The sequence below is a fragment of the Haemaphysalis longicornis genome, unplaced genomic scaffold, assembly GCF_048455015.1.
Source record: "Haemaphysalis longicornis isolate Haplotype H1 unplaced genomic scaffold, Haemaphysalis longicornis Haplotype H1 scaffold_5, whole genome shotgun sequence".
Taxonomy (NCBI): Eukaryota; Metazoa; Arthropoda; class Arachnida; order Ixodida; family Ixodidae; genus Haemaphysalis; species Haemaphysalis longicornis.
The window spans coordinates 202,829,485-202,890,432 of NW_027526385.1; the positions used below are offsets into that span (position 1 = coordinate 202,829,485).

Sequence of the window (60,948 nt, forward strand, 5' to 3'; positions counted from 1 at the left end):
TGGTTCTTTGTACACGCTCTTTGAAAAATTTTCCATCTTGAATGCACATGTTCTATAGCGCGGTCGCACACGCACTTCTCCCTCTGTTCTTGCGTGTCGGAGCGAAGAGAATCATCACGATTGTGCTTGTATTTGTCGTTTAGTGTACACACAATCTCCGTGTTCTTGTTGCTCAGAAAATGTCTCTGTCTCTTTGATAACTCTCCTTCTTTGTGTATATATACCCATATAATTGTACTGTTACTTCCCTTTTCATTATCTGTCTTTTGTATGCCTTATATATCTGTATTCTATGCATCACGCGAGAAGACCATTGCGCTGTTGGTGAGCATTTAAAAAAAATAAACAAATAAATAAATAATCAAATAAATAAATAATAAATAAATATATAAAAAAATTATAAAATAAAATAAAGCTAGTCAAAAATTAGGTCCCTTAAGGGTTACGCCTTTGAATAATTTAGGTAGAATTAGAAGCACCAATTTAGGATGATAGTTGGAAAGATAACTATTTAATGTCACCACCTTTATTATAGCAGTTACTCTGGACATCTTGAGCTATTTAGGAAAAATTCCCCTGGTCACGGTCGGGTTAATAATATTTGATGAAACTTCGAATATGAATGGGGACATCTGTTTTACTCTGCTAGCCATATTTCCTCTATGCCTATATTCTACATTGGTTTTAAGCGTGCGTATTATGTTTCTAATCTCAGCTGCCTCAGTTGGTTGCTCGAAAATTGACTGAGGCGTAGCGGGGGGATCTGTTAAAGCTTTGTCTGCCCTTATGCCAGGCCTTTCGCAGGGGCCCTCAATAATAAAGTCGGCATTTAAAGCATCGGCTAATCTGTTATCTGCAAGGGCTTTACCGTTCACTTTAATCTATTCGATACATCGACAACTTGTACGTTCGACAGTCAAAGCATTCACTACCTCCCAGATTTGGTGTTGGCTATCGTAGATCATTTCAAAGGTCTTATGGTAATACGCTTTCTTTTACTTTTTCAACTCTGACATCTTAGGTGCTTCTGTATTTATTGCATTTTTAAAAACTACAACTTCTGGCGAACGTACGAAGTGAAAAATATCGCGTTTTTATATTTATTTCTCTGATAAAAACTACTGGTTATTTATGGCTGTTGGCAACTAGTAATGGTTGGGATGAAGAGTCTTTGTAAAGGGAAATCTTTATTGTAGGTTGCACACATGAAGCGGAGAAACATCATATGCAGCATCAGGATAAGTTTGGTTATAAACGCAGCTCCAGTTATACTTTTCTACAAATCTTTAAATGTGTTTCTGTCATTCTGTAGCTGTTTCGCGTCGAAGTAGGGTCCGGGTTTGGAATTTACTTTGAGTATGGGCTAACAAAAAAGCACAAAACGCTGGAAGGTCATCACTTGTCACTGAAAATTATTCCGCTTGTGCCACCCTCTTGTATGTTTCTGCAACATTTGTTGCAGGAACATCACGGAGTGGATTTGTACGACTTTCCGATAAGGCTTTTGAGAAACATGGAGATTACAAACACAGACTGGATAGTGATCGGCGTTGTCTTGTCAAGAGATTCTATGATCTCAAACCACGAGAAATTATCAGGCTTTAGGAGCGAGATTGATTGCAAAGGAGGAAAGGAAACTTCGGTGCAGCCCCTTTTCAGAGACCCGTCACGTTTGAAGGAGGGGTTTGAAAATACCATGCAACATAGTATAGAAGCTCAAGACCGGGGTACCTTCTTCGTCAGCTTTACCATGATAGCTGAAGAGCTCCCGCAGCTCCATGCCTGGTAAATCGACAAGGAGCCCATCCGCCGGAGCTTGACCTGGGCTCCGATGGCAACCGTTTATGGTTTCTTCTCATCACCATACAACACATCGCCACGATTGGTTCAAGCTGATTTTTGGGGCTCGGGGTCTGTGCTATCGCCAGTGCCGTCACCAAGATTGCTCATGGTGCCCCGTGCGGAAAACTGGTTCTTATTTAGAATTCCGGGTTCCTTCGGGTGCTCCGGGTGAGTCCTGATATTGTTTCACAGATAAGTTAACCATAAAAAACTGACCTTTTGCTGGAGCAGGAGTGACGGCCCTCCACCGCTGCTGCTATATAGTGATGCAAAGGATATGAAAACAAAGATAAAAATTCTGGACAAGTTGGCAGATCCACTGCCACCGAAACTGATACGGCGAAGGAATACGGAAGAACAAGTAACGCTCTCTCGACGTACTTAGTAAATGAGGAAGTATATCAGAACTGGTTATGAAAAAAAGAAAGTCCAGCCATCCTGAAAGCATTCGGGACATCAGCTTATCCCCTACTTGTAGGCGCCCATTTCAAGTGGTCAAGCTGTTTTGTATCCGGATCCACTCATTGAGTGCCGCGAAAAGGGCAACCACGGCAAGAACGTTCGCAAGCGATATGCCCATGAAATATTTAATGGCATTGGCCAGGTGGCTGTTGCTATTCAGGGGAAAATGGTGTGACATTTTAAAGCGTGTGCAGCGAGAACGCGGAGGTAGAAATAAAGTGAGAGTGAGTGAGTGCTTTTTTGAAACAGAAAGTAAAAAGAAGTGGACTGGGGATATTTTGAGCTCATTTGGAGTTCACAAGCATACAATTCCGTGCGGGGGAAGGCGACAACGGGAATGAAATGGAATAGGACAGAAGAAATAGGGAAAGACGAAGAGGGTGAGATAGAAAGAAAGAGATAAGAAGGGCTTAATGCTGGCCGGCAGGCATTAGGCTATAGCCTTTCTATGACATTCAACTGTTCGAGGAAAGACAGGACAAGTCGGAATGCTTCCCGCCGGATGGCGTTGGGTGCCGTTGGGAAAAGCAGGTCCGTCAGGGTGTGTTTGGGCAGCCTGAGACGCTGGAGTGCGGCGCCATGCCCCTCTCTAGGGGCATCGTGCTGTCGACAGGAGCAGAGCAGGGTCTCCAGGGCTCGGGTCCTGGGCAGTCAGCCTTTGTGTGTGAAAACCGGCGGCCTCGTCGTGCGAGTGGGCTACCACGTTGCAGCAATAGAGCTGCATGCGGAGGAGTATGCAGGGGCTTCCCTTCTGATGCGGCCTGTGGCGCTTGGCCGCTAATGTCTCAAAGGTCTGTGCGCATCGCCTCCAGTTCCCCCACCAGGATGGATTGTGCGGCATCGTAGAGCCTCAGGTCGCTGGAGGCAGGAACCCCATTCATGCGAGCACCACCTCTGGCCACGGCATCGCCACTTGATTGCCGGTGATTCCGACTTGAGATGGTAACCAGTGGAGCCGCCGGTCACAACCGCGTTACATCACCAGGTGAAGCTTCGCCGCCAGCGACCGCTCCACGTAGCCGCTGGAGCTCGATTGATGGTCCGCCGCTCGCAGTTCCAAGACAGCATGACCTGAGTAAGGCGAAGATGACAGCCCCCTGAATCCGGTGGGCCTTCTCCAGAAGCAGGTCATCAGCAAGGTGCCGCCCAGCCAGGTGTGTATGGTTTGAGGGGGCGGGATGGGCAGGCAGCACACACGACTGGTGCCAAGCTCTATTGCCGTGCAGGCAGCTCCAGCTGTGCCCATGAACGGTTGCATGTTGCAGTCTGTGTAGCGCTAGAGGAAGCCGGCTGTCTCGTCTTACAGCAGGGCAGCAACGATAGCCTGGGTTGGTGGTGACCGCTTGCCTTGAATCCCCCGGGAGCGTGGTGCTGATAGGACGTGGTCGACCTGTCCAGCTAATGGTGCCTCTAATGGGGGACGCTGCCGCAGCTCAATGTGACTCTCGTAGGTGGACGCCAGAATGTCCATCTCTGAGTAGGGGTGACTGCGGTAGCGCTGCAGAAGCGTTGCCCCGTTCGGTGTGGTTTGGATACGGTGAATGTGGTAAAGCCTTGTTTGCGGGACCCGCCTATGAATGGTCCATGTGCCGGCCTCTGTGAATGTCGCCGCAGCCGTGGACGTTGTCGGTAGGCCCAAGCAAACGCGTATGGACCGGCGATGGACCATCTACAGCATCTTCTACCGCAGTGGCTGCTGGTGTATCAGTGGCAGAGCATACAGGACGCCTGAGGACGCCATTACATTAACCACTCACAAGGTTATGAAATTAAAGCAGCCCTGGCCTTGTGCCAGCAGCCTCGGTGCCCCCCGCGGACTCCAACCGTGCCCTGCTGTAGTGCCCTCATCGCTGGTATCTAGGTCAGCCGGCAGTCAATGAGGAGCCACAGGTATTTCATCCTGAGGCACCACGGTAGCGGCTGGGCGCACAGGTTGATGGGGGTGTTGTGCTGTGTACCTGGAAGCCGGATGGTACAACGTCGACTTTACCGGGTGGTACGTCGTCGGCTACGACGTACCTCGTCGTACGTCGTAGCCGGGTGGTACGTCGTCACGCGGGTGGTACGTCGACGCCTTTGTCTTTGCCGCGGACATCTGGAGGCCACGCCTTGTCAGGAAGTCGGCGACCATCCCAAGCACCTCCTTGAGGTACGCCTTAACCTTGCACAGATATCTTTTTCGCCCGTGTGTCCAGATGGCACCGTCGTCCGCGTAGACTGCAAATCCCACTGGATACCGTAGCCCCGCAGGAATGGAGTCTGGCAGGGAAGCCAGCAAAAAGTTTAGCAGGAACACGCTCAGCACGCTCCCCGTGGGCGCCCCAGAGCAGACGTCTTGTGGGCTACTGGTCGCCCGGGCGACCTTCACCCGAAGGTTCCGGCCAGCCAGATACGTCTGTACATAGCGTCTGTGTTGCCCCACGATGCCCATGCCGTCCAAAGATTGCCGGATGGTGGTGTGGGGGACAGAGTCGAACGCCCAGCTGATGTCAAGTAAGACAAGGTAGGCCCCCTTGTCGTAGCCCACCTGCTCTAGCATAGGGACGACTTCCGCCGGTGCGTCAGAAGGGCAGCGGTGCCGCCTCCAGCCAATCTGCTGCTCCGGGAAGACGCCCGCGTGTCAGCTATTTGCTGCAGGCGGGCCAGGACAGAGCTTTCGATGAGCTTGCCGGCCGCCGACGTGAGAGACACTGATCGATAGGTGTGTAGCTTTATGGGTGGCTTGCCCAGCTTCAAGATGGGTAATACCAGCTAAAGTTTGCGAAGGCAGGCTTTCTCGTGAGCTGAAGCTTCGCGTTTCTCCGTGCTCACTTGATGAAGCAGGTAACGCCAATTAAACAGCGCTCTAACATCAACTGCCCCGCTACAAGACGATCACATTTCAAGGCGACGATTGTGCATGTGGCACACCAGGAAGGAGATGCTGATAATGATTGAGTGTGCAAGCGCGACTGTCACGGAGCGTTGCCAATGGCAGTAACCAAAAATGTGGCCAACACAGGCCCTTTTAAATGAGTGAGAAAAAAAAAATTCGCCAAGGCAACCTCTGTTAAAGGTGTGAAAACCTTGCCAGTCTTCTTAGTAGCTCACAAGAAGTCGTCGATGACCCTGTATAATTCATTCAGAGCGGATACTTGAAACAAATATTTGCAGCAAATGACTCGAACATTCTTTCCTTCATCGACAACAGCACAGCGCATTGCGGCGTCTAAGGCCGTTGTTCAATTCGCTTGGTTCTTCGGCCAAAAACACAACGATTGTGCACCAGTATACAGATATGGGCGTTACTCTAATTGTTAGTACTCTGTAGAGGCGCCATATTGTGGAACGGATGCTGTTGTGCCTCGAGAGCGAGAACAAAATGCTGTGGACCTTCTCAGTGGTATACCGATTCTTCTCAGTGCATGGACCTCTATTCGCCTTGCAATTGTTGTGCAATTTTGCAACATCAGCAATTGTTGTGCAACATCAGCAATTGTTGTGGGCGAGGTTGTTTCGGCGAACCCCCAGCCAGTGGTGATGTGTATCATTTATATGTTCCCATGGTGCAGAATTCGTTGGGTTATAACTACATATCCAAAGGAGCGGCCCTGCTCTTTTGGGCGACGTGACATTTGCAGCTTTTGTCTATGTGCACGCGTGTTTACAAACCTGGGATGTTGTCACCAATGCCAAGGTAATACGACGTACGTGCCCTCAACATGGTACTTGTGAGGACCATTCTGCTCTCAGTGGCAAGGCCTCTGATGCGAACTACAAATTGTCCCTTGTGGCGTAACTGCGCCGAGTGCAAGTGAAGTAACATCTACGTGGCACGTTCCCACAATCTACTTCACTTGCCGGCAAAACGACGATGCAGATTTGGAACTTGCTAATGATGACCAAGACTTGCTTACTGATTTAATGTGGGAAAAACTTGTGGAGACACGCATAAACAAATATTTTTTTGTAATAATGGGTCTGAAGTTGTTTCGAATAAAATTGCCAGTTTTCCTAATCGAAAAAGAGACGTGCGTGGTTAGGATTCGGGTTCGTGTGCAGTTTTTTTGTTATGGTTCAGTTCGGTTTGCGTAAATTAGGAGAACAGGTTCGCGAAGGGTTCGCATGCTTCAACAACCTCGCTAACCCCTTTGGTGAGTTAAAGTATTCCCCATGTGCGCGAAGTGTTTTGTAGTACGAACGGGAATAAGAGCCTAACAGAATTCTCAAAAATTCAAACCACGGCTTTTCAAATACAACCTATCTGAAATTTTATAAAACGACAGTAAACAATTCATCCAGATAATAAGGAAAAAGTGCCACATAGTGGGACGAATTAACAGCAATGTTTTCGCAAAGCTGTCTAGCTATCCTCCAAGCAGTGCTCAAAGGATTCACCAATAACCAAGACTGGCTACCGGAGATGGTTTCTGTCGCTTCCTTTGTTGTAGCCTGAGCTCCACTGGCCCAGGTTGAGCAGTTAGGCATGGCTCCTGGACAGCCGTGCAGCGGAAGCGCGAGAAGCAGTCATGTCAAACGGTGAACAGCTGGCGAAAGCACGGCGAACGCATCCCAGAAGAGTGACGTCATACCCGCGGCAGAGGCACTTGCGCCGGCGCGTGCTTAGCTGTGCTGATCCCTTGCGCAGTAGCCAAGTCTGACTCTGCGCCGGAGCAGCTTGATAGCGCCTCTCATTCATAGAGCTTCTCCGTCAGATGTTAAGCAAAAATAAATATACATGTCTCACATAATGCGTATACGGTGTGTGTATCATTTAAACAGCAGTAAGAAATATCATCAAGCTTCGCCTAGACAATCAGGAAAGCGTTTTATATGCGGACGATACCACAACAACCTCTTCAGAATAATTCATCGGTTTTCTTACATCTAAGTTATTAATAAACTCGCGAACAGGGGTAATTGGTTTGCTGAGCATGGGAGCAGCGTGGTTGAGTTGGCGTGGGAGCATCGCTCGTGGCACAATGCGTGACGCACAACGTTTGTTTGTACCGCAGGTTTTGCTGAGTGTGACGGCATGTTGGTGCCTTCATTCGTCACAGTTTCACGGTTCTACGACAGCCGGCATTCCCACGTGTGATGCTCATCCTCGGTTTGTTGAAGCTTGGATTACCCGTTCGCCAACCATCGTTATCGTCCTCCCTCGTCGACTCAGCGCTATCTGCAAGCAATCCGCTCTCTGCTGGATTGCGGAACCGTTTGCAGCGACCCCTACAGCCTACGTAAGCTGCCTTCGTGCCTTCGTGCCCCTTCAGTGGGCATGGGAGCAGCGCTCGTGGCACAATGCCTGACGCACACCGTTTCGTCGTACCGCAGGTGCGTAACTGCCTCACTATCTTCGCTAAGCGATGCGACAACCGCTTTCTGTTACTGCTCCCAGACCCACAAGTGTTGTGTGTGACATTGTGTGAGTGTATTGACGTCGCACTTTTGCTCCTGCGGTCGGGGGATGTCGAGACTAATCCCGGCCCCAATAAGAAGGGTGCCTTACGAACTGACTCTGCAGCTCAGGATGAAGCTCAGCATGAAGGATATGCCACTGTACTCGAGCTTCTTAAAGAAATGAACGAAAGGACCCCAGAAATGGCTAAATCACAAGCCGAGGTGATGTCGGATGTTACAGAACGAAAATCCAGCCACCAGTCCTTAGAAAAAAAACTGCATGACACGTCTCGCCCTGTCTTGAATGCCTTGAAAGTAAAGCATGCGCGTGTGACGCTTACGGTGACAACCTTGCGGGTATCGAAGAAGCCACAGAGCGAGTAACGGTCCAGCAGTTGCTACTGAATTCCCGACATGACGTCCTTGAAGATCGCTCAAGGCGAAACAATGTAATTTTTCACGGCATTCCCGACTCGCGCGAGACGTGCCAGCAAACTGAAGATAAAACAGTAGCAGTTCGTTCATCCGCACTTGGTGAAGTTTTCCCCCAAAGTGTAGTTAAACGCGCACATCGCCTTGGTACGTTGGATGAAACGAAATACCGTCCCGTGATGATGAAACTGGCCAACTTTAAATTAAAAGAAGAGATATTTTCTGCCCGACCAAAGCTAAAGCTACAAGAAGTCTCTATTTCGGATGAATTTTCACCAGCCATGCGGTTGGCGCGAAGAAAGCTTATAGAGTTTGCAAAAACCGGTCACAACCATTGTGTTACCACTACCGCACAACAAGCTTTTTTCAAATAATAAATGTTTCATGTAAGACAGGGCCACGGAGAGCATTATGAAGTGACACGCACAAACTTGGATGTTGATAAAGGGCCGAATGCACTCGTCCATGAGAGCTAGGATGCATTGAGGGGAGCTGGTGCATCTTTGTTGGCACCACGCATTACCGTTCTACTTGCGAATGTTCGAAGCATCACTAACAAGCGCGCATCTTTTAACTCTCCGGTCGACACTTGCAATGCTGACATTATCGCTGTAACTGAAACTTGGCTTCATTCCAATATTCATGACAGTGAATTCTTTAATGCTGTATCACCCTTCTCAATTTACCGCTGTGACCGGACTTCGCACCGGGGTGGTGGTGTGCTACTTGCTATCAAGAAATCGCTATAGTCTCATGTCATCAACGTCAATAGTTAACTAAAAACTGTTTGGACATGCGAAGAAATAAATAATTGTAAGTTCATATTTGCAGTCTGCTACCACTCGCCAACGTATCCGCCTTCTTTTAACGCCGAATTGTACGACGCTCTTAACATTGTCACTACGCGACATCCCTCTGCACCAATCTTTGTAATGGGTGATTTTAACTTCCCAAATATTTCCTGGAAATCTGGTCAGCGAGTATCTAGTTCGCGAACCTCGAATACCAATGAATTCCTAGATCTCTGTTCTTTGTTAAATTTTTCGCAAATTGTCACTAAGCCAACTAGAATAACGAACGACACGGCTAACACACTGGACCTAATTCTAACAACTTATCCTGAAGTAGTCTCGGAGATGCAATATTTACCCGGAATGAGTGACCATCTTACTTTATCACTTGAGATAAACCTTCCAGTTCCTAAAAACACGCTTACCACGAAAGTAATTTATGATTACGCAAGGGAAAACTTTGAAGCCCTAAATATTGAACTCTCAATATTTGTAGATGCATTCATTGAAAACTTTGTGGAACACTCGTTGGAGCATAATTATAAAACGTTTAAAATTATGGTCCATGAACTAGTTCGTAAGTATATCCCTTCACGCAGTCTCAAAACAAAATACTAGAACGCCATGGTATAACACCTATCTAAAGAGGCTGTTAAATCGCAAAAAAAGAATATACCGAGCTGCAAAGAAATCTCAAACCTCGACTGTTTGTGGGGACGCGTACAAAGCCGCTAATACGGAATATATTTCAGCAGTAAAACCAGAAAAACAATTTTTTTTTAAAACACGTTACCATCGTTGTTTGCTAGTAAGCCACATAAATTTTGGAGCCTCATTAATTCGGCCAAAATTAACTGTATTCAACTAACAGATAGCAATGACCAGTCTGTACCCGACACTGAGTGCCCTTTTGTCCTTAATACCAAATTCTGCAAAAACTTCGTTCGTACAGTTAGGTCTGCTCCGATATGTACAGCCAAATTTGATTACCCCTTAATAACTCCTATTGTAATTAATCCGCGTGGTGTAGCAAAAATAATCGAATCATTCAAAGTGTCTTCCAGTCCAGGTCCAGATTTATATTTAAGCAAAATATCTGAGAAACACTGTTGCATGTTGTCCTGTTGCCCTATCTAAAATATTTCAGCATTCCCTGGACACCCACGAAATCCCTGCTGATTTCAAGGTCGGGAAGGTGGTCCCGCTGCACAAGTCCGGTAATAGACATTCGCCATGTAATTATCGCCCCATATCACTAACAAGCATCCCATGTAAAATTCTTGAGCATGTTATCTTTTCTAGTCTGAAAAATTTCCTTGAATCGAACTGCTTTTTTACCCCAGTTCAACACGGCTTCCGCAAGACGTTCTCGTGCGAAACGCAACTGCTATCATGCACTCATAAGCTTCACTTGATTTTAGACCACCGCTCATGCGCAGACTGTGTATTCTTTGATTTCGCTAAAGCGTTCGATAAAGTCTCTCTCAATCTACTTCTTTAAAAACGTAGTAAACTAAACCTTGATGTTAATCTTTTTTATGGCTTGAATTGTTCCTCCTTAATAGGTCACAGTATGTAGTCGCCAATATTCACGAATCTTCACCCAGTCCCGTTTATTCTGGAATCCCACAAGGCTCTGTTCTAGGGCGCAGGCTATTTTTAACTTACGTTAATGATCTGCCTGGCTGGGTTTCGTATAACATCCACTTATTCGCGGATGATTGCTTTATTTTTCCCAAAATTATACATGACAACGTTATTAAACTTTTCACGTCCTGGTCCTGGTCACGTCCTGGTGCATCACGTCCTGGTGCATCACATGCAAGATGGAACTCAACCCTAACAAGTGCAAAATTTTACGGGTTTCAACACTTAAAGCTTCTGCTCTACCTTCCTATAAACATAACAGTTCTATTCACGAGCTCGGAACATCTTACCGTTATTTAAAGGGTACACATATCCTCAGATCTCACCTGTTCTGTTCACATTGATAATATAATTAACAATGCCAATTGAACGCTAGGCTACCACTGCCGGTACTTTTCGACTGCCGCTGTTGCCCTAAAAACACTGCTGTATCAGACAATATTCCGCCCAAAACTTGAATATGCTTGCCCAATTTGGGACCCCGGCTGTAAAACTCTAACTCTTTTGAACGCGTTCAAAATAATGCCGCCCGCTTCATCTACCGTAATTGTAGTCATACATCGAGTGTTACTTCTAAGAAAAGCTCACTTTGTTTACCAGAACTAGCAACTCGTCACTGGTACTTCTGTCTTTGTTCCTTCCACAATTTTTTTTACCATACTCTGGTTCTCGGCACATCCTTCATTCCTTCACCATCCTATGTCTCTTCACGCATTGATCATCAACATAAAGTAGGAATATAGCATTGTCGCACTAAGACATGTTCGCAGTAATTTATACGGAGGACATCGCAGGACTGGAACTACCTCCCAGGCCAACAGCTGCCATCACAGAACCTCCAGAGTTCCGAAGGAGCTTAGTCTACACCGTTTTTGAAGGCACTACCTGATTATGTGTATCATCACTCATGCTGCTTTTGTTGTATCTTTTGTCGTTTTTATCCATCCCCCTCTGTAAAGCCCCTGGCTTTGAGGGTATAATAAATGAAGTGAAATGAAATGATAATAAATTGGTGCCATAATAATTGGTAATACATTAACCTTAAAAAACAAAGTATAAGATCTTTAAAACTAGTAAAGTCAAATACACTTTCTTCCTGCTTTAACGCTTGATACCAATCTTATCGCTGTTTGTAACTCTGTGTCGTTTCTCGGTGTTTTACTGGACAATAACCTAAAATTCCATTCTCATATCAACCTTATCAAGAAAAGAACTGCATACAGTATTACGGCTCTAATTAAAGCTCGTCTGTTTTCTCGCATGATGCGCTTTTATCACTTTACTTTTCTTTCATTCATAGTCATTTAAATTACAGAATTTCAGCATCGGGCAACACCTATCATTGTGATAGATCAGCAGCCTAAAATATCCAAAATCACTGAATTCGCATTATCACCACGAGTTATCCTCATTACAATTCCCAGGGATAATTGAGGCATTACAATGCGATACCATTGAACAAGATGTTCACAACTACATTTTTAGTTGATTGACCCCAGATTCTTAGTAAACCAAAACAGCATAAGATTGGCCTTAAATAAATATTTTCTAGTACAACGCCTTTTAACTTATTACGGCAAGATGACTTGAACTTTCACAGCCATACCTATTTGGAATACTCCACCAGCTGCTGTTAAATCCACTAAATGCGTGTATTCATTTGAATCATCCTTGAAAAACTATTTCTTTCTGAATAATTTTGTTTCTATCACTTATTCTCGTTCTAGTTAGTCGTTCCTATTGTGTAATTCATTAGACGGCCTTGTACACCTACCTTGAACTTTTTCTGCTTCAATGGGTTACTCGAAATTTTGTAGTTCTTTTTATGTTAGAATTGCCATACATTTCCAAATAATTTTTTTCTATTTATTGTTTTTTTTAAATATTTATTGCTTCTCGCTATTTTTTGTTTGCTGCTTGAAGTTTGCTCAGTGATTACCCCGGTTGTTTACTTACCGACTGTCCCGGTACAATCTCCGACTTAGGGACACTTGTCTGAAATTTTTTTTACATTTGTATTACTTGTCTACTGCATTTCAATAAACTTTATTTTTCTTGAAATACAAACTATTGGATTTTCTAGCCACTTTATCTTGGGTTATATGCAGCAATGGCAAATACATACACCAGCTATTTTTTTTTCTCAAAGCTCGAAATGATATCATGAGAAGAAGCCAATGGTAGCGCTCTCTTCTCGGGTTACCACGTCGGCGTAGGGCAGACTTGTGAAGGGTGAGGTACTCCGACAACATGGTGATATGACATACTCCGACAACATGGTGATATGACATTTTTTCACGCAACTGAGCGAGATATGTCTTACCTCTGATACGACTGACCCACATGGCCAAACTAATAATAACAAATCTTGCATATCTTGGCGAGTGCCAAAAGCACAAGCCACTATGCTTAAAGTAAATTGTGTGTTTGTACGCTTTTCCTTCTTTTATTTTAGCCTTACTTTCGTCTTAGTAGTCTGAATTTTACTAGTAATTTTTTACTTGCCTCAGATGTGAATGATGTAATGCGAACTTTCCGACCTGATAATATAAATCAGCGACCGACTAAAAAGAGAGTTCACTGTATGAACACTTTTATTGAACAAAATTTGAGTACGCGAGAGTTAAAATCAACCTGTAATTTTTTGTTTTGAGGGTTATATTTTCAAACAAACTACATTGATTCTTTGCGTCGCAGAGGTTTACCGTCACTCACTTTTAGTGTTTCCCCGGAACAAACAACGCTGATGACGTTGTTTAGCTTATTAGCCTCGTACATGATTTTGTGCGAAATCAACCAACAGGAAAAGAAGGTTAACGTCATGAGTTTATTTGGGAAGGCTCGACTGGATCGTACGGCTATAATAAAACCTGTTTTATTCCGAAATTTTTGCAGGCGCACTTGTTGTTCGCCTATGGCCGAGTAAAAAAGTATCTTACTGAAATACAGGCCGGAGAAAAGGCTGCAAGTTTGAATCTTACGCGCGGGAAGTATTTCGTGAGAGGCTTGGTAGCATATCGAAAAAAATAGTGCAAAAGAATTGAAGGTCGTGCCGGAAAACGGCACGTGAACAGCCAGTAGATCCGAATGCTGGTACAGCCGGTGAAGATACCTCCCCGTGTTGGTTGTGCTGACCTGTGGTTACAAAACTGTTGATGATACCCACACGATATGGTATATGTAAAAGGGAAGCTAAGAGCTTTGGAAAGCAATATGCACAAAACGAGTGTAAATTACGGATGGTCTCAACAGGATGACACTACTGGTTGCACTGTTGTTTTTGACCAAGAGGGCATGCTTCATATGTGCCTAATAAATACCTCCTTGCTGTTTTATCTGGGCTAAATTTGTGACTATGTGTTTGGCGATATGCAGCATCAAGGCAGGTGCCAACCTCGCACATTGCCAGAAGTTGGGAATTTCAACACATTTTGCTTATTCATTGAAAGGGTATGTTCATTCTCTCGCGACCTTGAAAAGTAGAATAATAAAAGAATAATAAACCATAACTAAACCCGACTGCTTCGTTTTGATCAGGGCCTGAAGACTGCAGGATGGTTATTGCTCCGTACCGTGTAAGCCTGTACTCCGCGTGAGAAATAACAAAAAAGGCAAAGCTGCTTGGAGCTGACTTACTGTTTATATTTGGGATGAAAAGATATTGTAGCCAGAAGGTTGATACCCTGCTTTGTGACTCTTATAATGCAGGGTGTTAAAAAATAGAGGCCCTCATACGTTGATTCGGTTGCTTGGTGGAAAGAGTTCAATACAGGTATTCCAGTATTCGGTGGAAAGAGATCAATACAGGTTAGTTACTCGCATGTGAATCATCCAAGAACATCCAAGAAAAAACACATTTTACCAGTGAATATTTATGTTGGATCTCTCATGCAATGAGCAACAAAAAAATCCCAGGGACTGTGCGTAAAACTTAACGCAACCAATATTCTGAAGCAATATCACCGGATGTAGCACACGAACTTGCCGTGGTCACTGGTAGAACAGTAGGCGGCATATCGGAGGCCCCGCTAGGGGAATTGTAGCCAGGCTATAAACGGGGAGGCACAATGAGTCCAAATGACAATTTAAACAAGTCACGCCATTTCGACATCTCTGCTAAACGAAGGGACACAGTGGATAATAGTCCAGTTCATCTATGTTAATAATTTTTATGCAGCTGAAACGCATGATTCATTGCAATGTACCTGGCTTGGTTACTGGAGAGACCAGAGTGAAACAAAGCCAGTTTGAGCGAGGGCATAATGAAAGCAGAAGAGACAGTGGCGGAAAAGTGAAGGGGGTGGGGGGCAACATTACTGGTGTGGTTTGGCGATTTGCCTTCATAATAAAAAAAATGCGCGGTAACACGAATACACAGAAAGACGCACATATTATACAGGACGCGGAGCCTTGAGGAGAAATATGAAGAAACTGAGAACAAAAAACCGGAGTGTGTTCTTACAAGATATGCTTCACTGCTCACATTTATAAAGCAATTAACGCCCGTGCACCTCCTGTTGTGAGATTTTAGCTGATGTCAGAGTGAAATATTTTTACAAAAATATTTAACAGTACACAGAAGAGAGGGAAAAGGTATTACAAACACGTTGTTAGTTCCACAGTGGGCATTCCTAAAATTTCAAGTCACTGTTATTCTCAGTGAATCCAAAAGCATTTACAACACAGCACTAAACTTTACAACCCCAAAAACTTAAAACTTTACAGCGCCTGTCATGTTTGCCACCGTCCTCGTCTTTTTCGCGCTATGCCTCCCATTCAGTATGTACCAACTCGCCAAACAGCCCGTTCTTTTACAACAACACTCATTTTGTCACAGGCGTATGCGGGCCCAGCAGCAATATCGTATGTAAGAAATAAAGTATAACAGAGCGCCACTGCTTTTTTTGAGCAGAAAATGGAGGCTTCAGAAAGCTTGTGATGCCCGAGCGCGTAAGCGCGAGCTTGGCGTAAGCCAACATAAGAAAGACAATGGCTGCTTCTATCTACGATGCCACTTCTACATTAAAACGGCCCTTTGCCTAGGATACATCTAGGGTTTTCAGTAAACCACATCACGCTCATCGTTCTAGCATTGATGCCCGCGCACATTACCTTCGATCTTAAGTATTGTCAAATATTCTTGTTTATTTTCAGTCAGCCTAAATTTGCTCTTCCCGAATATTAATGACACTTCTCATACATTTCAGCGCATTCACCGCAGCACGAATAGGAGCACTGTAACACTTTGCTTGCTTTATACAATACGGTAGTTATTAGCAAAGCTATTTTAAATGTTGAATAAGCATTTTTTGACGTTTTCTTTACAACCATACAGCGAGGTGGCTGATCAAATCAAGGTTGGATATTTTCAGGCCTACCCGGTAAGTCTCTTTTCCAGTATATTACAGTTTAAAATAAGCATTTGACATAAACACGCTATGAACAGCGGTCTTATTTCTCGGGACTAGAAAGACACAATCCAGTGTAACGCTACTTTTCTTATGGTGCGAGATCATAGAAGGAAAATCTTGATTGGTGGATTTCATTGTGCACAAAAACTTAAAACCTACTTAGCCTTCTTAACCTTTTTTTCGCACCTTCACCATTGACTACACAGAGTCCTAGGTAATTGTTTTATAGGGCAATTATGAAAAGGTGGAATAAGGTTTGTTGTGTAGGTTTATTCGTGGAATGTGGAGTTTTGGTCTTTCATATAAATGTATTTTATAAATTTTATGTTATACATCTGTCAGTTGCTTTTTTATTCTTTTATTCTTTTCACTTCTGTTCTGTATCAATTTCCAATTATTGTTTTTCCTTAATTTTCGCCAACGATAACCAACATGTTTTTTGTGAAAAGGAACATTAACTCTAGCCACGTATTTTGTGATGATGTGCTGCACAAACTGCACATCTGAATACAGTTGTATTACCTCTAATGAACAATTATCTTGCTTAGGTTGGAGTAATAAATGTGCATCATTACCTTGTTGCTGGAAGAGGATGTTTTAAATCTGTAAACGGAAAACACCAAATGACAAAAGTATTAATAATGAATATGATGTTTTATATGAGAAATAGAACGTTCCACTGCATAAGTAATGAATTTAGAGTTACAACCTTCACAGCATATGTTAATAGTAATCGGAAAACTATTAGTCATAAAATTTTGTATTTGCCCTCCATGAGTACGATGGTGCCCCATAATTGAGCTTCGAACCTTTTTGGGCGCAATAAATAAATATAAATTTCTCGTGTTTATTAGGAACCCTCCTCTTGATCCGCGGCTCGGACTTGAGCAGCCTAATAAAGTTTCATCTCTCTCTCTCTCCTCTTGAACGGTAATATTTATTGCAAGCAACATCAACTTGGCTAAAAATATGGCGTCCTTTTTTGCCCAGCAAGACGTCAATGCAGCCTTTAATGTGCCCACTACAAAATAAGAGAGATGAAAGATGGATTTTAAAAATTTTCAGAATTACCAAATGCTGCATCTGGTTCTTGATTTCCTGAACGTCAAATGCGCATAAAACGGGCAGAATGAGACTGTGGGTGAATAATCTTGTGATTTCTTTGTGATATTTATGTTCCTAAAGTCCTACAAATCTCCATACATGTAGGAAAAAGCTGCGGAAAGAGAAGAGCTCCGCATTGCCGTTGCGGGAAAGTTTCCAAATTTGACACATTTGAATGACACATTTAGCCTTGCAGAGGCCTAATGTGTCAATCGGTGCTTAGAACAGCTTTTCGTTTACCAGATCAGGGACTGCACCGTTTTCCTACCGTTTATGCCAGTCTGCGTGGCCGAAGAGAAAAAAAAACTATTATATATAATAGATATTCAAAATATCCCACCTGGCAGCTTCGTGTAAAAAGAGTCTGTAAAGTCTCACGTGCTTATGTTATGCAAGTCTGATTAGTACAAAAGCTGCAATCTTTGCCAGTCCCACGTCACTTGTCAGCTTGGGTTATAAGACCAATTTGTTTGGGCACCTCCCAAGTGAAAAACCAGATGCCTTTGAAAAAAATTCCAAATTGATGACCCTGCATGATTCACATCTCCGCACAATATTTATAGAAGCATAAGTTGTCTTGCGCACTGCGGCAGATTTAAAATGTGACATAGCCTTCTAGGAAGATGAGGGTTTTTCCCCATGCCCATACATACCGTGCACATGTCCAAACCTACATGGGTAGGGCAGACATGTCGCGTTCATGCCTTATGAAGCGCTTTCTGCCCAGTCAAAAAAGAAATCTGCTAATCTGCTAATATAGCACGAACTTCTTGGCTTTGCCGCCGCGCTAGCCACAGTTGTGTGTTGGTTGGCAGAGTGTGTCGGTGGCACGGGCCTCTTGCTCCCACTGCGGCTCCGCGGCGTCAACCAAGTCCTCGCAGATGTTACACAAATTGCACGCAGCCTTGATTGGTCGGCTAGCCTCGGACCAGCTCTCGGACCAGTTGGCGTTGTTGAACCTGGCCCGGGACATTCTCAACGCTTAATGTTGCGTTTGAATAAAGTTTTTATTCTGCCTCCTCCTCGCATTCGGGAGCTTTCATTCCATTCTCTTTGTCAGAAGTCTGCTGAGTGCCTTCAGCCATCCGAAGGCGTTCTCCACCATTCGTCTTCTGTTCGACAAGGTATTGTTAAAACCTTCCTCCCGTGTTCCACTGGTGGCATTTAGAAATGGCTGCATGAGGTTACGTATTAGGTGGAATCCCTGGTCGCACAGTATGATTGGCAGAACATGGGTGCTTTCACTGAGGGTCAGTGGGCGCTGGAAACCATAGCTTTCGACTGATTCTGAAAAATTTTAACAACCGCACACATGGGCGTCGGGGCACCTTTCTGGACTGCCGACTTGTGGTCCACCATTAGCAGCGGTATCATGCTGAACCAGCATGAGACAACAAAATGGGCTGGTAATTCTCACGTCGCACACGTGTCGCATTTTAAAATACAACCCTCCTCTTTTAGAACACATAAACGGCAGTGAAGTAATAAGTATTTGTAAGAAAAATCATCAGCAGCAACACAACACTCAATGTTGTTCTTCACAAGAGCAATGTTGTTCTTCAAGAAAACCCAGCAAACCGCGTTACGTGCGGCAGATATCCAGAAGATGTAAGCAATCGACATTGAAGATGTACAGAAGACGTACTGTTCTTGTCCAAATTACGTATATTCAACATGCGTACAACAAAAAAACCCGTCCAAATAACAGGAAGGATAACGAAGAATGCTCCTCTCATGGCACTTCTACATGCTGTTTACAGGATGTTACGTTAGTAGTACAGCACTGTCTATCATACACTGTTTTGCTGTCTTTGGCACAAACATTACTTTGTTAAATTTGTCTATTATATGCTAATATGTAATTGTTGAGATGAACCGGTATGTAATAAATTTACATTCTTTATAGATTATTTGGGAGTTTGGCCAGCCGCCTTTGTAAGCTTGCCTACGTGTTGTGGCCCCTTATAATTCAGATAAATGTCTTGTTAGCTATTCAACACCGTTTGTTGCTGCTTGGCACCTGGTTTTGGAGTTATCTTTTTCCGTTTTCGAAGTTTCGCATACTGCACGAAGTCTCATTAGTGAAGTGTGAAGCCGCCCACAAGCTGTTGCAGCCCAACGAGGGTTTTTCATAGGATGCCGTCGAATCCAACATCCCTTGAAGGAGTTCCCCAGCCGGCCGCTATTATCGGTGAACCCATCTTAATTGAAGTTCCTGGTCAAAGGTGTGTAAAACAATGCAAGAAAATAATTTATGGTTGGTACGAGCCGCAGATTTTGAAGTGACAAAATGATTCACACCTAATAGAATGGCAGGACCGTAATAAAACAAATCAAGAAAAACTACCTAATCAAGAAGTATTGAAAGGTGGTGAGGAATAAAACACCAAGGTAAACTACTTGAACATTTCAAACGAAGTGACGTGCTTTCGGAACAAAAGAAAAAAAGCCGGAAAACATAGAAATAATTGAATATCATTTAAAAGATGGTTTTACTTGAACACATATTTCACACCTATTGATACGATGAAAAAAAAACGCAGCGAAAAAAGTTCTTAGAAGCACACAAATGATTGAATGGTGGTTCAATGGTCCCTGCCTTCATGCGTCAGTGATAAAATGAATTCCTGTACAGTTTGTATTCTTCTTTTCGGTGCCAGAAACTGGCCAAATGGTTGCAGACCGGTATGGTCAGAAGGTGAGTAAACATTGTAGGATCCAAAAGATGAGTAAATTTACTACCTCTTCTAACGAGAAAAAACTAACAACCTCTAGGTTGTAGAAAAGCTGATATTTGCAGACGGTGAGACTCACAATAGAAATCTGAGTCCTATACACCTATTAAATTTTTTAGGATGCATTATCTACGGAAATAATGTAATGTCTGTAATCCGAAGGTATTTATTACACAAAATGCAAGATGCCACTGGGAAGGGTGGAAAAAGCGTATTTTTTCCCAAACAAGGAGAACTGATGTGCCAAGTTGCCTGTCGACAGTAGCTTGACCAGGCGCCTTGTTCAGACTGCTGCATCTCATGCCAGCCATTTCTTAAATCTTGGCATGGGAAGAGAAAAATCTGTGTTGTAATACTGCTTTTTACCTGGTGTAATAAGAAATGGTTGCCAGCCACTGTCCTTAAAAAGAAAGTGTATAACAGCTGCATCTTACTGGTACTCACCTACAGGGCATAAGCTTCGAGTCTTCTAAGAAGGGTGTGACTTAAATTAAAGACAACTCAGTGGTTAGGAAAAAGAAACATGATTGGTGTAGCTATAACGGAAAGCAAGAGAGTGGAGTGGGTCAGGGAATTACGCCCGTGGAGGACGTATTAATAAAATAAGGAACAAGAAATCGATGGGAACAGGGCATGTAAGCGCGAAGGGAAGATAACCGTTGGTCATTAGAGGAACATACAAGATCTCTAGGGAATGCAAGCGTGGCGGGAGGCGTTAGCAAGTTAGATGATGAAATGTGATCAACACGTTTACATGGACAAATTGGTCGCTCTTAGCACAGTAACGGGATAATAAAAATATCTTTTGGAGAGTCCTTTGCCCTGCTGTTGGCAAAGATAGGCGGCTGATTAAAATTATGATACACAAAGCAAGAGTAATGTTCATTCGAGATTACTACACTGCACAACAGTGACTTTCAGCACGGAATGAGATGTACCACGTGTTTTTGTGGAGTCACCGGCTGAAGCAATATATTCATCGGTGTATGGTTTAATTACAGGCGGTCGTCTGAAATTAAATGCAGATCCTTTGGGCATTCACTGCAAGGGGAGCACCTGGAGACTAATTTGAGAAATAAAAAATTGGTACCAACTATAAGACACAGTACACACGCTCCTCTCCTCAAAATCAGCGACAGGAAAAAAACAAAGCATTCCTTCATTGACACATTTCACTTCATGCCACATGACAAATCCAACCTTAGCACACACCTCAAAATAATGAGTCCCCGTGCACACACATTATCTTTAACAGAACGTTCTGCAGCTGCCCTTCACGCTTTTAGTTGCCTTTCAGCAAGCAAATAAGTAACAGATATCGTTCTCAACAAGGTGCAGATTGTAATTTTTGGAATTTGGATTGCACGTGCTTTGTGTTTATGATCAGTAAATACCTACAGTGGCTTAAGCGATTGGGTGTACGTATGAGAACGTTTCGTCCGTTTGTTCTCTGATTACATTGTGTGCCTAACGACAACATGGTTCTATTTGGTGCCTCGGCAAAGAAATTTCGATTTTGTGGATTTAATGCACTAAAGATACACCTATACACGTATGCTCACCAAAAAAGGGTAAATTGCTCCTCGCGGGTCAAGGGATACAAGTACCATGCGGCCATCCAGAGTGCAAGACTTTCCCACTGCGATGGCACCCATTACAGATCTCTTGAAGATCGAGTGCCTCGGGCAGCCCCAATTCAACTGCTAACCCCAACAGCCGGAAAATAGTGGTGAAGGTTTATGAATCTTGTTTGTGAAAATTTTGTAAAAACGCTTGCGGAATGGCGTAAATGTCGTTCCCCTGCTAGATATGTTTAGTGTATCATATTTGTTTCGTTGATAATTCAGTTTGAGTAGATCAGCCAAAATAGCAACGTGTACTATTTTTTCCACATCAAGGTTGCTCACTAAAATGCTCCTACTTGAGTGCCACTGATGATCGACATTCGTTTTTTTTTTCACTAGATTTTTCCAGCAAACTAATGAACACGTGTTGGTGAGTTTGTCTGTAAAGAGAATGTACTTATTCAACCTGCTGACCTTCCTTCAGTATTTCCACCAATAATCTCCGGCCGATAGCTTCGCAAGACGACTGAGAACGACAGGTGTTCTATAGTTTTGAGGGGAGGCGGATGCATGCAAGAGCCGCCCGTTATTTCGAAATGAGGACGGTGTTGTTTTGCTGTCAGCGCATTATGCTCTCTCAGGAAGATTTCACATTCGCTATTATTCATTCATTGCAATTCTAGCTGCGTTTTAGGCTCGTTACTTAACATTGTTGACTTCTGCAAAAAAGACGAGCTTTACACAAAGAAACCTGCCAGTTGCAGCTGCCGAAGACGGGTGCCAGTCTGAGTAGAACTGTTTGTGAATGGTCCTGCTCAGTTGGGTGAGGCAAAGTTTAATTTCCAAAAGAGCCACCTTCGCTTCCTTCAGAGTACGGTTTGGAAATAAACATAGTGCGTAAAATACTCGAAAAAACATGGCCCAATAATGTCGCTTGTACCAATCACTGACAGCCACATGAAATATTGTTCAAGAATCAATTCTAGAGCAACCTATTTCTAAGCTACGCAAACGCTAACGTACAGAAGTAAACAACACTGCTACCGCAAAAAAGTGCGCAACTAACATTTTGTTATTTTCAACTATGCCCAGTAATTCAAACCATCGTATACTTGAAACGAGGCAATATTTCGAAACAAACTCTTGAAGAAAAGGTATTATATCGACGTCCGAAGATCGCAAGGGAGGCTGAATTTTGCATAAACACCACAAGGGATCATTTTGCGCGAAAAGAAGCAGACACACTTATGTCGGCTGACGCAAGATTTTTAAATCGGAAGAAGCAATAATCGACAGCCACGTTTCCGGCGCTTGCAGCATTTTCACTACAGCTATACAGCTATCAGATTTGTTTCCAAAGCTTATAAATCTCAATGTTGGGTATGGCAGCCGTTCCTAGTCAAAGCTTGCCCAGGGAACGATTCCTACCATAGGATATCAACCTCAACCACTGCCTTAGTAGCGGAAGGAACAGAACCTGGCGTAAACAACTTGGCTTTACCGTGCGCCTGATGAACTGGTTTACTTGTAGGCAACAAATATATACGAGTTCTTCATTTCTAGTTAAAGTACAAAGCAAAAATTTAGTGGGAACTTTTCTAACGTGTGGACGAAAACATTTCTTTTGGCTACGTTTGTAGCGGACCCTCCTGCAGCCGTAGTCGACTATAACCTAAACATTGGTTTAAGAGTGGTATGCAGCCATGCCAATTGAGAAGGCTACATTAAAAACCTGATATTACAGTCAAGCTCACAGAAGGTGAGCATGTTCCCTCTTGGGAAGTGGCAAAGTAGAGGCCAACAAGCAAAGTCATTAGTTTTAAGGTGTGGCACAAGAGGGACATCTATGAAGACCTAAAAAGAAAACACATCTTTCTGGTGGGCGCTCTAGCGCTGCTACTAAAAGTGAGCACCGGTACACCCAAAGATAAAAATACCACCAATAAACAAGCGAACCTTTATTCGTAATTTCCTGATTTATCTGCTCATGATGCAATCGGTTTTGCCTCAAAGCATAAAACTCGTGCGGTTATGTACATGATGACCTAAAACTTGACCTTGCGGAAATTCCATGCCCGATATTCGGCCCGTGGACCGATTTGAGCTCTGATATGTCCATAACCGTCACCCTGCAATGTTTGACATTATCTAGCAAACTTCCTCGGTACACTTTAAGAAGAAGAACGAAAGTGTATTTTCTACGTGACGTGTAAGATTTCTGGTAAGTTTGTGTTATTTTCTGTAGGCTTGTACGCTATTTCTGCTACAGTCGCAAAAGCGGTGTAACTTTACGGTATATTTCAAATTTTGTTACGCAAAAACCATGTATCTGTCTTCAGTCAAACGTTTTTGTATTATGTATTAAATACGTTTATTATACTAAAAGTGTGTATGCACAGTTGTATTATTTAATTATGTGTAGTTGCCACTGTTCCTGTCGCTTGCGCTGCTAGGTGCTAGAGGCCTAGTTTAGCAACTACCACAGTTGCCTTTTGGCTTAGCACCATGGCAATTTGTGATTCTCAAAAGTTCTAAAAACAAACGAACAGAAAATATGTACCTCGCACGAAAAATCAGTGTAGCATTACTGTGGGGCCCCAAAAAATGGAGTGCCTGAGTTGTCGAACAGGCAGGCAAAAATTGCGTTAAAAAACAGGGGTGGCAGGCCACTTCCCTGAGCGACACCCTAAAGAGGCACCGCTTCGCGGCTGTGCGCCGCTTTGGAGCTCGCATGAATGAGAACTGTCGCAACAAAAAATAAAAGCATTGCTAACGAAAATAAATAACCACGTTCAGGGCGTGAAAGATAATGCGTGCTTTTAATTTTAACCTATTGAGAACAATAAAATCTTTTACAAAAATGGTGACTGAAAATTCGACCAAACCACGAAGACATTGCCGAAATTAAGGCCCGAAAATTGCACTGTGCTCCACAATATCTACTTGAGAAAATCCGGATAACCATATCACTGGGGAAGGTATAGAAGAAAAATCTGGAAACGTCAGAAAAGTAGTTGTGTTTTGTTGGGCGACTCTGTCCGTAATAGAAAAGCCACACCTTCGTGCCCAGGTTCTGCTTAGGTGCTGATAAGATCGAGCCCGGTACATTGAATGAACAAGAGCCTCGCCAATACCACTGAGTAACGAGGTTCATTTTATTTGGCCGTTGGTACTGTAACGTCAATTACTGGAACTACAAAAGTCTTTTATTTATATGATGACAGGGAAACCAACTAAACCACAGCTGATATTCTTGATATTTAAACCCAACCGAAGGCTTGTGATCAGCGATATATCTTAAAAGGGAGGAAATCGCAATAACATTGCCAGGGTGAGCGAGAGAAGGGAAGAGCCTCAGATTAGATAGAGGCTGACAAAATATTGTTTGACTGGAGGAATGGCAGATGAGAATATATTGTTACGATCAGAAAGGGAACACCTTCCTGTCGCTGCTATGCGTAACTGCTCCACTAATTAAGCTTCGGCACCCATAAAACCATCGTTGCCACTTGAACTCAATAATCAGGTTCCTTGCGTGAAAAGTTCGTGTTGCTGCAACATTAACTCACAAGAAGAATCACAGTCATCAAGAGTTTATGTATTATCAGTGCTTGCAATCTGCCGTTCATATTGATTTATTCATACTCCAATAAACCTGCGCACAGGAGCATTGCTAGGAGTACACACTGCCTCGCCACATGCGCAAGCAATGCGTGTTCAGACCCACTAAACTAATACACTATTCTGGAAGGAATACGCAATTGACAAGTCGAGTTGTGGTGACGTGGTACACGCCAGAAGACAGTGAGCTTATGGACAGTTAAAATGAAGTGTATTTTATAAAGAGGGAACAGCCAATCTGCCAGTCGGCAAAGTCATTGTGAATATCGAAGCCGACGAACATAGGTGTGATCAGAAATTCGTCATTTCAATGGGAGAACATCGCCTTAGGCTGCGACCGATAGTGTACATAGGGGTCCAACTACATGTGAGGTAACTTAGCTCTTTTTGGCGTAGTCAAGTTCAATTTGTTACGGTGAGTATATTGCCGCGAAGCGTGAAATAAATTGCCCGGACGCTCAGACGCGAAAGAGAGAAAAGGAGGAGTGCGAGTGGGAAAGGCGAAGGGCGCTTGGCTTTTCCGCCGTTGTGCACACTCCCTGCGTTCTGGGACCTGCCGGAGCCGCCGGAGCTGTGCCCTCTGCGCTAGCCTGTGCTCATTAGAGCCACTAGATGAAGCGTAGCTTATTTAGTGGCTCTAGTGCTCATGTTACGTGAAGTGTTTCAGTCGGCATGTTGTATTTCGCTTTCTGCGACGGCCGCGCTGTGGATTGAACGCCTAATCATTCATATTCTAACGAAATTACGAGCAACGTTAGTTACGAGTGCTTCACCCGTGCCTGTGTTGGATTTCGCGTTCTCAACAGGTGTTTCCCGCCGCTTATGCACTTACGTGAAGCGGCAAGTGTTTGGATCAAGCCGGTCGTGGTTTGGGTCACGACAGCCGGTCGTGGTTTGGATACACAGTGTGCGCTACCGCATCCGCTCCTCATGCTCTTACGTGAAGTGCTTCAACCGTGCCTCTGTGCGTGATTACGCGTTCTCAGGCGTTGCCCGCTGCTGTAGATTTCGAAGTGCCTCAACCGTTCGCCAATCGCCGTGTATATGAACCGGTTGTTTCTCGAGCGTGTATCTAGATCTACACCATTCACCCTGTGGTGATCGACCGCCGCTATAAAGTCAACCTTTAATTGTCAGGTGTTGCCCGCCGCTGTGGATTTCGAAGTGCCTCCTCAGCCGTTCGCAAATCGCCGCGTGGTTGGAACGGCTGTTTGTCAAACGTGGATCTGCACTGTTTACCCTACATGGAATCAGCTTAACCTTTGGCCCGAAAATTGCATTTTGTGCCCTGATTGTTTCTGCGATAGTGCAGACCACGGGTGCAGACAACCGTGTTGCTTCAGATATATTTTTTTTCTAGCGTTCCGTGCTGACGCGACGGCAATTGGAACTCTCTAAAGTTTCGTCAGGCGGAGTGATAACTGGCCAGAGTCATTCAGTGATTTACTATTGCTCTATTTCATGCCCTTGGCGGTTCGCGAATCGCCGCGTGGTTGGAACGGCTGTTTGTCAAACGTGGATCTGCACCGTTTACCCTACATCCCTACATGGAATCAGCTTAACCTTTGGCCCGAAAATTGCCCCGATTGTTTCTGCGATAGTGCAGACAACCGTGTTGCTTCAGATATATTTTTTTTCTAGCGTTCCGTGCTGACGAGACGGCAATTGGAACTCCCTAAAGTTTCGTCAGGCGGAATGATATCTGACCAGAGTCCTTCAGTGATTTACTATTGCTCACATGCGTTGCCTCCATCAGGCAGGATGATCTTTAATTGTGTTATTCAGTAAAGCTTGGGTGTTGGGCTAGTTGGTATGAAGACATGAGGAAAAGCAGAGCGCTGAAGTTTAAAAGACGACCACAGAATAAAGGAGCAAACGAATCACACCAAGCGTTTCGTTTGTCCCTTTATTCTCTTGTCGTCCTGTAAACTTCAGCGCTCTACGTTTCCTCATGTCTTCATTGTGGCCTTTGGTGTGTGCTTCCGTTGCTAAATGTGTTGTCCGGTGCTTAATCAAATTTCGCCCCCGTTTTCTTTGGCTACAGCCACGGTAGCCATTGTTTTCACCTGTCGTGCAGTTCACATGGTGAGAGCAGAATTGCTTAAAAATGCTAACTTCTGGAAGCATATTTGGGAAACTGGTCATTATAATGCAATAGTCATCACATCAAAGGCTATGTGACAAACTTGCTAACACCCACGCTTTGCAATCGGTCTGCTGTACGCTGAATTTGCGCACGAGACACTCTTTTAAGAGTGAAGTGTACATGCATGTGTTGCTGCAGGCCAGCTAACAGTGCTGAACTGGCTGTAAAAGTTGGTCTGCCAGAAAAACCACAATTTTTCAAAGCCTTTTCATCGAACTGGCTTTTTCTCTTTCGCTTTTTGGAAACATATCAGGGCACGTCACAAAGCGCCCAGAGCAAGCCAAGCCCGACTATTCAGTTGTTACCGCCTTCTTAAAAACTTTTGTGATTGCCCTTTACTTTTCAAAGTTACGTTCTGTCATTCTGTTACATTCTACCTAATGCTACCTTGGTGTGGCGGCGTACAGCAAAATAGGCCACCCAGCCCCATCTCTTTGCTGGCAGGGCATTATGACATCGGCAAAGCTTCCCTAGGAACGCCCGCAGTGGCACCACCTAGGAAAAGCTGCTACGCGAACATGCCCGCGCCATTGATCAAAGCATTTTACAGCCGTCTTATTTCCTGCTGATTGTGCTCATAATCCCCTGCTGTCACTAGCTGCTTTATCTGTATGCGCTAAGTCACTAGCTAGGCACAGTACTACAGTCTCTAGTGCACCCACATGCATGCATTTTTGTGGCTGTGCTTGTAGGCAAGGCAAAACATTCTGATGAAATCGACACTGCAACAAAGTGTGGGATGAGGCATCATATTTTATGTTTGCTAGATGAGGTTTTTGTCTTTTAAGAAGCACAACACCAGGAAAAGTTCTTGCACGCATTCATATCCCTGCATCAGTGTTTGCTTCAGAAGAACGCTACGACTAGTTCCACCAGTCATGTCTTGACATCCGCAATTAGTAATGTCACAAGTTGTCGTGCAGAACAATATATGGGGCAGCCGTGCCTGTTTTCACGCCACTTTGGGAATTTTCATGCACTAATAAAGTACTGCTGCTGCAAGTGACATATTATTTGTATTCACAACACTGTAATTACTGATGCTGGCCAACTTGCTTTTGCACTTTAGTGTCTCTTTAGGCGTCTGTTGTGTACCGTAAATCCATTAGGTCCCTCCTGGGCAGATGTGCTGAACTATGCTCCTGTGCTATGTCGCTTTTGCATCCCAATATATTTACTTCCTCTTTCTCTCTTTTTAAGCATAGCAGCAACCTTTGAGGTGCAAAAAGTGTCGAAACATGAAAAAGTTCAGTGTAGTTCTTCGTGCTTGAAATGAGTGAGCTACATTCTGCGCATATTACACCTTGTGGCATTTCTGCTGCCCACAGGCCTGAAAGAAGGACACGACAAGTGCTTGACTTGCAACAAAGTTTATTTGTTTGCACCACAAAGATATGCAAGTACAAAACATCAAAAGCAAGAATCACAAGCAGGAGCCTGCGTCCTAGCCTTAAAAAGGTGGCATTATGCGAACCATAAAAACACAACTTCAGTCATATGCATACTCCTATCACTCAGTACATTCACATTAACAACTTCAGCAATTGTAGCAGCACCCACACAAACAAAGCACAGCAACATCTCTCACTAAGTGCATTGGCAAAAAAATTCACCTACACAGTCTGTACAGATGATTAACAAGCAAAGCTGCGACATACAGTTGCTGTTTTATGTGTGATGCGTGGCCTACCCATTGAGCTGTGCTTCACAGAGTAGCTTGCTGCATGTGCGCTCTGCTGCGAGAGACGCCTTAATGTTCCCTTTGATGTGGCATTCCCAAGTAGCACTGTCGGTAGGTGTGAGAGTGTAGCTGCGTCATCTATAAACCTATAAGCCAATCTCTGTCTTTGTCGAGAGTTCGACGGAATGCCATCTGGTCAGGTAAAGGCATTTGTATAAATGTTGCAACAAAATTGACGTTTCGGGATCCGTATGGATCCCTTGTTCATAATGGATTGATGGCTTAGCAGCAGGCTCCTAAGTACCGTTGAGCGCATGACGTAATGTACGGGAGTACACATGGTTTAGAGTGCCAGATGATCTGTTGATTGTGTTGCTTGTCTGAATTATTAGCGATTCAAGATTGAGCCTCGTTGCGAAATTCTTCCCCGGCGACCACTACATAATTCAGTCACAAATCTCCCATCAAAGAGCGAGCAGCCAAAAAATTGGCACTGCGTGCATAACAAATTGGAAGAACTTCCGAGAAACCACCCCCACTGATCGGATAACAGTCTCGAGGAATGGACTACCAAGCTCATTCAAGAGGCAAGAAAACACGCCAAGGAACTTTCCCTTACGCAGGATAACCCAGCCATCGATGCCCATCTCCTCCACCTCTGGGACGACCGTAGAGGGCTAATCAGGCGGTGGAAAAAGAACAAGACGAACCGCAAGCTGAAGATCCGCATTGCGGAAATTACGGCAGAAGCTGAAGTGTACGCCCGTGAGCTGAGCCAGCACAACTGGACGCAGTTCTGCAACAAGCTGCAAGGAACGCTGGGAACCCGCCGCACATGGTACCTGCTCCGTTCCCTTATGGGCCCCGGTGAATATAAGGCGGTCGCAGCAGACCAGCTTCGCCGATTAATCCACAATTACCCGGGCACAGAAGAAGACTTGTTGGACGAACTTATTAAGCAAGCCTTGGCGCCCCCACCTCACATCCAACCCACCCAGGCACCTGACTACACAGGCGATCCGAATCCCAAAATGGACGAGCCGTTCTCCATTGCTGAAATCGAGGCGGCAGCGTACAACCTCACCCGAAACACCACTCCGGGTCGAGACAAAATCCCTAACAAATTATTGCGAAACCTCGACCATGCCGTCCTAGAAAATCTTCTAGTCTACATCAATGAGTGCTGGCTGGCGGGTTCCTTGCCCCCACAGTGGAAACACGCAGACGTCACTTTCATTCCCAAGCCCGGCAAACCCTTGAACTCCAAGAATCTGAGGCCTATTTCTCTGACCTCGTGTCGGCAAATTGTTTGAACACCTGGTTTACAACCGGCTCTCGCCCCACGTTTAAGACAACAGCTACTTCCCTGACACGATGTACGGCTTCCGCCCACATCTGTCAACCCAAGACATACTACTTCAGCTTAAGGAGGAAGTGCTGGACGAATTTAATAGCCACAGCAAGCGGTCCATCTTGGCCCTTGACATTAAGGGGGCATTCGACAACGTTTCTCACCAAGCCATCCTTCAAGGCCTCGCATCTACAAACTGTGGCGAGCGCACATTCCAATACTTAGTCTCCTTTCTAACCCAGCACACAGCAACAGTGGGCATCGGGCACCGTCGATCCGACGCATTTAAAACCCTGCCAAAGGGCACTCCGCAGGGGTTGGTAGTATCCCAAATACTATTCAACCTCATAATGAAAGACTTGCCACCCCTACTAAAAGCCATCCCGAATCTTCGCCACGCAATATACGCGGACGACCTAACGCTCTGGGTCCCCACTGGATCTCCGGGCGACCAGCAAGATGCACTTCAAGCAGCCATTCAGGTCACCCAACAATACCTGAAAGCCCGAGGACTCGATTGTGCCCCCGAAAAATCTGCCCTTCTAACCCTGTGCAAAAGAACATATAAGAAGCGTCCAGATCCCATACCAGATCGAGAACTTACCATTAATGAGCAACGAGTCCCCAATGTCCCACTCCTACGCATATTAGGCCTCACCATACCAAAAGAGGGCTCAGGCGCTCAGACTATCCTTCCCTTGCAACGGACTCTTGACCAGCTCATTCACCTCATCCGCAGGATCTCCCATCAGCGACTTGGGCTACAAGAAGCTGACACCCTGCGCATCATTCACGTCCTCCTTATTAGCCAGGTTACGCCACCGTATTTGGCCCTGAAACCCGCAGAGAAAGAAAAGCTAAACATCGCCATACGCCAGGCCCACGAGGCCGCCCTTGGACTGCCTCCAAAAATAGCAACAGGAAAACTTCTACAGCTCGGCATCCATAATACATGGGAGGAACTGGAAGAAGCTTATCGCATCTCCCAATTCACGCGACTTAAGCTCACGCCAACCGGCAGGGCTACACTTACCCGGCTCGGCTACAGGCCTCCCCCAATATGCGAACAGAGGCAACGCATCCCTCTAACCATCCGACAGTACATCACAATCGCACCCATTTCCCGAAATATGCACCCCATCTATAACAAGGCACGCCGAGAAGCCCGGATACGAGCCCTTAAAAAACGCTTCCCCAACTCTCCCTGTACTCGTTACATGGATGCCTCTCCATACCACCAACAACCGGAACATGCCGTGAGTGTCACCGGAGCCAACAGTGCAGAACTGACGGCCGCTACACTACACACGACATCTATTGAGGCAGCAGAAGGACTTGCCATCGCTCTAGCCGCCACCACTGGAAACGACTACTTCACTATAATCCGCCTGCCGCAACTTCCTGCTAGGTCGAATAACACCCACGGCCTTAAAAATTCTGCAAAGTGTGCACCAGCTCCCGGAAATGCACATCATCTGACCCCCGGACATGAGTCCTTCGAGGGGAACGAGGCGGCACACGCCGCTGCCCGCGTTCATACACACCGGGCCGTTTCTCAAGAAGGCGAAGTCACGCAGCCCCTTCGCTCTCCCAAGCCCGATACTCTGAATTCATACGCAGACATCCGCGCCCATTACCGCCACGAACGACGACGCTTCCCGCCACCACATCCCCATTTATCCAGAGCACAGGCGACTGCCTTTCTTCCATGCCATGTACCCCACCCTCTACTACTCAACGTGTAATTTGTGTCCCCAACCAGGCACCCTGTACCACATGGTATGGGAGTGTCAGAAAACCCCATCTCTTACCCCAAATCCTCACCCAACGTACGAGCAGTGGGCGGACCAGCTGGCCAGCTCCGACCTCTCAGTCCAGCGTATCCTGGTGGAGAGGGCTAGGGCAGCCAGCGCGGACCAGGGCTTCCCGGACTACAGGAGGCCCCCCTGGCGGGCACCTGAAGCTCGTCTTAATAAAGTTTATCCACTCCACTCCGTGGCTATGATGCGCGCGTGGTCCCACTCTATCTTGTGGCCCATCTTCTCGGCATGCTCTGCAAGTGCATTCGTCACGGTGTGGCCCTTGGTGACGTCATTTTTGTGCTGTTTAAGACGCCGGCAGAAATTTCCGCTTTCACCAATGTATTCCGATTCGCAGTCGGCGCATGGGATTTTGTAGATCACACCAGGGAAACGTTGCCGAGGGAGGATCCTTTATGTTAAGCAAGTCACCCTTGAGCTTGCTTGCTTGCACATGCGCGATCTGCACACCACATTTTCTGAAGACACGAGCAAGGGCTCCACTTCCAGGCAGTTCCTCCACAAGGACATGACATTAGTGTATCGCACGCCGTTCGATGTCACTGAGCTCTGCACCTTGCTACGGTTTTGCCTGTCTAACACGTGCTTCTCGCACAAAAGCGAATTCTACAGGCAAGTTTTCGGTACCGCTATGGGAGCATCTATTTCAGTCACGACTGCAAATATTACAATGGAAGCAATTTAAAACAAGGCATTGGAATTATTTTAGCCGATACCCAAGGTGTTCCTGACATACTTCGATGACTGCTTCTGCAGTAAGGTGTACATCAGACAAACCAGCCGATGCGTAAATGACCGCCTCAGGGAACATGATCTTTCCATGAAGAATGGCACCGGGTCGCATTTGCCTCATCACTGCCGCGAGTGTGGCAAAGGATGCCTTCCGAGACTGACAGAGACAATCATTATCGGAAAGAGTCGTGACACCGTGGCGCAAGAACTGCGCGAAGCGTATTTTATCCCCCCCAAAAAAAACAGCGCAGGCTGTATCAGTGAAGCATCGCTATCCCTGTTTTCGAAGGAGTACCGGATCCTAGACAACATGCGATAAAAAGGTGTGATAATTGTCTTCAGCTGTGGCTATTTTGTTTTCATAGTATCTTTTTCAGATCTATTATCCTTTGTGTATGTTTGTGCATTTGTAGACAAGCTACTTATATCTCTGTCTTTCCTTGGAATAAATCAGTTGTTAGTAGCGCATCTGTCTCGTCGTTCTTCGTTTTTTCTGTCCTCGTTTGTAGCGCTCGATTTTCCTTAAGCAATGAACCAACTAGCCCAACAGCATATTTTACTAAAAAAGCGGACCCTGATTTACAACGCTACTTGCCCGTACGATTTCGAAAAGGAGCTTTTGTTATAGCCGATACGTCTCTCTCTTTGAAGGGAACAAACAGCACGCGGGCTGCGATCGATCACTATTTTTACCATACATTATGCGCAAACAGCTTCGTGGATATCAACCCAGTATTTTTTGCCTTGCTGCCCATCGGGAAACGAATTATAAAACGGATCTAAAACGATAAGCCAGCTTCCACAGCTAAATGATGCACTAAAGCACGAAAACATTTCCTATCTGCCACTGTTTTCTACTTTAACCAGAGACAGGTGCTGCTGAAAACATTTTACTTTCAAATAAACTAAATCTAACGCTCAAAGTAAATACTTCACTTGGGAATTGAACTTTTAAAAATCTAGTCTATTATTTCGGAGAGGAGAAGTTTCGTTAGTTTTCGCACTTGACGAAGACGACGGCCGATATTTGTGCTGATGTATTTGTTAGTTAGAGAAAGGCTGATTTTGGCTCACTTAGCGAGTGAGGCAAAAGTCACACAAGCGTTTATAGCCGCGTGTACAACAACTCTATTTAGGTCGTCAAACTTTTGAAAAGGTCTAAAGGATGGAGGTGGCGTTGGGCCAGCCCAAATATGGCCCATATTGGACGCGGGATGCAAGCGGCCAAAAAGTTATAAAATATCTTTTTTTTTCTGTGGTAAATGCAATAGGAATGACAAATGTAAGGCATGTGCTCATTTCGCGCTATTTTTATCTTTGAGTAAAAATTTTATTTTTAAGTAAAAAGAGGTTTGCTAACACCAAGACATTCGCAAGGGCGTGAATAGTTTGTAGGCTTCTAATCTTTCTTTCTTTTTTTTTACATTGAAAAAAAAAATGGCGGATACGCCTGCTTATGCGGTTAGTTTAAACATGTGATGGCGACGGCGGTACAGCGCGCTGGTGTAGCAAAGAAACCCCGGGCGAGCACATCCCTGCACCTGGCGGAGCGCCCTGCAAGTCGCCGGAGAAATGCGAGCTTCACGGGACAGGTTCCCCAACCTCCGTCACAGGCTGCTCGGAACTTGTTTCGGCAACTCTCCGCCAGGTTCAAACGTCGTCTGCATGGAGCTACTTTGAACGATGGTACCTAGTGTGCAGTGTGCTTGCGAAGCTCAGGATTTCGCCAAGGTGATTTTAAGAGCTTAGACTGCTTATTTGGACAAAGAAAAATTTGAGTGCAGTTGGCCTTTAATGCTGAGACATGTGCATTTAAAAATATTGGATTTGATTTCCCGTGAGTTTTCACTATTCATTTACGACTTGTAGTGCCATTCACACACCTCCGGAGAAAACATAACCCTAAATGAAGAGGCCCACACAAGGGGCACCCTATTAGGTGCCTTCTGTCCCTTCTGTAGTCCGAGAGCTTTGGCGTGCGGCACCCCATCTCTGACGCTGAGGTTCAGGGCGTGAGGACCGCTTGACCTTCTTGCTAGCCGAGCTCTTGGCCAGCAGGCACTCTACCTGGTCCCCGGTTGACCCCAGGGCGACGCCTGGCAATGCTTGTGGGCTGGACCTTGACGGTACAGCCGCACCTCCGGGCGCTGGTGAAGCCTGCCTTCATGGGCAGGCTCCTTCCTGGGGCTCCTTTCTGATCTTGTGCATCTGCCGCAGCAGCTGCTGAAGGGCAGTGGCATAATATGGGTTGCCAGCAGCTAGGGAAGGCTGGTGCCACCACTCCTCGTAGATCTTCTGCAGCTCCGCAGTGTCCTACGAAAAATTTGTTCAGGATAATTTACTCAAAATTTGTTGCATCTCCTATCTTTACTATTGTCTTCTTTGCACTGCTGAAGTAATAAGGGTGTTCCGTAGGTATTCAACTATGGGCCTACCGGGAAACCCATTAGGACAGAAAAATGTTCACAGAACTCACCTTCCCCTGCCAAGCTTAGATAACCAGTTTGGACCAGAGAATACTACGCAGGTATTTACAGATTAGTTTCACAAACATTAAAGGGACAGACAACCGATTTTTGTCAAGTATATATTCTCTATCCCAAATGAAAGGGCATCACTTAAAGCACCTTGACGAGAAACGGTTTTGCTGATAATGCCCTAGAACTTTTTAAATCGAATTTTTTTATCTACAAGCCATATGTGTCCCTCCCAAAACTAATGCTGGCAACCATGCAATAGAGTAGCTGGGCAACATACTTTTATTTGTATGCGAAATAAAAAACAATATTTAAAAACTTGTTCCCAGCTAATAAAGTTTGAATGGCAGGCTTTCCTGCTCCTTTATGTGTTTTTTTTTAATGCAACGGTCTATTTTGTACGAACGCACCATCTGTTGGGATAGACGATAGGTAGAATCTGGCTTCACGTTGTGAAGGCGGGAAGTTCGATTCTCCCCGGGGGCGACATTTCTTTTTTTTTTAAAGCTGCCGTTGGCGTATTTGGAAACTGAAATCATATTTTGACAGAACAAACGCCCCTGACTCAGGCAGAATCGTCAAAGCTCCTTCGCTGGGTCTGTTTACTGAACGCTGCCGTTGATTCTGGGCATGGAGGCTCAGTTAGCCACACTGGGAAGCATGCTGAGAGGCACCCAGCGACGGCGAGCGGCGTGTCTTTAAAAATTTCAGAAAAACGTTTAGAAATACATATGCAATTTAACCATGTACAAATACTTGTTTTAAAAGGTTTTCAATACCCAAATAAACGCTTCAGCAGTTACAGTAGCTGCTAGGTTTGCAGGTCACGTGACAGGGACACATATTGTAGTGTCAAGTTTCGACAATACGAATCGCCACCCTTCCGATTTCAGGAAGTTTGCTGCCTAATAAAATTATTTCCGCCAGTTTGTTTAGATATTGCTTGTGGTTATCGGGCTATATAAAACGCTGGCTTTCATATGAGCTAGAGAACATATACGCGACAAAAATCGGTTGTCCGTCCCTCTAATGCATTCATTGAACTAAAATAAAACACAAGAAAAAGCTTTGTTTAGTGCCATGTTCAGTTACATAATAATGACTGATTGATTGATTGACTGTGAGGTTTAAAGTACCGAAACTACACCTTGCTTATGAGGCGCGCTGTAGTGGAGACAGCTGGGGTTTAATTTTGGTCACCTAGGAACAGCTAGGAAGAGTTAACGTGCGCCGAAATCTCGACACACAGACGCTTTCGCTTTTCACTTCTATCAGGAAAATTGCTACCGCAGCCGGTATCGAACCCATGTCCTTGGGCTCAGCAGCACAACACCATAGCCACTTTAGTCTCACAGAACCCAAGAAACGCCTCTTCAAAATCTCAGGGTTCCTCAAAGCCTTACTTGAGAGCCCCTGACCTAGCGCTTTCGCAAGGCACCTTTTTATTCACAGGGCCTTAGTGGCATACAAGGACTATTCAGCGAAACACACAGAAAAAACATTAAGACCAGAATGTAAAATTTTACATCTCAAAAACTTGCACTGTGCAACTGACTGTATCTAATGGTATGAGATTGGATCCTGGCAGAGTCTGTTTAACACTTCTTTTAAGCTGGGCTGAAGACTGTCCCACCTGGTGGGGGCCCCTAACACCAGCACAGTGCTGTTTAATGAAAGTTTATTCGTCCTCCTCTTAGCACCCTCCCTATGTCAGAAAGGGCCTCGGAAGACATACGACAGCCAGCATACAAAATTTCACACTAGCTGTGACATATGAATACTACTTCATTCTTGCTCCCCTTTACATGCATTGTAAAAACTTGTTCGTCTTGCTTCTGCTATGATGCTACGCAGTCATGTTGGATTGCCTTAATTTTGGAGTGTCTTTTTTGGCATCCTGTAGCCTTCTTCTACTTAGCTCCTGCAATTGTACCTTCGTAAAAATAAATTTTACTACAAGAGACCCCTGAAAAAATGCATGCACGTGGTTATAAAATAGGTAGCTCTTTCCAAAAGTGGAGTGTGTTGCTGAGAAACAGATCTTGTTCAGTTGTCTAGTTGCTACCTAGGTGTCCAGTAACTGGAGTAAGGGTCACAATTATAAGGCTTTGCTAAAATAAATGCACGAGCACAAGCCACACCTCAACACCTCACGTTGGTGACTGCTTCCAGTTGAACCCTGGGCCTCCAGGTGTGGCTCGGTATCCATAGGCAGCTGCTGCTGTTCAGGCTCTGCTGCCACCGGTTGGCCTTGCCCTGTGGGTGTGCTGGTGCTGGCTTCTTGGGAGTTGTCCTGTGTTTGCTTTCCCAGTCAAGCTTCCTGAATGCCCCCTCCAGACATGCTGTGAACAGTTAGGAATAGTGAAAACTGACTGTGAATCAGATCGAATATTCTCAAATACAAATAGTAGAAACCAACCGCGAAGTACATATATTCGAATGTAAATGGCAAGAGATTACTGCAAATGAATTATTTTCAAATGTGAATAGTGAAAATTCACTTCACATTGAATTTGATTCAAATTGCGCATTGCTCCCACGCCAGGCTGCTGTTAGCTGTGCCACGTATAAAGATGTATTATGAGCTGCACTGTTGTGGCGAATACCACACGCCCATTTATTCCTTCTAAGTGGAACAAAAATAGTAGAGCGAAGGTATGTACTGAGACATATGAACGTCTGGGCCATAATTTAAAAGTAGTTTTACAAGCACAGGCTTTCACAGTCAGGCTGTGCCATCTTCATTAGGACAGGTGCATCAGACAAGTCTAGTTAAGTGCGCCGTGGCTGTGCATGTGCTCATCGCTGCCTTTCTCCCGAATTAGAGAATTCAACCCTGCAGAACAGAGTTTCTGCGATACCTTTCCGTCTACACTGCATGATAGCTTGCTTGAAGCTGAAAATTAAACTGAGAGAGATACCATGTTTGCATAAACGTTGGCACAGGTCACATAAAAGTAGCAATATATGGAGTGTGCTGGGGTACATAGCTACTTACAATGTTCAACGTGATTTGGTGCTCTTCTGTCCAGCTTAGTGAGGGGGCTCACTCCTTCGTCGCCATACTGCCCTCTCCGCCACCCGCAGAACCAGTGGTAGACGGTGCTGACTGGGGAATTTACAGCGCTGCTAGCGAGCAGGCCCTCACCGTCCTCCTGCCTTGCCAGCTTCGTTTTATGAGGAGCTAGTGCGGCTGCTGGGGTCGTATCATCTTGAAAGTAGCGGAAGAATGCGGCACTTTTGTCCGATGTGGGTTTTAGAAGGCGAAGCCCATCGGCGCAGTCGAGCCCGTGGTTGAGCACCTCATGCAGCTTGATGACAGCAGTCGGCGAGACTGGCCAGTTGAGGAATGGGTCGTTCTGCTGAGTTGCTTTTGTGACTTCCTAATTTTGACATCTACAAATGCTTAGCAGTAGTAGAATGCTTTCCGGCAGTTTCGTTCAAGCTTCTGTGCTGACACCTTCACTCCTTGTGGAACACAAACCTGTAAAAAGAGAATATCACAAATTATCTCAATTCTCAAAATATTATTTAAAGCTTGATATACAACGACTAACCTGCAATATATTTTTTTACTTAAATTACAATTTTATGAAACACAAACGTGTTAAACGGTAATATTATGAATTATTTTAGTTGTGAGAATATTATTGAGAACCAAATATGCAATCTGTAACCTGCAAATGTTTTTTTTACTTCAATTACCCACTTCATCTGAGAAGTTTCACAATCAGACAACTAAGAAATGCTGAAGTTCCAAGGTGATGCGCATACTGTATTAAAAATGTGCCTCCAAGTCATGTTCTGATCTACTTCGCGGAATAAGAAATTGTACAGGTTTAGCACTCGCCTTTCACTTAATTTTCGCATGTATGAAAAATGGCGTTTTAGGAAAATTTGTGTTGGTACCAAGCAAAAAAAAAAAAAACTTGCTCAATCGCTTACGAAATCGAAGCGGAACAGTTGCATGTTATGCTCTTGCATATAACACAATTCTCTCCAAAATAGGACAGTTATATGTTTCCCACATTTCGGTTACGTTTAAATCCACTGAACACGTAATAACACGACACGTTTAAAGCCTCTTTTAAAGCATTTTCAGTTGGTCTTTTTTTCCTCCTCAGCAAGGGGTGCCCCTTTATAGACCGAAGGGGGCAGGAAATAATTGGCTAAAAATCATTCATCTGTGAAAATGTTAAAAGCATGACACACATGCTTGACTCTTTTTGCTCGGACCATACTATGAAGCGTTATTTGTTTGTGAATTAGAATTACATCACCCATTATTCTGATATTGTTTAATCTTACGTAAGGAAAAATAAATAAATTTGAACATGAAGTGAAATGCGGATTGTTTTTGCACGGGTGCTTCAAATCGTGGTCAAAAATCCCAGCCCAACTCAATGTAATGTAATTTAAGCTATATGTTCTTTCACCTCGGCCAAGAGAACATACAACGACGAAGTTCAGCTGTTCTCTCTTTGAAATTGAGCGTGAAAGACGGCGGCATCGATGATTGACCCGTGGCGTTGTTCAGCGTGACGGAAGCAAGTGTGATCAGTAGCATCGCCTCCTTTACTAGTTAAAGGCGATGTCAGTAGTAACCAGATTTTTAAGCCACCGCTACTGTAATAAATGCGTAGTAAAAAAAAAAAACTCGCTGGTGTAGCTTCGCAACTGCAACTGATCAGTTTGTCTTGATCACGACCGGTCGTGGTCTTGATTTTACCAGGTCGGGTAGGGGGGTGATTTGGCAACGCCTCCGAGGACCTTGCCATAATAAATAAAGACACTGCCGAAGAGCATCTATGGTACCTCGTTGGGTTGGGGGCTCCCAGTCGACGATCCACGACGCACGGCACGGTTGCCTCGCCGTAGTAGTCAGCCATGCGTACGCATCCCCGCAAGAAGCACGTCCACGTTATCGACGCTGGCTTTGCAGTCTAGGTTGGTCGCGCCCGCGCATGTCACAACGGCTGAAGAAATTAACTGCTACTTCGTCGTCGAACTAGAAAAAAAAACCGTAAAATTGCAGCAAACTCTACGCCACTGATGCTGCTGGTGCCGTGAACGTCGTGAACGAGCCCTAAACAAGAGCAGAGGAGTGCGGAGTACGTTTACTGCTTTGTTCGCACGCCGGCAGAACCAGCCTAAACATCAAATAGCAGGGAAGCAGTGCAGAGTACGTTTGGTGCTTTGTTCGAACTTCGCACACCGCAACGTTTTTATGGCGCAAGGTTTGTTTTGCATTCTACAGGTGGCGCACCGCAAACGCGCAATTTTTAAATTGTAAGCCGCGGCATTCGCGCTCACGTCTCCGGCTGCGGATGAGATTTCTTTTTCTTGGAATGCATTTTTAGCATTTCTGCGCGTACTGTAGCACGATATCACGTTACTGTGATCGCCTACAGCATCAGCAACCATGCTTAAAATAAGACATATTCCCGTTGCATTTTTTATTCAGTGACAAAAAAGTAAATTCTCAACAAGAAAAGTGGGGGGAGGGTTCATTATGAGAGTAAATACAGTAGCTCTCATTTTAAGCACAAAAAACTACACTGAACTTTTTCATGTTTCGACACTTTTTGCACCTCAAAAATTGCTGCTATGCTTAAAAAGAGAATGAGGAAGTAAATCTACTGGGATGCACAAGCGACATAGCAAGGAGCATAGTTCAGTACATCTGCCCAGGAGGGACCTAATGGTTTTACGGTACACTATAGACGCCTGAAGAGACACTAAAGTGCAAAAGCAAGTTGGCCAGCATCGGTAATTGCAGTGTTGTGAATACAAATAATATGCGACTTGCAGCAGCAGTACTTTATTAGTGCATGAAAATTCGCAAAGCGTCGTGAAAACAGGCACGGCTGCCCTGTACATTGTTCTGCAGACAACTTGTGGCATCACTGATTGCGAATGGCAAGACAAGACTGGTGGAACTAGTCGAAGTGTTCTTCTGAAGCAAACAGTGATGCAGGGTTATGCAAGTTTAAAATGAGTGTGTGCAAGAACGTTTCCTGGTTATGAGCATTTTAAAAGACACAAACATCAGCCAGTAAACATAAAATATGATGCCTCATCCCAGGCTTTCTTGCTATGTCGATTTCGTGGGAATGTTTTGCCTCGCCTAGAAACACAGCCACAAAAATACATGCATGTGGGTGCACTAGAGACTGTAGTACTGTACCTAGCTAGTGACATACAGATAAAGCAGCCAGTGGAAACAGGAAAATTAGCACAATCAACACGAAGCAGGACGGCTTTCAAATGCTTTGATCAATGGCGCATGCATATTCAGCAGCTTTTCCTAGGTGACTAGCGCCTGCAGGCGTTTCTGGGGAAACATGGTCAAGTAGCGCGGTAAAGACGGGACAAAAGTAGAGACCACACAGGACTAGCGCTAGACATCAACTGAAATTTTTACTACACACATCAAAAGATATACAGGAAGGGCGCATACGTGAACATGCTCAAAGCACAAAGAAAAAAGACAAGGTCAAGTGGTGCATTTTGTTACGCACGTGGCAAGTTCGCATCCAGATAATCTATTTCTTTTTTTGATGAACTAATAGATGCCGTGCTTACACACTTTTCACCGGCTTTCATGATGCACCACGCTTCAAACAATTCACGGCTGGCTTGGTCCTTAAAACAGCGCAATGTTACTGTCTTCTCGTAAATTGGAACACAGTGTGGAACGCAGCGGCAGCAATGGTCAGCTAAACGGCCCCCCGCAGCCAGCGCTTGAACAGCTGTACGGTGCTCCCAGAGCCTGTCATTTATACACCTATCAGTCTGCCCAATATAGCATTTTCCACCAGATAGTGGCACTTCGTATACAACACCTTGTTTGCAACCAACAAACAGAGTGGCATGCCTCTTCTTCGGTTACCCTTCTTCTCGCCATTCACAGCAGAGCGCATTAGTGCTAGTTTTTCTGGGGCGGAGAACACAACGTTGGCACCACATTTCCCCACCACCTTTTTAAGGCGGTTGGAGAAATTGTGCACGTAAGGGACGACTACAGGCCTCCTTTCTTTGCGAGGTTCATCTCGCCCTTGACGCCGTGCCCCTGACTTGACGTCACGCAATAGGCTTTCAACCACTGCTGCTATTACTTCCTGAGGGAAGCCGGCATCTTTCAAACGTGCAACTTGGTGCTGAACACTATCGGCGACTTGGTGCTGACAAGACTTCTCGAGGGCACCGCGAAGACAGCTAACGCCAATACCCCTTTTCACTATCTTCGAATGCGCTGAACGATAATCCAAAATTGCCTTTTTTGACATGGGCTACTACGCCCAACACACGCGTGTTCCACAGAAATTAAAACACACATTGAGGAACTGCAAGGACCCATCATTTGGTAATTCATGAGTGAAAGCCGTCAGAGCACTCCAGAAATGTTTTTTTAACTGTCTTGACTAAACGGTTTACTTCTTCTGGCTTCACCGACCTAGTAACAATCATGTAATCATCGACATATCTAAATTATCTTTGCTGTCTTAGCCGTGTCAATATATGCCTCAATGCTGCAGCGCCAGACAAACGTCTTCAAATTTTCCTTCTTCCCACACACCATATCCGACTGGAATAATCTGCCTGTATCTGTTGTCTGCAGCATTGATGGGATTGAACATATTGAAAATTGAGACAGTATGTTTTTACAAGTTACTGTATTTTACCCTGTGTTGTCGGTTTGTTTATATTTGAGTGATTCCTGCTTGGGTCGATCCTGTGTGGGGCCTGCAGTATGTCATAAATAAATAAATAAATAAGCTGGTCCGCAGCAACACATGCAATGTACACTTAACTCTTAAGCCAAATACAGCCACCATAGCACATTGTTTTCACCTGTTTTGCAATTCACACAGTGAGAGCAGAACTGCTTAAATATGCTCCTTCTGGAAGCGTCTTTTGGGAAACTGGTCATTAGGAATGCTCTGTGACAAGCTTAATAACACCCACGCTTTGCAATTGGTCAGCTGTACACTGAATTTGCACAACAGACACTTTCCTAAGCGGTCGCCAGCGACAAATAAAAAGGGGGGTGGGGGGTCACAAGAGATTTGAACCCTGAAACAACACATTTAGCAACGGAAGCGCACACCAAAGGGTCATCCTGTCTGACTGAGGAAATCGTCCGGGCAGTAGTAAATCACTGAAAGACTCAGGCCAGTTATCATTGCGCCTGCCGAAACTTTAGCGAGTTACAACTGCCGTTTCGTCAGCACGGAACGCTAGTGAAGAAAAAAAAAGAACGAAAGCAACATGGTCGTTTGCGCTATCACAGAAAAACATCGGGGCACAAAATGCAATTTCCGGGCCAAAGGTTGAGCCGATCACATGTAGGGTGAACGGTAGATCTACGTTTGAGAAACAGCCGCTCCAACTACGCGGCGACTGGCGAACGGTTGAGGCACTTCGAAATCTACAGCGCCGGCCAACACCCGAGAACGCGAAATCACGCACAGAGGCACGGTTGAAGCACTTCACGTAAGAGCATGAGGAGAGGATACAGTAGAGCGCACACTGCGTATCCAAACAGTTGCCGCTTCACGTAAGAGAACACGAAATATCCAACACAGGCACGGTTGAAGCACTCGTAACTTCGCTAGAATACGAAGGATTAAGCGTAAATCCAAAGCGCGGCCGTCGCAGAGAGCGAAATAAAACACGCCGATTGATACACTTGTCGCTTCACGAAAGTGCCCGAGCAGAGGCTAGCGCAGAGCGCACACTTCTCCGGCGATATTCAACGCCGGCAGGGCGGTCCCACAGCGCGGGGAGTGTGCACAACGGCGGAAAAGCCACGCGCCCTTCGCCTTTCCCACTCGCACCCCTCCTTTTCTCTCTTTCGCGTCTGAGCGTCCGGGCAATTTATTTCACGCCGCCGCGAACCATGCCTGGGGTTTATTTATTTGTTTCACTTTTTGGTTTTGCCACCCGACTGCGCCTGTTTGTGTTGTCAGTGTTGCCTGTATGCCAAAGCAGGCGTGTGTCCGTTCTTTCTGTACCGCATGTGTTATCTCTTCTATTAGGGACAGAGTTCCGAACTAACGTGAGCAGCCTAGAATATTCTTTGTTGATCTAATGTTCTGGACACATTTCGACTATTCCAGAAACCTTCGCACCAAGTGATAAATTCGCACAGAGCAGATGCTTCAGCATGCGAGCTCTCTTTCGCAGGTCACTTTGTTGACTCCTGCTTCTCCGCCTTTGATTTGTTTGCGTTGTTAGGGGAGCACAAGTTCGCTCCAATAACCTTGTTTTTCTTCAAGACAACTGCTCGTCTTTGGCTTGTGACATCTGCTGAAAATGCGGGGTGCATTCACCGTAACCACTCGTCAAGCCGACAGGTGTGCCCAAACTAATGTTAGTCGCCGGCAGCAAGGTCTTCAGCCAGAGTTTGGACCACTTTCGGATAACGTGAAGAAAAAAGACGTGAAAGCCACCATGATCAACGGAGCCACCATGACCAGCGCTTCTAATCCTGCTCTCGTCCAGTAACAGCCCTTGTAACCACCATCGTTCCGCGGATCCTTCCGTGAAGACCCTGAAGACTGGTTGGAAAAAGTGGAGTGATTCGGAATCTTTCACCGGTGGGAAGACGAAGACACTTTCCGCAATGTTTTCTTTGTTATAGAAGATACGGCCCGAAAGTGGTTTAAAAACCATGAAAGCTTCCTAACCGACTGGACTCCCTTTTAGAGTGAGTTCCTCAAAACACTCGCCACCCTCCTGTGGAAAAAACGAGCCACCCTTCTGTTGGAAAAGCGCACGCAACGCTCCACCGAAGGGGTCGTGATCTTCGTTGAGGAAATGAAGCAACAATTTCGCCGTACGGAAGAAGTGACGGAAGAAAAGAAGTTACGCTTCTTAATGCGCGCTGTGAAGGAGGAACTGTTTTCTGGTCTTCTCCAGAACCCGCTCAAAACGGTTGCCGAATTCATGACCGAAGCCACTCCAACTGAGAAGGGCTTCGAAATTCGTGCTAAGCAGTATGACCACAACTTTATTGGCGCGCACAAACCAAGCTACGGTGACAACATGCGCATTCCGGCTGATAGCCTACGTGAGGCCATTCGGGCAGCAGTGAGAGAACACCAGTGGGAACTTTTGCCCACGCCGCCGAAATCCCACCCCGCGTCCCTTACCGACGTGATTAGGAAATCAGTGCAACAAGCGTTGGGAACTTCTACGCTGTCCGAAGTACCCCGCGAGCCATAAGCCATGACGTACTCCGCGGCTGTTAGTCGACCCCTTCCTTCTCCAACACGTGTTCAAGAGGCCCAGCCGTACCGCCGCCCACTGGGGCCCACCCGACCTCCTGTAGTCCTAAACGACACGCTGAGGAAGACGGACGTAGGGCCAGCTCCTGATATTCGTCCTCTCTGCTACCACTGCGGAGAGGCCAACCACATCTACAGTCGCTGCCCACACAAGATACTCGTACTGCATGGTTTCTCTGTCGACGCACCTCCCGCTCTCCCTGGCCAATGAACACGTGAGATCGACGAGTATCTATCTCAAGCCAGGGGTAGCCCAGCTCGTTTCAACCGTTCGCCTTCGCCCTTTACTTATGAGTCACCGAACCGTCGTAGCAATGATGACTTCGCACGTGGAAGGTCTCCCGGCCCACGCAGGGGAAACTAGAGGCAGCAACTTCTGGAGCTGAAGCTGCGCAATGGCGGAAATATGGAAACTACCCAACGACGCAAGGGCGAGCCTAAGACAATGAATCCCGGCATGCCCTCATCCCGACGACCCGACAGAACCCGGACCAGAATCCCAAACGCCACTACACGGAGGGACGTGCACGCTACATCACCGAGACTGCCGCTGAGAAGACGACGACAACGACGACGCGCCGTGCCCCACCGTCAACTCTCACAAGCCAACATGCGACGCCCCGACGCACGCGGAAATCGAGGAAGGCATCGTCCGACGTCCAGTTGTCTATTGCCGGCTTTGACGTAGTCACCCTAATTGACACGGGAGCCGACTACTCGGTATGGAGCGGGTTATTCGCGTCTAAGCTGAAGAAAGTTACGACAAGATGGGACGGTCCGCATATACGCACAGCAGGAGTCCATTTTCTAACGCCAAGGGGAACGTGCACATCACGCGTCCCCATAGACGGCACCACGTACCCTGCTGCGTTAGTTATTTTACCTAACAACTTCCGCGACATAACTCTCGAAAAGACCTTTTTGACGGACAACGCCGCAATAATTCATCTCTAGTCCAACTCGATACCTTTTTCTTCTGATCACTTCATGACGCCGCAACCGAACCCTGATCACCATTGCTGCTGTGAGGATAGTCGACGATCACGTCACCCTGCCACCCCTCGCAAGCTTGATGATCGCTATCTCCTGTGAGGATGCTGGTCCTAACATCGACGCTATCGTATAGAGTGACCAAAGGTTGCTTCTCAACCGCGGTGTCTTTGTCGCAAAAAGCACTGTGCGCTTCAAGCAATGCAAGTACCATGTTTTGGTACCAATTTTACAGAGGAGTACCAGCATCTAAACAAGGGCGCTGCAATTGCGCTCCATGAAGTAACGCAAGAAGCAAATCAAGTGATCGCGGTCACCATCTTTGAACGCGCGCGCGCAGATGCTTCCAAGTTGCCATATCCTTTCGACGTGAACCCGGCGCTGCCGCAAGAAAATCGGGACAGGTCACTGGATTTGCTGCGTCGCTACAGCGAGTGTCTTTCGTCAAACCCCAATTCCGAAGGACACCCCAAGCGAAGCACAGACTTATTAGCAAAGATGGAGCTCGACTTACCCGACAGTCACCGTATCGTGTCTCTTCACACGATCGCGAAGCAATTCGGATTCACGTCGACGACATGCTCAGCGACGACATTATACAGCCAGCAAAAAGCCTCTAGGCTATTCCGGTCGTACTCGTGAAGAAAAAGAGGCAGCACGTTAGGTGCTGCGTAGACTACCGGCGACTGAACAAAATCTCCAAAAGGACGTGTCCCCCCTGCCTCAAATCGACCTTGCGCTCGACAATCTCTGCCACGGAAAGTACTTCTTACCGATGGATCTAAAGACAGGCTACTGGCAAATAGAAGTGGACGACAGAAACCGAGAGAAGACAGCATTTATAACACCCGATGGCTTATACGAGTTTAAGGTGGTGCCTTTTTCAAAGAGTATGGACATTGTTCTAGCTGCCCTGAAGTGGCATACTTGCCTCGTATGCCTCAACGACATTGTGGGTTTCACCATCACTTCCGCCGAACACCTCGCTAGGTTGGATTCTGTACCCGAGGCGATTTTACGGTTGGGGTAACGCTGAAGCATGAAAATTGCCGTTTAGCATGCGAGGAACTCAAGTTCTTGGCCACGTCGTCAACGCTACGGGAGTCCCACCTGACCCTGCAAAAACGTCAGCCATTACGAACTTCCCAAGACCGAAAGACTAGAAGGGCATTTCTCGGACTGTTCGCATACTACCCGCGCTTCGTCGCGAAATTCACACGCAATGCAAAGCGACTCGCGTGCTTGACGAAAGATAGGACCACTTTCAGCTTTGAAAACGACCAAGAAAAAGCATTTTACAAGTTTCAAAAATGCCTGCAAAGCCCGCCCATGCTCGGTCATTTCGATGAAAACGCCGAAACGGAAATGCACACTGACGCCAGTAATAGAGGCTTGAGTGCGGTCCTCGTCCGAAGGCAGAGCGGTTGCGAAACGGTAATTTTCTATGCCAGCCGTGGTCTGTCGAAGGAGGATAAAAACTACTGTGCCTCTGAGAAAGAGTGTCTGAATATTATATGGGCGATTTCAAAATTTCGCCCATACAAGTATAGAAGACCATTCAAGGTTGTGACAGGCCACCATGTGGTGTTGGCTCGCCAATTTGAAGGACCCCTCTGGCCGTCTTGGGCGGTGGAGCTTGCGCCTGTAGGAGTTCGACATTACAGTCGTCTATAAACCAGGCAGGAAACATTCCGACGCGGACTGCCTGTCCCACGATCCCGTCGACCCACCACCACCTTACGACTTTGATGGTGACAGCGCCTTCTTGGGAATGGTGATGGAGAGCGACATAGCCCCCCAGCAGCATGCCGACAACGACTTACGGGTCATAATCGACTACCTCGAGGGATGCAACTTCGCCATTCCTAGGGCCTTCAAACGCAACTTACGAATTATTTGGAGTATTATTTTAAGTATTTAGGTGAAGAAGTATTTCAGCCCCGGAACAACAACGAATTACCTTCTTGTCATCCTCGCGGACCTTCGTGACAAAATTTTGGAAGCGTTCCACGACGACCCGTCTTCCGGACATCTCGGCACACCTCGCACTATTGGAAATATCAAGGGGAGAAACTTCTGGCCCCACCTTACCTCTGGCGTCGCCAACTACGTCTGGAGTTTCCGTGACTGCCAGCGACAAAAAACGCAGCCGATGAGACCCGCCGGACGTCTGCAGCCAATCGCCGTCCCATCAAGGCCCTTCCAACAGATTGGAATGGACCTTATAAGTACGTTCCCTACGTCACCATCCAGGAACAAGTGGACTGTCGCAGCGACAGATTACACCACGCGCTGTGTTCAGACGGTGGCTCTTCCGTGAGGGACTGCACAAAAAGTCGCGAAGTTTTTTAATAACCAAGTTGTGCTGCGACTTGGAGCCCCTGAGTCGCAATCACGGACCGCAGAACAGCCTTCACTGTGGAGCTTATGTAAGAAATCTTATGCTACAGCAACACGGATCCCCGAAGAACGACGGCGTACCATCCCCAAACGAGCGGTCTTTCGGAACGTTTGAACAAGATGATTGTGGATATGTTGTTGATGTTCATCGATTTTGAAAATAAGACTTGTGACGTATTCCGCCCGTATGTCACTTTTGCGTACTTTACAGGGTCCTAGGAAACCATGCAGATGACACGGTTTGAACTTATCTATGGAAGATGGCCGACTACGATGCTCGACGCCATGCTTTCGCACCTAAAAGATGATGAACTCAACGCCGACGTCCAAGGATACCTTCAACCTGCGGAGGAGGCCGGCCATCTCACTCGACTTCGTTGAATGTACCAGCAGCTGGTGGATGCCGGATACTAGAATCTCCGACGCCGAGTCGCCGAGTACCAACCGGGGGATCGTGTGTGTGCGTTTGGACTTCCATCCGACGACCCTCACTGAGTGAGAAGCTTCTACGGTGGTATTTTGGACGCTACCGGATCCTACAACGTGTTCGCCACGTTACCTACGAGGTGAACCACGATGATAATTAAAGGACAACTACAACGAAAATTTACCTACCCTAAATTCTGCGTCAATGTGTGGTAGGCACCTCTAAAGTCCCTTGTGACATAATTTTGTACTCCACAAACGCGCAGTTTTTTTTATTAAAACCGTTCGAAAACACGCCACTTCAGCCGACGCAGCACATAGCGGAGTTTCGCCGCAACTTGTCGCCACTGTGGCGGACTTCCGGATGTGACGTGCCAGCCAGGACTCCCGTGCGGCCGTCGCCTGTCCTCAGTTATGGTGTACTAGAATCCTCAGTAGCACCTCCCTGTTCTGTGGTAGCACTTTTACGTGCGGCCTCACGCGAGTAAGCAGCGTAATTGGGGCCTCTTGCTTAAATAATTGCTTTCACGCGTTTCTGTAATGCGAGAAGATGAAGAAACTTTGGGTTGCCGATACATAAAGAGCAAATTCGAAAAGTGCCGGAGCCGGTCTGGAGTGAATACGGCAGTAGCACAACGGCCGATTTCGTGGTCGCGACGGCGGCAGCAGGCTCTCGGTCGACTCGACGAGCACGCGAAACACGTGTACGGCCTACGTGAGGCGATACGCTGTCGGTGGGGCTGTACGGTGCGGCGGCGCGCGAACGACTACGGCAGCTGTGCGGCGCACTGCAATCTCGCGGCCGGGCGTCTCTACGAGTGCGCAATACGTAGAACGGCCGACCCGAGACGACACGCTGTTGTCGCGGCCGCTCGGTGCGTCGGCGCTCGAACGACTACCACACCTGCGCGACGCGTTGCAAGCTCGCGGCCGAGCGACTCTCCGAGCAGAACGGCCGGGCGTTACTACGAGCAGAACGGCCGGTGCGAGACGATACGCTGTTGTCGCGGCCAGTCGGGGCGCGAACAAGTACAGCAGCTAGATGTGCGGCCCACTGCACGATCGGCCGGTCGACGTTTCGAGAACGCGAGTACGCCGACGCCAGCGAAGAGCACTGCGTCTTCGCGAGGTGATACGCTGAACTGTTATCGTGGTTATCGCGCCGGTCTGTGCGCGGATGAGTTCAGGAGTACAGAACGCGGCGCACTACAAGAAATCGATGCAGTTCAAACCAATTCGTCAAAAAACAAATAAATACTAGCAACTCGGCCCAAACAAGTTCTCGACCCAAACAAGTTCTCGGCAGCAACTGGGCCCAAAACAAGTTCTTCCTGCAGTCACAAGGCTAGGCCACCAGAGCAAGCGTTTGGCAGTCAAACATTGCAGACGGTGATTGCAAAAGCTAAGGGGAAGCTGGCCTGGCCCAGTAGAGCTAGAAAACTTGTGGTTATCGCACGGGGTAAAACGATGGTCTCAACGGCGAGGAGGGAAAAACTTGGCCAGGAGATAGCGACGGGGGGAAACTACCTCAGCTCGATGGCCCCATGTGTGCTGATTCCATTCTGCACCGTCCCGGAGGTGACAAATCAGGGCGTGCACACCGAAAAGGCAGTACTCGCTGAAAGCACTGAGCACTGAACAAGGAAGTGGGCAGTAACGGACGTGGGCCAGCTTTTCATTAGGCCAGGATCCACTTCTGCACCAGGCTAGGCAACAAGTTGGGTTGGCGCTTAGGTGAGAGAGCGGCAGCTTTTTTAGTGTGACCCGCGAATCTAAGGATGCCAAACTAGGTCACAAAACTATAAGTGAGGGACGTATAAACACTAAACTCTGGGAGGCACCAAGGTCTAGAGGCAATCGACGAACCTATGGACATACATGGCACCGATAGCGCAAAAAACAAGGACGAAGAAGAAAGCGACGGCCTTGTTTTTTGCGCTGTCGGTGCCATCGATAGATTCCAACTTGTCAGGCTCAGAGTGTTGCTATGACATCGCTGGGAACGCAGGTAAAGGCAGTTTAGGCGGCGACAAGAGAGCCAGCAATTTTGTAAGATACAAAACCAAACCCTGTAAAATAAAAAAAAGATGAAATAAATACTTAATAGGCTACATAACTATGCAGGGAGGCCGAAACCTTGATAAAGGAGTACAAATTAAAACCAACTTGAAGGGGAAGAAAGAAACGTGTACGCTTTAGCCGAGACTCACCTACGAGACCTACAACCCCCACCTTTAATAGAGAATTATGTCTGAAAAGGAGGCAACAGGAAAGCAGGAATAAAAATACTTGGAGGAATTGGGAGGCCTATAAATAAGGAACGGCCTGGCAGAGAGTGAATGAAATCCCTAAACAGCATATATGCGTTCAAGTTGTTGGGATCGTGTTGTGGCGATCACGTCCAAGTCGCGATACCCACAACCTGGGGAAATAACTACAAGTGAAGCTAATGGTTCAAGCAAAGATCAAGGGGAAAAGTGAAAACCGAATGGAAGAAATACGCAAGAAATACAAAAGCACACCAAACAAGTTTTGGGGCCACCTTGAATTACTAAGCTAAAAAACAATATCCATGAAATTTCTTAACTGATAACAGTGGGAAACATTTAGAAGGAGACCAGGCGTTGGTGTATATTCATCGAGTGATTTGTGCTGAGTTAAGGAAATGCCACTAGGGAAGCTTGCACAGATTACATTAGCTGTAAAAAATACTGCCCAAAAAAATAAGTTTGACAAAACTTGATTTGAATACAGAAGAGCAAAATGTTTCCCCCAAACTGCAGTGGCCCGGATGGAATACCAATTCAGCTTATAATCTTGGTGGAATTAAATAGCAAGGCATCGTTTGTGGAAAAGAGGATAAGGTTATAACCAAACAAATACCGGAGGACTGGCTAGAAACTCGGATGAATATAATATATATCTGTAGAAGCAACAGAGCCAGAATTCATTCATGTAGACTACTCACAGAACCGTCACTGGTGTATACATTCTCATTGCAGTTGATAAAATCTGATATTCAAGCAAACATTGAAGGAACTGAAATCTTGGGGGCATTGCACAAAGTATTTAAAAAACATAGGTGCTTCGGTGATAGTTTCTTCGTGATATCAAAATGCATTCAAATTGCGAAGGCTCAGAATAGACAAGTATAAATTATGTTGTTGCACAAAAGGGGCATATGACAAAGTAAACAGAGAACTGTTGTGGAGAAAACTTTATAGTAATCTCCAAAGAATATAGAGTGCTCCTGACATGAGAAGGTGAGAAGTGTGGCAAGCAGGTCAATACTCATACAGGACCGAAACTGGGGTGGCCTTTGAGCCAAATACACCTTCTTCTTTACATGGCAGGGTTCGAAAAAAACTGGAAGAAATCGAAATATGGATCAACCTAACGCATAATTTACAAGGCGAGGTTTTGCAACAGCGTATTTCGGGAATATTCCATTTTGACGACAATGTTCTTTTAGCTGACAACTAGACTGATTGCAAAGACTTATAAATATTAGTGTTCAGGAAGCCACCAATCTCAGGTTAAATTGTAGCAGAGAAAAATCGTGAATAAAGGTATTCAGTGACACTAACCCTGCTGTAGTGTCAATGCAGCAAAGCCAGTTACCCAATGTCAAGAATATAAATGTTTGTGCGTGTAGACAAATGAAGGAGACAAATACATAGGAACTCACAAGGAGCAGCTTTAATTAAACAGAGCTCTGTGAGGGTATACAAACATAAAGAAGCTAGAGGAGCGTGGAAGGGAGTAATGGTTCCGGGTGTCACGTTTGCGAGTGCAGTACTAAGCTCAAAATGAGTATCTTTAGCATTCTTTAAATTCATCCAGAGAAAGGTAGGCCTTTTGTCTTTAAGAGCTCATGAAAAATCAACTCACGAAGCAGTGTGGTAAGACACAGCTGGCCGTCGTTCGAAGATATAGAAGTTTAGAGTTCAATAGCCTATGAGGGCAGGTTGAGAGCAATGTATAAACATGCGTGGAGAGCTAAAGTTTCTATGTGCCTATACATAAAAAGCGTGCACACGCAGTGGGTAAGCAAGGCTATACAAGGAAATACGGAAAGGCTAGTAGAGAATAAAACACAGCCAAACTAACCAAAAAAGAGGCAATGCCAAATAGAACGAATAATGTCGAGAACAAATGGAATTTAAAACGTCGCTAGAGATGTATACGGCTGAGAAATTCAACATCAAAACTGAAAACTTGCACGATAATTTCATGGGCAGTGATTTCCTGATGATGTTAAAGCAAGTTGCTTGCGAATTAAATCTTAGTTCGGTAGTGTGCACAAAAAAGTGGGGTATGCGTTGCCCTCAGAAGAACACCCGAGACCGTTTGGCGCGTAGTGTTGGAATGTTTGGCAGGAACGGAGGGTTTGCCATCAACATGGCCCTAATCAACCGCTTCCTCTGCTTCATGCAAGGTATTCTTTTCGGCTGCGCTGCAATGGCGGCGCACTGCTCATTCCCGCTTAGTGTGAACCCGCTGCCCTTGTATCAGCTACCGTCCATCAACCAGTCACTGCCATACTATGCTCCGCCTCCGGACGTTATCATGCTGCTTCTGTCATCTACCGCCACAAAGACTGTGACGTCATCGACAGTTCGTCTTACAAAGGAATCAGTGCACAGCTTGTACTTCAGTGGCACTGCGGGTTTGGCATGAACATAGCCTTAATCACCCACTTCGTCGGTTTCATGCAGGATATTCTTTTCGGCTCAGCTGCAATGGGTGCGCACTGTATAGGCCAGTGTCCATCAATGAGTCACTTGCTTTTCGAAGCTCCGCCTCCTGGCATCATCATGCTGGTGCCGTCATCTACCACCGCAAAGACTGTGAGTTGAATGACGAATCTTGCTATTAACGAATCCATGCACAAATTGTGCTTTAGTGGGCCTCGCGGGTTTTGCATATGGCCCTAATCAACCGCTTCGTCTGCGTCAAGCAGGTCAGTCCTAACTACTGTTCTATAAAAAGTGACGATCGGTTTTGTTACTCCTCCCGTGCCCACACCAGTGTTGTGTTATTACATACAACTGTTATTTTGCTCTCAAGTTATTTTTGTGCGGAGACAGTCAGCTGAATCCGCGGCCTACCACCGAGCAACTTTTCGAGAAAATTTTGGAAGGGCCAAATGATTAACGAAAGGTTCTGATTGACCTGCTTGCAAAAACTGGAAATCTCATGGCTCCCATTTGCAAAAGGGATCTTGAAATCACAAATCATATCTGGGAACCTAAACTGAAGGCAACAAAGTAAGATGACCCGGATAACGTAATATGCACACAGAAAACCAAGAACGTTCAAACAAGAAAATTTACGGACTTCGAGGATGGGAGCAGACGCTCTAACGTGGTAGTTTTCGGTATAGCAGAAGATCCCTCCTAACGTGATGCTGATGTCAGTCCCAAGGTAATCGCGAATACCTTTGAAGAAAGCTAAATGTAAAATACGATTCCGTAGCCAAGATCCATAGGCTGGGTAAGACAGCTACTAACGCCACTAATAAACCAGCGATATTTCTCTAAGACTAAAACGAAAAGGCCTCCGTAATGAAGAACATTTCAAATCAAAGGTACTAAAATCCTAATTTAAAACGATTATTCGCAGGAGACCCCCCAAAAGCGCAAGCTTGTTTGGGAGATCGCTAAAATAGATAAATCACAAGGCAAAACAGCTTTCCCTATACAGGATAAGTTATGCGTTGGCGACAACCTTTTTATATGGAATGAAGCGAAAAATGAGAGGCGAAAAATTCGCCTTAAAACCACTCAGAGGGCCGCGGACGAATTTGTTAGCAATGCTGTGAACGCCTTCCCTGAGCAAGATACGGCGTGACAGCTGCGTGAAAACCGTTTCAGTCTTCTCAAAATAAATGCCTGAAGTATTGTCGACAAAAAAAATTTACTAGAGGCCAAACTTTTGTCACGCAGCCATCGCATTGCTAATATCAATGAAACCTGTCTTCACAGTGCTATACTTCATGAGTACGTCGTTGCACCCACTTATGAAATATTTCATTTTGTAGAGACCATCAAACAACAATCGCGGTGTTGCTGTCATTTTTATTGAAAATATTGACGTCATTCCCTTGACGCAATATCCAGCATCTAAAGGCCTGTGCGTCAACGTAACTCCTGATGCTCGTGTTTTTTTTTTGCATGATGTTTTTAGACCTCCCGAAACGAAACTTGATTTCCTAGGTAAAATTCAAAACCACATGAGACAATTAAAACACAACATACTGATTATCGCGTGTGATTTAGCTTGCTGGGCATATTTTTAATTTTATTTACCAACAAGTTGTACAAAATACAGAACACAAACAGTTGGGCCAATAGCCGAAGATAGTTTAGGCCCATTACATAAATACACAATACAGCAGCAAACATTAAACAGGTGAGTGAAAAGATACTGATTACAAAACACTGCACGAAAACCAAATAATTACAAAAAATAGAACCGGGCAAGAGGAACCGGGGTTGACGCGATGCTCGATAGGTACAACTTTTTAGTGTAAATACAAAGTTATTCGCTGTTTTTATTTCTATAGATAAAGTGTTCCAAACTTTTTCTCCATAATATTGTACTAGCCGTTGACCATAGGTATTTGGGGTTACAGGCAATTTAACATTCACGTACTTGCATTCCTAGGGTTCGTTGTAGGTAACACAAACAAATTTATTTATTAAGGACGCCTATGGAGAATAATTTTGTTGACAGCTATGCAGACCTTCATTTCACGAACAAGCAAGAATGGAAGTATTCGAAGCTCAGAGAATTACGGACGGCTGCGAACACAAGAGTTAGAAAATATATTACGTAATGCTCGCTTTTGAAGGCAGACAATGGGATTTAAATAAATTTGATATGTGAATTCCCAAGATTCGCCGCAATACGTCAAGTGACAATGAAAGAGTGACTAGTAGATAACGTTCAAAATTGAGATACTGAGGTACGTTCTACTTCTTGAAAGGTCAAAACAGGACGATGCAAGTTTAGAGGAGAGCATTTTTTATGCCCTTTCCAGTTCATATGACAGCCCACAGTCACACCTATATGCTTGATGTAGTCAACTTGCTCCAGCAAACAAGTAATAAAATATATTTTAAGGATGTCTGCATCAAATTGCATATGCGGAGAATGCAAAAGCATATACTTCGTTTTTGAACTGTTTAAAGTTAATTTATAACCATTAGGCCAATTTGATAAGCACAACTCATGAATTAAAACACTTACTACATCTTCAGCTGTTTTTACACTGACTATAATAGCGGTATCATCCGCATACATTAAAACCTTGGATGGTGTCAAATACCTAGAAAGGTCCTAAACTTAGAGAGAAAATAGCAGCGGACCGAGGAGCGAGGCCTGAGGGATACTTGTTGAGAGATTTAAATGGTGACGCTGAAACATCGACAACAGAAACATATTGTTTGTGATTAGACATGTACCTGGAAAAGAATTCAAGGGTGCTTCGCTGAAGCCCGTTTCTTTCTAAGATTTCCAAGAGAATCGAGTGCGTTACGGAGTTGAAGGCCTTTTTGAGGTAAAAAAAAAACCGCACCAGCCAATTCGCGGTTCTGTAAGGAGGAGTACACTTCTTGAGGTAATGCCATTACAGTAGAGGATTTGGAGCTATTTGTAGTAAATCCATGTTGGGCTGACGTTATAATTTTATTATTTTCTACCTATTTTTGTAGACGAACAGAGATAAGTTTTTCAAACACAGTGTTTATAACGCTCAAGACGGATATTGCCCGATAACTGCCTGGTTCATTACGGTCACCGCTTTTGAAAATTGTTTACACTCTTGCTACTTTTATTGTCAGGTTATACCCTTTACTTATGGCAAAGTTAAACAGAAGAACTAATTAGAGCTCAAGTACATAAATATTGTCCTTCAGTACACGAACGGTTACACCATCATGACAGGCGGCTTTCCTGTCTGTCAGCGTTGATATGATATTCTCAATTTCAGGTGAGTAAATTTCGTCAATCATAATAGAGCATATCATCACGTTGCCCTTGCATCCAATTGCGTTATAGCAACCGGGCTAGCTAAGTGCGACCCTATGGTAGTAAACCATGAATTAATATTTTCTACGGTACCTGTATCAACTGCGTCTGGAATGACAGATGTTTTAGTGGGTTTGCCTACAACATTATTGATAACATCCCACATTTTTTTAGCATAGCCTTGCTCTTGCTTCACCTGTGAGGTTTAGTATTCTTTCTTTCTTTTTCTTATCATATCGACCACTTTGTTCCTAGAGAATCGGAATTGCTGCGCGTACATTTCATTTTGTTTATGTAGCTTCCATTTGCGATACCACACGTTTCGTTCTTTTATGGCACGCAGTAGGGGCTTTGTCATCCATGGGCAGAGTAATTGCTCGTATGTACGGCAATGGTGGGGTGTGCAGCTACAAATTATGGGCCATAAAAAACTAACAAAGTTGAAAATCTCTGTATGCACGTCTGAGGACAATGTCATGGTAGTGCGTGTTTTGAAGCTTACTGCGACGCTGCGTATAATTGATCCTCCTATTCGTAGTAGGTTTCTTGTGGTCGGGAGCAGCCTTATCAGTGTGAAGCAAAGCAAACACAGTGGAAGGGTCGCTCACGCATTCATAGTAAACGCCATCAAAGACAAAGTCCATGTTACACAAATATGGTAAATGATCGTGGCGGCATTTTTTTCTGATTCTGGTAGGCACAATAATCGGGTTATGACAACTATAAGACTGCAGAAGTAATGTGTAAATAAAGTTTTGCGCCGCTGAGGTGTCGATGTTAAGATCACCTCTAATTAGTACAGGATGCTCATTGCCGAAGCTTAAAACGTTTAAAATATTTTTCATTCTGTTAAGGAAGGGCGGTACGCCAGAACTAGGAAGTCGATAGACGACGCCTACAACTGTTCTAGATGTTAGTGTTACGAATATGGTAACTGAGACATTGCCAAATTTCGATACATCTTGTCTAACGTTATACAGCATGGAACACATGATAAAAAGTGCTACTACACCACCATGCGATGATGTATCTCTACAAGATGACAGAAAATTATACCCATGGAAATAAATAAGCTCGCCGTTCTTCAACCATGTTTCGGATAAAGCAACGAAATCGAAACTAAACTGGTGCCTGCTCAGAAAACTTAAAAGCAGGTTCTCGGATTTCCGCAGACTTCAAATTTTGCAGTGAACGACGGAAAAATATGAATGCTTGAAAACCTCTTGGTAAACCCGGCTACACGTAAAGGCCATATGAAGGTAGATGTGGCACCACAAAGAAGTTGCAGATATTTATTTTACTTTAGCCAGGTCCTACTCAATCGCAACGTGCAGAACCCGAGAATTCTCGGTCTTCCTCATCAGGATTTTGCCTTGGGAGACCGAAGCAAATTTCCAATTCATTTCTCTTTTTTTCTGCACCGCGTTACCAAGCAGCACCTTATTCTCTGAGCACAAATGTTTGTTCACATACACGGGCTCATTGCCTTCGTACCCGAGCGTAGATGCCAAGAGCCTCTGCTCACGTTCCTTCTTTAGAATTTTATTTCTTTTGGTCCTAGAGATAAATTTCACAACAATGTTTTTTTTGGTCGTTTTTTTTTAATTTGATTATCGTAAATCGTGTCGATGTCGTATGGACACAGCCTAGCTTTTATTGTAATAGCAATGGTTGCAATTACGAAACCAAACGACTCTTCCGTAGAGGTAGGAACGCCTTTGATCTTCACATTGTTACGCCTGATGTAGTGTGTAAGTTGGACAATTTCTCTGCTCATATCCTGGAATTACTGCTGCAGCAGCTTCTCTTCGGCCTCTTTTTCCTTCTGCTGTTCCTTTGCCGCTGAAAGTTCCACGCATGTTCTTTTGACGTCAGTCTGTAATTGTTCGAAGGTTTTGTTCATGGATTTCATAGATTTTTTTTACCTCCTGTATTTCATTCAAAGAAGCATTGTTGTTATCGGCTATACACCTCATATCGTTTCGAATGCCAGTGGTGACCTTTCCGATCGCTAGCGCCAGTTCACCAAGAGTCCTGGAGAGTACCTTAATGTTCGAAGGGGGTTTGTGAGCGGGCGCTTGTCCAAGGGTTTTCAAAGGGTTTGTGGGTGGATCAATTGACAGTGCTAGTGAAAACATATGAGCAAACAAGCGAAGCAAAACAAACGAAGCGATCGAGGAGCCCTTGCTTAGTGAGAGAAATAAGATATGTAAAGACATAGCTGCATTTGTGAAAGCAGACGCTTAGTGCAGCCAACGTGTTTGGGGCTGCTGGATCGCTCTGTTTTGTGCTGTATGAAGCTGCGTCGCTGCTTATATACTGCGACGCGATGCGCCGATCAGCACAGGGCGGTCACGCTGTGCGGAGGCGGTGCCTCCTCAACTCGCCCACTGCTGCAGGAATTGTCGCGCTGCCGACGTGAACCGCCGCTGATCCGCGCAGCCAGAAGATTCCGACAAGCAGATCAGCCGCGCCCAGATAGAAATCTTCTGCCGCAGTGTAGGAAGAGGATTGGCCTGCAATAGGAAACGCAGACGCTTATAGCCACCGACATGTCAGCGGTAAAGCCTCCTTTCATAAGCTGATTCTTCAACCGACATTAGTTCACTTTTCTACATTGTGCTCGATTACAATATAGTTGAAGCAGTGCAACAACCTACTCGGGTTACCTATAACTCATGTTCATTACTTTATTTTGTGTTTTTTATGGTTTAATTTTCAATTACGACATCGCTGTGGAGCCCCTACTGTCCGATCACGAAGTTTTAACCGTATCTTTCAGTTAAGGGAAATAGATCGCAGGGTATGCCTTCGCTCAAAAACGTAAAGATTACTCTCCTGCAAATGAGAGAGCTGTAGTTCTATTTCTTGAAAAAAAAAACAAACATATTTTCGATTTTCAGTCATGACAATATTACGTTATTATGGCACAAGTTCAAGAATATCTGTATACACTGGATCGACCACTTCATTCCTACAAAAGTTAGAAACAAACTGCGAAGTATACCCCATGTGTAACCAGTTACATTATACATTTGAAACGGAAGGCTGAATACCCAAGTCCGAAATGAAAAACCTCGCCTAAGCATGTCGAAATTCCCGCAGCTCTGTCAGATGAAATTAAGCATGCAAAAGGGCAATATTTTACTCTACTTTGGCTGGCTTCATAAAAAGTAACACACAGAAATTCTGGAATTTTATTGGTCCTGACAAAAAAGAATGAGCCACATTTTGCATAATGGTGACCTCTTAGCGAACACCAATGTTATAGCAGATCACTCAAATAACTACTTCCACAGCGTTTTTTTTTTTTCACATGCTTCTCTGCGAGTCTAAATAAGCACTCATTGTTTTCCTCCAGTTCCCAAGTTATCTCGTATTATGCTGTCCTGAACATGCTTCTTGGGTTGAAAACAAAATCGTTCTGTGGTCTCAATGGTATACTCAACGCCTTCCTTCGGTGTTATTCAGAAACCTTGGCTAGTTCTCTAGATCCTATGAACGCGGCATCCCTTAAATCAGACACTCTGCTTCTTAACTTTAAAGCAGCCCGTGTTGTGGGCGTTTATAAAAAGGGTGAGCCTCTTATCATTCCGGCTATCGGTCTATT

At 45.3% G+C, this 60,948-nt stretch overlaps 1 long non-coding RNA gene across 1 annotated transcript; it reads right to left on the bottom strand.

Moving 5' to 3' along the window:
• Window positions 1–34,220: 34,220 nt before the first annotated feature.
• LOC144138930 (uncharacterized) lies at window positions 34,221–40,462 on the bottom strand. Its single transcript, XR_013316008.1, has 4 exons — window positions 40,012–40,462; window positions 38,195–38,680; window positions 37,338–37,538; window positions 34,221–35,032 (listed from the first exon to the last, which is right to left on the bottom strand). It is a non-coding gene; the product is annotated as an uncharacterized LOC144138930 (long non-coding RNA).
• Between the last annotated feature and the right edge of the window lie 20,486 nt (window positions 40,463–60,948).